Source organism: Vigna umbellata, chromosome 1 (assembly GCF_029865625.1).
Source record: "Vigna umbellata cultivar VRB3 chromosome 1, Vumbellata_1.0, whole genome shotgun sequence".
NCBI lineage: Eukaryota > Viridiplantae > Streptophyta > Magnoliopsida > Fabales > Fabaceae > Vigna > Vigna umbellata.
Window position 1 is genome coordinate 78,576,333 of NC_142165.1, and position 72,089 is coordinate 78,648,421.

Here is a 72,089-nt window from a genome sequence, read left to right on the forward strand (position 1 = left end):
AGGGTGCATGGTGATTTCCAAGGAATTGGATCAAATTACGGAAACCACCAATACTTGCCCGGTGGTGAATAAAAAAACAAGATTATAGAAAATTGGTCAAAGCTAAATTTGAAGAAGTGACAGCCATACTCCTAGAAAACTCAAATGGGTGTGCAGAAAAATTGAAAAAGTTAAGGAAGCACAACAATGGAGACACAAACAGAGAGAAAAAAACGCAACTTTGAGTTTTCACAGTGAGATGATGATTTATATATCAGAGAATGAGAGAGAGAAAGTGAGTTGTAGTTTTGGTTTTTCTTCTCCCTGATGGAGGAACCACGGCAGCGATATCTTTTAATTAACTAATAGCTATCACTTTATGTCATTTTTTTTCCTTGATTAAAAATTGTCAATGGATGTCAACACGTAAAAGGAATGTCGACGTCTTTTTACCTTAAACGGATGTCGACATCCGTTTTATCTTAAACGGATGTCGACATCCCTTTTACTTAAATGGATGTTGACATCCGTTGACAGATGCTTATATCCGTTTAAGGTTTATACATTAATTTAGGGTTGATCAAGTACGTCGACGCAGTTAAAAAGGAAGAAAAGCTTGTATGTCACTGTATGCGTAGGGGATTGGATGGGAGTGGATAGAAGTTAAAAAGTATTAATAATAAAAGTAAAATTTTATTCAAGGATAATATAGGAATAGAGAAGTGGAAGGAGGGGTAAATTCGTTAAGGAGAGACCCACTCACATATTCATTCTTCTTACCCTAGCCGTCGTTCCCTTTTTCCTTCTTCATCTCCACCTCATTTTTCTGTCATTCCCTTTCTTCTTCTTCATCTCCACTCCAATTTTGTTTTTTGTTCTTCACACTGGAAGGCACCCACTCCACCATTGAACTCCTTTGCACAAGGTATTTACATTTTGGTTTAAGATTGTGGTTTATATTTGTTTTAGTTTTAGATTTATATAGAATATTGGTTGTTTGAATTGTGCACGGATCTCGAAAATTAGTGAGGGTGAGGGCTGAACATGAAAACAGTTGAATTCAACGGTTTTTGAAAATCGTTGAAACTTTCAAAGTGTTTGGAAAATGTTGACTAAGCTGCTATGTAACTACTACTACTATTTTATTAGGGAAAACAATTCCAAAGCAGTAGCTTGGATTGACCTAATTCCAAGATAATTATGTATAGAGGTAGACCATATGAGCTCCCATTGAGTAAAGTGGAATACTAGTAAATGGTCCAAAAGTGAACCTTTCCTTACTAACAACGTATAATGGCATTAAGATAGAAGGAATTGACTTATAATCAGATAAGAAATGTCATGCACAACTCTTGTTCAAGAAGGGACATCCCTCTTGAATCAGTTGTTGGGAGCATAGTACAGGAATTTAGAGACCTTATTCAATTAAACTCAAGAGTTAGTACCATTATTGGCATAACAATTGGTACACCATAGGTTGGCCCAACCCAGTCCTCTCGTACTATAGTTGACTCCTCACAGTTCTTCCTTTCTTTCTTATTTAGATAAGACTCCTTCTATCTAGTTCGTTTACTCGGACTGATATGATATAACTATCAACTTCTACATGGAAGAAAGGGCGAGGGTAGGAAAACAAGAGATAGCGAAGGTCTCCGTTATCACAAGTAGGTTTAATGCATTATATAATAAGATAACAATGATAGGATGATCGACATTTACTATTTCTAGTTCTAAAGCAACTGTCAAATCTCGTCTTGGGAATGGGAAATTTTCTTTTGCATCAATAGGTTGTTTACAAGAACAAGTTTCACATAAGTACTGGAAGGGCTTTCTACTTCGGGCTATTAAAGAATGGAAGGTAGCTAGCAGCTTCGATAACTGTCTGGGATAGGCCACAAAGGGAAGCAGAAGGGGATTCATCAACAAATGGAGCTATTCGGAAGTAACTGATCCCGCATTACCATTAGTAAGGGAAGGACCTGGCTATCTTTTGGTCAAGTTTTCTTGGGGTTGGTTCCTTTACTATAATAGGTTCTGAATGTCTTACTTCTCACAATGCTGCTCAATAATCATTTTGGTATCTACTACTCTGGTACCTACTATTCTTTCTAAACTTAGGGTTTCCCTTGCTCACCCATTGTTCTTTGGTAGGGGTACGCAGCATAACATCTTTTGGTTTTCTACTTCCAAGAAAGACTTGAGTGAATTAACCATTTGCTTACTCTTGTAGACCGCTCTCTTCTTTGTTATTCAAAATCTTTCTTACTTTGGTAGCCGAATCTTGATACTTCGAATGGGCAAAGCTCTTCCTTTGGTGATGAAGTTAGGTCGTCTTTATTGTGTAAATTTTGGGTCAACCATATTCCCATCCTTGGCTTTCAACCTTAGAGACTTTCCAACAGGAAGGATAACTACAATTTTACTCAGGTCGCCTACTTCTCCATCGAGTTATCTGTTTCCTTGCTCATGTAAGCTGGTTTTCTGGTGTATCAACCCAAGATTTTACCACTACATGGTCGAATCCTATTATTATTGACTATTGGCTGCACTAAATACATCATTATCCGAGGCATATTATATACCTACTTCTACCGGTTGAAGGGCTAAAGTAAGGCCTTGTTATGTCTCCGAGTGCTGGGAGATTGAGAAGAATGAGAAACGAAAGTCTCAAAACTACAATTATTGGAACCAAAGCGCCCACCTAAAAACTATACCAACTGCCTCCTACACTATAAAATGCCACAGCGCAGAAACCTCTTTCTTTCATTCTTGGCTGTCTTCTTTGACTTTTCCCGAAATTCCTAATGGAACTGAATAAAGTAGACTATTCGCTTAAACACCTATTTATGAAACCATTAAGTAATAAATGACTAGGAGGGATTTTGGAAACATAGAAATTAGGTAAGTAAGTTGTTTGTTGGTTCTTACTTGGAGCTTTGGACATCGACAAGATTTTGTGATTCATAGTGGACAGGTAGATAGAACCATTCTCAATTACCACTTGTGGTTTTAGCTACCCGAGTAAGGTAAGATGCCTTCCCAACTGGTAGAGGAGAGCTGAAAAAACTTTAATATACGTCTTACCTACTTACGCATCGTCACCACGGACCCTTCTCACGCTAGGTTGGGCAGACAAAGTTGTTATTGTGCGATCTGGGGCGGACACGTTAAATCAAATTTGACAGTTGTCATTTCACTTCAATGTCGATGATTGAGATAACTGAATCCCTGAGCCCCGCTGCATTGCATTCACTAGAATAGTTCTACCAGTGATACGACCTTAGGACATTCGCTTCTTAATGACAAGAGCTTCACTCACTTCGGTTCAAGTTCACCTATCCCATATAGTATTCTCAAGATTCTTAGGTCAGGGTTTAAAACCTTATATGATGGAATTGCTTATAATACATCAGATGGGATTTCCCGTAAAATGGAATCAACCACACCTTCTATGTGAACTTACACCTTTTTCATTGAAAAGGATTTTGGCTTTATTCTTTCGAATTCTAATTCAAATTTCTGGCTAAAAAAACTAGCTACTATACCTCACCTAGGAAGATCTACAATGACCTTTCCTGTGAATAGGTTGTAGATTTGTATACATTGATGTGGGCCTACCACCAAATCTCTGCAGTGAAATCCTTTGCCAAATATCCCTAAAAACCTGGTGGATATCCCAGCTTTCAACTTTCTTGGCTCACTACTATTTATCCTATAAAAGCCATCACTCTCTTTCCTCAACTACACCGAACCTTGCTTATCCCCATCCCCTACTTTTCGGAAGATGTCTTCCTCCGTGCTTGAGTAGAAGTTGCTTCCCCATAATAGAATCTTTCTTCATTTAATGTCTCAATCCTCGCTTCGAAAGCTACTGAAAACTCGACATAAGAACTCCTGCTTGAAACCGTTACTGGTTTGCTACTCTTTAGTAGATTTTTGGTTGCTTACTCTGAATGCGTAGGTGTAAAGGTAATGCTGAGACGAATGATTGACCCACTTTGGGTAGATCTATCACTTGTAGAGGCATGCTTACATCCTTCCTTTTTCTAATCTACGGTTTCCCATTACCCGAGTGATTGCTAGCCTTGGCTTTCTTCCACTTCAACCAACCTTCGTCTATCACATCATATGTCATAATTGTCAACCCTTGAAGAGATTCCCTCCTTTCTTGCTAAAGCGACTTTCATGTGCAAGCAAACCTTTGTGGTTGGAACTTGTTTCAATGAAGAAAATAACCAGATTTACCAACACATCTCTTTCTGAACAGCCCAGAGGAAATACAATCATTGAAGTTGTCTTTGGCAATGTATGATGAAGGCAAAAGATAAGGTCATTTAACAACAAATCAAGCCTAAACAATTAACTCAGTCTTGAAGAAGACAAGAAATTTACTTATCTCTTTCATATATACAATGTCTTTTCACGAAAAGAGAAAACATAAAAAATATTGACCACCATACTAAGGCCAACACATAAGATCGATTAAAATCATCTAGAATTAGGATTAAGATTAACTTCTGAAAACGAGCACACCCATGAAACTGGTCATACTATCAAACCTCATGCCATACAAAAAAATATTATTCTAATAATTCTGACATTATAGGTTCCACATCTCAACTTTCATTCACAGAATAAAAATTAGGAAAACGTTTCTTCAACAACAGATTTTTGACAACAATTTGACAACAACACGTGTCTCACTGTCATTGGTTGTTTTTATTAAATTTTGTTTAAAGATTCATTTTGTTTTGGAGGGCATTTTTGGAATAATTTTCAGAAACTTTTTGGCGCTTTTCAGAAACCCTGCAAAAGTCTCTTTCCTCATTTTCGAAACTCTCTCTCTATCTTTTCGAAACTTTCTCTCCCCCTTCACCGAAAGATCCTTCAAAATTCTATCTCCGTCATTGAAGTTCCTTCCTTTGAAACTCTCTCCGTCATTGAAGTAGTGTCTCTGTCCACCGTTGTTCGTCCGTCGCTTGGGTCCACCAGTGTCTTTGGAGGAAGTCGTCTCTCTCTCTCTCTCCGCCATTGAAGTGCTTTCTGTGCGCCATTTCTCCAAAGCTCTCGTTTTTCCGCTGACACCGTTGTTCCTTCGTCGCTTAGGTGCATTGTTCCTTCCTCTTTGGTTAGCGAGTGGTTTTGTTGGCATCATTTCTCCAAAGGTATTGTTTTTTCGTATAAACAACCTATAAACAATGGTGCAGAACGTCACTTCTCAACCTATAAACAACCTTCGTGGGTCTTCCATCCACATAGGTCTCACCAAACTCGAAATTGCTTGTTATGGACACCTTAAACCATGGCCAACAGGGGGATCAATCCATAAAAACTTGAAAACACAATCGTCAGGACTGTTGGGGAGTGCTTCAGCCATGTCTGGGTAGCACTCCTTAACTTTTGGTACAAAAGGGGATTTTTCCACTGGTGCAGGGAGCACACCCAATAACGTTTAACTCACTCACCCATCTCAAAAAATGAAAAATTCAACAAAAATAGAGAATGGGGAGTAGTGTTCATCTAGCTAGGGAGTACAGTTGAAGTTTCTGTACAAAATACCCATTTTCTTTTGGTAATCGATTACAGGGGTCTTGTAATCGATTAGCAGAGGAAAAAGCATAATTTGTACAGAAACTTCAACTGTACTCCCGAGCTAGATGAACATTGCTCCCCAACTCTGTTTTTCTGACCTTTGCTACTTGTTTTGTTCTTAAATTTCTCCACCGAACTCCAAATGACTTGATTCTTGTTTTGTTGGAATCTAGACTCAAAGATCTTTCCAACAAAACAAGAATCAACTCATTTGGAGTTCGGTGGAGAAAATTTTGAGGAAAACAACCAGCAAAAGTCAGAGGTGGTAGAAATATATAAAACGTTAACTTTAAGGAATTAACTGCACCTACTCAGGTGTCCAAAAATTATAAATTAGTAGTCATTGGAAAGATATTTGAGTCTAATTTCTAATAAAAAAAGAATCACATCATTTGGAGGTCTGTGGAAAAAGTTATGATTAAAATAGTCAGTAAAGGTCAAAGTTGACAGCATGGGTTATGCACATCACCTCAATTGGAGAAAACCACCTAAATGAACATTTTTATTTTGAAGAAATCAATGACCTAACCTCATTATTGGTGCAGAGAGCTCACCGAATAACATTGAACTCACTCACCCATCTCAAAAAAGGAAAAATTCAACAAAAATAGAGAATGGGGAGCAGTGTTCATCTAGCTGGGGAATACAGTTGAAGTTTCGATACAAATTACCCTTTTTCCTCTTGTAATCGATTACAGGGGTCTTGTAATCGATTACCAGAGGAAAAAGGGTAATTTGTACAAAAACTTCAACTGTACTCCCCATCTAGATGAACACTGCTCCCCAACTCTGTTTTTCTGAACTTTGCTACTTGTTTTATTCTTAACTTTCTCCACCGAACTCCAAATGACTTGATTCTTGTTTTGTTGGAATCTAGACTCAAAGAGCTTTCCAACAAAACAAGAATCAACGCATTTGGAGTTCGGTGGAGAAAGTTATGAGCAAAACAACCAGCAAAGGTTATAGGTGGTAGAAATATATAAAACGTTAAGCAAAGGTCAAAGTTGACAGCATGGGTTATGCACCTCACCTCAATTGGAGAAAACCACCTATAGGTGTTTGAACCAAGGTAGTTCAAGTTCATGACAATTTTTGCACAACTCGTAGAGGAAGAAGTTATTAACTTCTGCAATCAATTTGATCGACAACCATCTTCTTAGATTACATTTCATTGTATACTGTTATGTATCTTTTCATTTCAAAACTTGTTGTTTCGTGAAATGTCATTACGTTTTTTTATTAATGTATGTGCTTTTTAATATTGTTATAATTTTTCATTACTCAATACCCTTCATTATTTCTTTTATATTTGTTTAATATTGAAATATTCCAACTTGAAGTGTTCCATTAATGATCCATCCATAAAACCTTCAAAAGACAGTCATAACGAATCCAAAATATTCCTGGGGAGTGCTTAAGCCACGTCTGGGTAGCACTCTTCAACTTTCGGTACAAAAGGAGATTTTTCTACTGGTAAGCGATTACCAGCTCCCTGTAATCGATTACAACAACATCAGTTCTTTGTCAATGGTGCAGGAACTCACCTCTCAACCCAGAAACACCTTAACTTGGTCTTTCAATGATGACGAACAAACAACTGCAAAAATGGAGGAGGGAGAACACTGCTACGAAGAGAGAAGTTGAAATGAAATTCAAATCCCTAAAATGGAGAGAGAAGACAGTGATAAGGAGAGAAGATAGAGTTCGAAAACGAAGAGGGCAGTTTCGGAATCCAAACTTCATCCCATTCCAAATCAGATTTTAAATTAAAAAAAACATTCAAATTCGACCAATTAAAACTTGACATGTGGCGTTGTCAAATCTTTGTCAAATTGGCGTTGTTGGAATATCGCGATCCTAAAAATTATATTTATATTACAGAACAAAAAAATAATTTTTCCTTCGACCTCTTCATTTCAATAAAATAAAAGATAAATAAAAAATTATCTCTAAAATGGAATTACCTTGAACTGACTTCCTTTAATAAAAAAATCACTGCTAACAAAAGTCAAAATTCTGGTAACCAATTTCAAACCTTCCTTGACACTAAAATCCGAAAACAATAGTCAAAACTCGGATTTCCGAGATCCAAATTCCAACCTATACGTCTTCTCAAAATTCACTAAAAGCAATAGTCAAATCTCAATTTACCGAAAACCGAATTCCAACATACATTTTCATAAAAATAACTGAAAAATACACTCAGAATTTGATTTCTCGAAAACCAAAGTCTAACCTACCTTTTTGTCAAAATATGAAAAACAAACTCAGAATTCAATTCCCAAAAACTAAATTCCAACATTCCTCTTCGTCAAAAACATTAAAAATAAAAGTCAAAATTCACTTTCCAAGAAACCAATTCCAACATACCTTTTCATTTAAAAACAAAATCTGATTTTCCGAAATGTATATATAATCTATAACATGCTATCCTGGTAAACAGAAAAAAAGGACAGAAAATCAGAAGAAAAGAAATTCTACTTATGCGAGCAGTTGACTTGTCAAATCACTCTTAATCTTATTTCTTCTTCTAAAGTTAAAAACAGTATTTTTTTTCTTTTTTTTCTCTCTTTTATTTTTTATTATATTTATAGTTTCTCCTACTACTATTTACGTAATTCTTATTATTTTTATTGTTTTCTTTATATATTAATTTAATCAATTTATATATATTTTTCACTTATAATATAATACAAATATTTAAATAATTGGAATATATCTCGTCCCTGTTGTGTTTTTACTAGTTTATATTAAAGACATTTATCAAACATTTACTATACGTAAAATAAAAGTAATATACTTATGTAATCAGAAAACAGAAATAAAAAATCAATTATATAATAAATGGACATGAATCTTTACATTAGTCTTTTGAACCTAATTAGATGTTTCTGAATCCTACAAGCATGCATGCAGGGTGGCAGAGAAGTGCGGTGATCCACAAATCTCACAAATTCTAGCCCTTGGCAACAACGCTAATGACTTTGTAACATTTTTCACCTCGTATTTTGGTTATGTTTTTGTTTGTGTTCATATTGTTTTGAATCAGTAAAATTCCTGGAGTAGGGGACCATTTTGTTTCTTGTTACTATATATTTGGTTATAAGTTCAGACCCACCCAAAGCCTGTAGTTTCTTTTGTGAATGACATTGATTTTCAATGGAGAACATTCTGGGTCTTATCAAACTTCGTATCAAAAAAGGCTCTAATCTCAAAGCTTGCGACACTCGTACCAGTGACCCTTATGTCTTTGTCACCATGGCCGAACAGGTTATAAGCTACAACTTTCGATTATTATTCAGAAATTATTTTTTCTCGTGAGTTTTCCCATAACCGTGTCTATTTCTTGTACAAGCAAAGTAAATACATATATGTCAACAAAATTTGCTTTTCATGGTATTTTATATTTTCTATTTGGTGACAATGTCATTATAGCATAAAGAAGAAGAAGAAGAATGTCAGCATAGTTCTTACATAAGTCATGTTTGCAACTGGGGCGAGTGTCCCATCATAATTCATGCCTTATTCTTGTTTATCACCATCCAAATATAAGCGAGAAACTGAGCTATGAAAGCAAAAATGTCGTACCAGGCTACGACAAAAGATAACACTGTTGTTGAACCAGAAGAACACAATGTTCCAACAAAAGTAAGGCTGTGTTCTTTTTAAGGGATTTAAGGGAGATGATTTGGGGGAGATGATTTGAGTGGATTTGAGGGTAATTTTTTTTGTTGTTTTTTTGAGTGGATTTGAGGTTAATTGAGAGTGGATTTAGAAGGAAAGTTTGTGAGAATTAGTGTAGGATTTGATTGATGTGATTGATTTTAAAAATTAATTTAATTGGTAGAAAATATAGATTACCAAATTGCCCTTCTTATAAAAGTATTATAAAATGTTATTTTGTAATGTTATATTTAATTGTAAAAAAGTTTATAAAGAGATAAAAAATTATTAATAATTGTTAAAAATATTGTTTAAAAATTATAAAAGTTATAATGTAGTAAAATAAATATATTTTAAAATGTTTAGGGAAATTTTAACATAATTTAAGATTTCAAAGTCACTTACAAACCACAATAAAGACATTGAAGTCATGGAATACATTATCGGAAATACATTGGAATTCAATGATGAAGTGTACACGGCAAACTTAAATTGGCAAGCATCCAACACATAGTTTGGAATATAAAAAAAGTGACCATCACGTTTTGGTATTGTTGCAGCTCATGGTTTTCCAATATCATTTGGTACCACTAACAATTCATTTTTTGGCAAATCTATTAATTGGAATAAGGAAGAAAGGGGCCACAATTGTTGAAAAGTCAAGGAACTCCAAAATGCAAAAGTGCTGAATTAGTATTATGAAGGGAAACCACACGGCCCCATGCAGGAAGGCATATTTCACACATCCATTATAGCTCACGGCCACACGGCCACATATTGTTTTGGGCAAAGCATTTCAGCACATTGGAGTGGAATCAAAAGGAGGGGGGCCACCATGTTTGAAAACGTCCAAAGAAGAGGAAAGTGGCACATGAAAAAGAAGGTAATGGCCTACTTGGAAGCATATAATGTAGGAACTCCAAGAAAAGTCTGAATTTTGTTTAAATGGTCCCCTCATTACTTTTGCAAAGTCCAAGGCTACAACCTTCAACATTTTATTTTGACTAAACGGGAGCCACCACTTTGGCTTATGAATTAAAAACCCATAAGCTGGATGGAGAAGGGGCACCTCACGGCTTTCTCCATTTTCTGGCTGCACCTCACGTAAAAGAAGGGAGAGGAAGTGGAGTTGATGGCTTGGCATGCAAAGTGTTGAATTTGTTGAAGTAAGAGAGCCACCAAGTTCACGGTTTTTATCTCTTTGGAGGGATGCTTCTCATGGCTTGGATGGAAGAAAGGAGGATTCATTCACTTCATGGAAGAGTAGAGCTGGACAAAGGCAACCACACGGTCCAGCAGCTTGGAATTGAAACAACTGCAACCACCTTCACAGTCTTCATTCCAGCAGCTGCAGCCACCATCACATCCAGTTGGGAAAAGAATCCAGTATTGTGCAACATGAGAACACCTGGCTGCATCCTATCCTCTGCTACGTCCAGCCTCCACCATCATCCACCGTCCTCCACCTTCCTCCACCTTCCTCACCTTCATGCTGGTATGTGAAGAAGAAGAACAACCTGCAGGCCATCCGTGGTGCATCGTCCAGGCTCCGGCATCGTCCACTTTATTTGCCACTAACATCTGAAGACGTCATTTCATGATGCAGCAACTGAGAACTAGTGTTGCAAAAGATACCTTAAATCCTGAGTGGAATGAAGAACTGACCCTTTATGTAAAAGATGTTAACATTCCAATACTTGTGGTGAGTACTGAAACAATCTATATCATGCATCAGTAGTGTTGTGTTAAATTCATGATCAGTTGGAACTGTGTTGTTCTATTCAGACAGTTACAGACAAAGACACTTTCACACCAGATGACAACATGGGTGATGCAGAAATAGATTTAAAGCCATATCTTCAGTGTGTGAAGCTGGAGTTAAGAGATCTGGCAGAGGGTCACATAGTGAAGCAGATTCAACCAGATAGGACTAACTGCCTTGCTGAAGATAGCAACTGCATATGGAAAAATGATAAAACTCATCCAAGAGATGACTTTAAGATTGAGAAATGTCAAGCATGGGGAAATAACTGTAGAAATTGGGTGGGTTACTCTTCCAGATTCAAAAGGCTTATCACAAGTTCAGTTTTAGGTGTTCCTACTTGCCTTAACTTTATGTTGTTTTCCATGTTTTACTATGTAACTTTGGAGTAACATCTAGAATGTAGCAAGTTACACAAATATATGTACTAATAATAAAGTGTTTTACCATTATTTTCTCTAAGAATTCACTTATGTGGTCTTCCCATCAGCTTATCATTAAAAGTTTTTCTACACATCATTATATACTTTAACATCTAAGTTAATTTAATACTCTTAAATTACATCTATCATTTAAACAGTCAGCACTTAAGAGAAATTTGCATTTGCACCCTGAAACAGAGGACGTATTGGTTCAATTTTGGTTAAAGGCCACATGTATTTTTACAACAAGGAAATGAACTCTAGTATGCGACTATTTTCCTTTCAATATGTCAAAATTAATACCTTTATTAAGAAGAATGTTAATAGTCGTCTTCTTGGTTTTTATTTTGGAAAATTACACTTGATCCTTTTATGTTATTTGACTCAAAAAAGATTATTGATTTTTATTTGTACCATATATAATCCTTCTCTTAGATGTAGTTGACATTATGCAAAATAAAACCTAGAAGCTACATATATGGAATAACTTGTTTTTATTAGTTTTAGAATTATGAGTATTAAAGATATTAATCAAAATTGAACTATTTAGTTATTTATTTTTTAAAATCATCATTTACTTAGAACTTTATTTTCTTTGAACTATCTACGTTCTTTCTAATTTTTTTTGGAATAATTTCTCATTCTTTTTCTTATTCAAACATCAACTAGGTGAGAATGATTATAAATGGTCTCTAAATTATCAAAATTTGGTTTGAATTAGTTTTCCTTTTGTTTAGCTTTTTCATCTTTTGTTTCTTTTTATTTATTTTTTAATATGCTAGGATTTTTACGAGTTTCCACTATGAGAAAATCAGTATTTAGTGTCAAATTTTGACTGATACTAATAAGAAAAGGTCGACGCTAAATAACTCTTATTATTCTCTGTGTCATATGTATGTGACACTAAAATCATGGACGTTAGTTCATTAAGCATTGGCTTTTAAGCCAACTTTTACTAGCTTAGTTGACATTAATTTATCACTAAATTTTAAATTTATTTTTTAATTAAGTAGTTTAGTAAAAGTTTTTATTATTAATTTCAATATTAGTTTAATTTACATTAACTTGGCCGACACTAATGATAATGATTTAAAAAAATTACAACATCTTGAGATTTAATATAAACAAAAAATAATAATTATAATGATTTAAAGAAATAAATATAAATGAAAAAGATGAATGAGAATGGAGATGCTAACTTGAATTATTTTTCATATTTATTTAATGTTTTTTTACCGTGAGTCTCCACTTAATTGATGTTAACTTAAATAAATATAAATATTGAAAAAATAAGGTTAATATCTACTAAGGTTATCTTTTATAGAATTATTTTAGGGAAAATACGGAAAACTTTTGACTCAATCGGGTCATATGAAAAAATTTATTTCCTTTAATTTTATGAAGTACAAGTCATTATATAAAAAATATTTTTAATATTTTAATAAAAAATTTCTATTTATGTTAGAAAATAGAAAATAAACATGCATGCATCTTTAAATTTTTATCAACAATTATATCAAATAAATTTAAATCTAACATGTTTTCTTATTATATCAACCTTTCTTTTTTGTTCTACAGTCAAGTCAATAAATATTATTACTGAAAATTTATTTTTATTGTTCACATCAACAAACTTGATGTGTAGAGCATACGGCTTCAACTCAATTTCAACATCATCAGGTACATTGGGATGATTGATAGGATCATCACTAATACTCATAATCTCATCTTGCGAGCAAAAATCTACACTTGAAGTAGTTGACTCTCGTGCTTCATCATTAACAAATTCAACAATATATTTAGTAAAATTTTGTATGTCCATCAATAGACATATCAGCGTGATGTGATTCTATAATCGGTTGTTGATTTGATGTTTTAGCAAAATTAGCTTCAATTTTGTCCAACTTTTGATACAATTCTTTAATCATTTTCTTCAATTTAATATTCTGCTCAACCCATATTTTCAAAAGAATTTCTAACTTGAGATCATTTAGTTGACGTATAGATTTGCTTTTAGTACCACTCCAAAAGGCCTCCTAACTTGTTTTCTCGTTATAGCAACCTTTCTTTTTTGTATTGCAGTCAAGTCAACAAATATCACTACGACAGTGGCCTCGGTGAATGACGACAAACTCGACGAATGACAGTGGCCTCGGTGAACGACGACAGCCTCGACGAACGACGACGATTTTGAAATGGCAAGGCGCCCAATCGTGAGTTCCTAGTGTTAGCACCGTTTGGCCTTGCGCCAAGAATGAGAAAGAGGTTGCAATCTTGGTTTTTGGAAAAATGATACTTTGACACACATAATGTTTTTACATTCATTTGACACTACCATTCCTTACTTTTTACTTTCTTCTTTTTCGAAAAATTACAAAAGTTCACTCTTTTAAGACCATTTTACCCTTGTTAGGTGTGTCAAATGAATGTCAATATGTGTCATGCTACCCTTACTCTTGTTTTATCACTTGTTGAGCTTGTATTATTTTCCTACACCTCTGATTTCTCTTTTCAGACCTCCAAATTTTACTATTTTCTGACTATATAAATAAAATATTAAATTAATTAGATAAATAGTAATTATTGTTTACCAAACATATCTACTTTTGAGTGGTATATTTATTAAGATCCTCACATTATAAATATATGTGCTTTGCTTTGCACTTGGTTGTTCTCCACCGAGTTGTCAAGGCACATCCACTGATTGTCTACGCTCTCATGCACAATGCCTAGCTCTATATCCACAATGTCGGGCTCCCCATGCTACTCAATTGTGTTGCCAACCTCTCCTTACTACTTGGCGAGCTGGTCGAGTTCTTCTTATGCTCAACTCTTGGTCTCCTTCTCAAATTCAGCTTGACATCAATCAACTCGACACAATTCAAATCCATCTCTGCACCACCTTGAAAAAGCTCGACACAACCCTAAAATAGCTTATTTCTTCTCATCATCAAACAACCCGGATGCAGATCGACGTTCAGTCTCTAACTCGATAGGTTGGCCTTCGAGCTCTTTGGCATGAATATAACTATTTATTTTTCATCTTCTTCTATAAGGAGATTCTTCTCCATCTTTTTATCTCAATTCGACAAAACTTCACAATGTGGTCAACCTTACCATCATTGTAACACTTTGCCGATTTACACTCGTTTGCGTAGTGATCATGCTTGTCTTTGGTTACACCAATTCTACTTTTGATTCCTAACTGACCTCCTCAACATTTCCCTTGTCTTTGGTTACACCAATTCTATTGACTGATTTGTTATTTGGTATCATCCTTAAAATCATCTCTGCACGTCCTCTAAGACGTTGATCTTAAGTGTTCCAAACTTCCCTTTTATGTCAAGTTATGCTTGTAGTTCTTGGTAAAACGGTTGATAATTCTTCCTTCTCCATTGTTCATGGGCCTTAAGTGACTCAACCAACTCTTCAACTAAGAAGACAAACAACTCTTTGGATTTCTCGACAATGCATACAATACTCTCGAAATCATATGTTAGTGATCTCAAGATTTTCTCCACATGTGTTATATATATATATGGTAACATTTGTGTAGATTTTTTCATTTGATTGTAGTACATTTCATACAACCTAATATCATACAACCTGGCAAAGAATTTCCTTAACGTGTTAATATGATGGATAAAGAAGGCTTAATACCTCTTTTTGTCCCTCTTTATAAGAGAAATGTTCAAGTTCGTCCTACCTTTTTTAAAAAGTTCAATGTGGTCCCAAGTTGTGAAAAAAGTGTCCAATTAAATCCTTTTTGGTCACGGCGTTAAATATTTAACGATGAAACTGCTCCTCTGGACTAAACTTGATGAGCGGTTCATTTTTTCTCTTACGTGGCATGGTGACGTGTCAATTTTGAATTTAAAAAAAAAATTGCTTGACACATCATCTTCTTCTTCCACCTCACCAATCCTGAATTTAGGGTTTCTTCTCTCACATCCTTGGAGAGGTACCTGAGGTCCTCTGGCAAACCATTTGCAGTGAGGATTTTCTTCTTGCCAATTCTGTCAGGACCCACAAACAGTACCTGATTTTGTTCTTGCCTATGATTTGAGTTCAATATCTGATTTCTCAGTTTCTTTCAACATTTGTGCTACTTCTCGCTCGCAGTTCTGCATACATTGCGGGCAACAAATTGATACAGCATCAGGATCTACGTTCTTAGAGCCACGCCTCAATGGAGAGATCGTTGTAGTTGGGAAGGTCTTTAACGAGGATAAAGACCGGTGAAACAAAATCGAAAAAAGAACAGAAACAAAACAGAGTTAACATATCAGATAAGATTCATTTACCAACTACAATCCCAAGTTTAATCAATTCCATGAAAGAAAATGCTTTATCTCCATTCCATTAAACACGAAACACTAATCTTTATCATTTAATCTGATCTTGCTATGGAATAACCAGGGAAATAAGATTTTGGAGAGAGATCATCGGAGTTGGAGTGGAAATGGAGGTGGGAGCCGGCGGAATCGGAGTGGGAGGGAGAGGCGTGCTTGGAAAGCTGGTGGCTTTTGTAGGGAGGAGAGGGAGAGGGGGAGGAAGAAGGAGACGGCGACACATGACTCTGAGTGTCGTGGTGGACAAAGGAGTGGAGGGAAGAAACCCTAAATTCACGGTTGGTGGAGGTGGAAGATGAACCTTTAATGAAAATCACAAGTTTACCCCTTATGCAACCACGTTATAAACCTACACAGCCACGTTGCACAGATCATTTCACGCTGTCAGCTGGATCGTTAAATATTTAACACCGTGACCAAAAATGATTTAATTGGACACTTTTTTCAGAACTTGAGACCACATTGAACTTTTTAAAAAAGGTAGGACGAACTTGAACATTTCCCTTATAAAAAAGAAAAAAAGAGGTATTAAACCGATAAACAACTATTTCTATACCAGAACTAGTCCTGAGGTATTCATCAGACTTTCAGTTCCTGACTAGTAAATCAACCATTACAGGACTAACTAACATTATGAGTTTTAACTTTGGTGGTGAATTTGCAGCCCCTGAGATGAAAGCATCATGACCTACATATAAAGTTGGTGAGGTGAATCTGTAATAGGTATGTACTTTTTTCCAATGTGCATTAAGTGCATGTCCATTCAGTTAATAAATGCATGTCTCTTCATTTAGTGTAAAGCTTTTATTTCCACAGCTTTTGATCTCATTATATTATATTAGTTCTTCTATGAAATCATGAATGAAATTCAGTTTCCTACTGCCATTACTTTGTTTATGTTCATGTATGGATGTTGTGTTGAACAACATAGTAATGAACTTTCTTAAAGTCTAGAGAATATCATCCACTACGTTAATATTAGACATTAAATAACGATTAATATTAATGTTCATTCAAAATTAGTGCTTAATATTATAGAATGATATTAAATTGTTATGGTAATTGATTCAAACTTAATTAAATCACTTCTGAAATTCAATTTGGTAGGGGAATTATTTTGCTTTATGTTTATGTATGCATGTTATGTTGAAAACGATCCAGAACAATAATCAACTCTTCATAATAGTATCCAAAACCTATCTATCACTAGTACAGAAAGGCAAAACAGCATCGGTTAGTTTCCGCTATAGGCCTCGGTTTTCGAACCGAGGTATATCCAGGCGAGACATAAAAAAAGAGGATTTGACCTCGGTTCAACCTTAACCGAAACAGTAAAAGTTTTGAATTTTTTCGTAGAATTTTATGCCTCGGTTGTAGCTTGAACCGAGGCAATAGAGTCCTTTCTTTTTAAACGAGGTTCATACATTCAATTTCTTATCAGTGGTCAAGCCATCTATCCTGGAGGGTTCAACCACCCCATCAACACCAAAATTAGCAGTATTGCCTTCGCCTTTTCCCAGACTCGAGGAGCCCCTGGGGACTTAATCGCGGTTTCCTTAGAAGGGGAATCAAGGTTCACATTCATCTCATTACCTTCCCCTTCATCATGAACACTGTTCGTAACATTTCCTGTCATCTTCAACTCTTCCATGATATGAAAGCTCCTGTTACAATCATCGTGGTCCACAAAATGAACACCACCCACAAACAACCAGATCCAATCCAAACCAAGCAAACACACAACACATCACACAAATCCTGTAAAGGTCCAAAGATCAAAATCAAAGAAACAAATATCAGCAAAGAAAGATAGAAACGCAGAAACGTAGAAACACAGAAACAATTATCAGCAAAGAAAGATAAAAGTAAAAAACTCACCACAAACGCAGAATCGCAGAAACGCTTGGACCATTGCTCGGACTCGATCTTGGATCCTCGTTGTCGCGGCTCTCTTCCTTCTGCTCGATCGAGGAGATGATGCGCCATGAGGGAGGAGCGGCGGAGGGAGGAGCGGCGGAGGGAGGAGGCGGCGAAGGGAGCAGAAACGCAGAAACGTCGTTGGAGGCAGCGGCAGAGGACGACGGAGAGCAGCAGCGAGATGCGTTGGAGGCAGCGGCAGAGGACAACGGAGAGCAGCAGCGAGATGCGTTGGAGGCAGCGACAGAGGACGACGGAGAGCAGCAGCGAGATGCACCGGTACAGTCGTTAGAGGCAGCGGCAGAGTCGTTGGAGGCACCGAGGAGGCGCTGCAGCGCGGATCTGATGCAGGGGTTCACAAAGCACTTCCCGAAGCCCATGGCGGTGTCGGAGGTGAGCGGAGATTGAGGCAAATTACGGAGGCCGGAGATGCGGTGGAGGTCGGCGGCGAGGATGTTGGAGACCTTGAAGAGTGTTGTTCGAAACGGTGACGAATGTGTAAGGGTGAGAATGGTGAAAAAAGAAGACGGAGAAGAGGAAAGAGTGGAGTGAATGCACTGTGGAAGGAGAGAGAGAAAAAAGAAAGACCAGAGTGGGCAGAAAAGTGGGCAGAAAATATCAAGCATACTAACCCGGTTATTTGGTTAACCGAGGTCTAATTTAATGCGTGCAGGGACCCGCGTGATGTTGACAGGCTTTTATGCTTCGGTCTTATAGTCATCGAGGTAATAAACGCTTTTTTGACTCGGTTCAAAGAGAACCGAGGCCTATAAATACTTTTTTGATTCGGTTCAAGGAGAACCGAGGCCTATAAAATCATTATAATCACAAAACTGCCACCGCATTGTTTTAGGCTTCGGTTTTCTGAAAACCGAAGCACATTACCCGCGTTAGAATCTTGATTTTGTACTAGTGTATATCTGTTTATATTTCCAATTATTAAAAGTTATATTTAAATGTTATGTAAATTTGTAAAGGACAATATCAACTGCAATATTAAGCACTCCAAAATATTAAGGTAGAATCTTAATAACAAAGACACACAAAGGAAGATGTTCTGGGCACAACTTTCCAACATTACTTCCTCTGTTCTATACTTGGGACAAAATTTAGCACTAACAAAAAACATATTAAGTGACAGTCGTAGCCATAAAACAGAACCATTATCATTTTTCCTTTTTGATAATAACTGGCCTCAAATCCTTCAGCTCAAAGAAACATTTTTGTTTTTCAGCCTAATATTAATATGTGTTCAACACCAATTACATCCAAAAGTCAAAACAAACAAGAAAAATGATACATTTACGCATACAATTATTTTATATTTATTTAAAACTATTTTTTTCTTTTTAAAAAAAAATACAAAATTCACTTTTTTTATATAATCATTTTAAACTTATAATGTGTATCAAATAAATATAAATATAATCATCGTACAATTACTCTTAATAAAATAGGGATAACATTCAAAAAAGAAAACATCAGAAAAAAATTCAAGTCTATGTATGTACTAATCAACAAATCACCACAGTAATTGCCCATACTAAATTATTTTTTATACAAACCCACATTTATTTATTTATTTTTATCTTATTACTATTTATTTTATTTGTGCAACTTTAAATGTTAAATACGTTGATGTAACAGTTGAGTCCAAATTTTTTATTGACTTTCTGATCCTGTTTCTCTGGTAAAGATTTAAAATATATTAATATATTAAAATGTGTTTTTAGTATACAAAATGAAAACAGCATATACTTTACAAGAATCTAAATTCGTGAAAAGTTTAAAGAGAATTAAATATCATTGACTGGTCATATATCCCTCATTTTTCGTTCACATAATGACAAACGATAAAAAGAAAGCAGTAATATAACGAAAAATAAAATAAGAAGTGTGGATAATTTATTGTAATCTTTTAATAAATAAAATTACTGTATTTAAAATTATATTAAAAAATGTGCGAAGTGCATATTATAATAAAAATAAATTTTTTGAGTAATAAAAAATGTGATATTTTTGAAATAAAAAATGCGTATAGAAAAACTATTATTTTTAAAAGATAAATACATGTTCCGTGATTTTAATTTACTAAAAGAAACATAGAAAAGTGACTGTTATATGAAATAAGAAGAAATAATAACATATATAAATATTTACAAAAAAAATGGGAAAACTTCTTAAATAACTATTACATGACAGGGAGTTAGATTAATCTCTGGTTAAATAGATTTTTAAAAAAATGTATGTAATAAGACAAAAAAAATCTATATTTTATTTACTATACTAATCAATCATTTACTAATACTTTTAATATGCAAGCCTTGAAATATATGACAAGAATCTCCTAATCTCACCATCATCTTCTGAATACAACTGCTATAATTTCTTTTCTGAAAGTTTAGTTTTCTATTTGTGTTCATGGTTTGTCTTGACAGATAAACATGTGACTGTGTGAACCCAAACTTACATTTCAAAAAAAATAAAATAAACCTGTCCACTACCAAGTAGATATTAATTATATGGTTCTTGGAAACATGCAGAGACTCCAAATTTCTGGTGGTCCTTTCTAAGACTTCACACCAGATATGGCTGCATGACTTTAATAACTTGAAACTCTACTACTGCTACTTGTAGTTGCTGCTTGTGGTATCTTGAGATTCGGAGAACACAGTCATTTCCTGTGTATTGAAGAAAGGAATTTTGTGCATAAACATTTGATTCCCCATTTTTTCACCAAATCAAAAACATGTAAAGAGAAAAATTCAGTTCCGGTGTTGTTAGCTCCACTTACTGATAGTAATTATTATCGTATTCCAATTGACAGTAACCACAAACTCGGTCAATTTTGTGTTTGAACAATGGAAGTGAGTAATGACAAATAGCCATAAATTTCATGAACACGTTTTGGATACAGAAGTAGCTTATGCAGAATATACCAGTTGCTCAGTTTATTATGAAAATATCACATGCAACTCAATCAATTAATGACACAACAATTGGAATGAAGACAAAAGCATGGACAAAAATCTTTGGAGTTTGTAAGTTTGTTAAAGATATTTCTGTGTTCCTGAGATATTGGATTTGTAAGGTTATGGTTTAATGCTTCTGTGTTTACCTTATCTCCCGAAGCTTGATTTTTATTCAAACAAATCGAGTGTGCCAACAATACAAACAATGACTGCTTCTACTTCTCCAAACTTCTCAACATCTTTGCACAAGAACACTCACAAAACAAAGTTTCCTTCATCAGCAGGGAAGAATATACTGCATAACAAAGTTGGGTTCTCATTTTCTGCGCCGTTCAGTAAATCCGTAAGTGTGAAATCCATCGGCACTGCGAAGTATGATGAATTTGTGGTGGATGAAGAGTTGGACAAGATTAGAAGGCTTCAGAACGGTTCAGATGTTAGAGGAGTGGCATTGGAAGGTGAGAAAGGCAGAAAAGTTGACCTTACTCCACCTGCTGTGGAGGCAATATCACAGAGTTTTGGTGAATGGGTTATCAAAGGATTAGAGAAGGAACGAGGATACCCTGTAGAGAATGTGAGAGTGTCTCTTGGACGTGACCCTAGAATTACAGGGTCAAAACTGAGTGTTGCAGTTTTTGCAGGTGTTGCTCGTGCAGGTTGCATGGTGTTTGACATGGGACTAGCTACCACACCAGCTTGTTTCATGAGCACAATATTGTCTCCATTTTCCTATGATGCTTCAATCATGGTAGGTTACCAAAATTTGTAACGGCAACAATTTCCAGTTGGTTGATGCTACTTTGTTTTGAGTCCTGATTAGGATTTTCTACAATCCATGAACTCAAATGAATGCTGCTTATGACACTAGACTTGAAGACTAGTACTGAGAAGCTTGTAATATGGATGTGATGGTTCTGTCATAATCATAGCCTAACACAAATGCTTGAAATTAACTTTACATTTTGTGATGCAGATGACAGCTTCCCACTTGCCTTATACCAGAAATGGTCTAAAATTTTTTACAAAGAGAGGTGGATTGACTTCAACAGAGGTGGAGGAAATATGTGATAATGCTGCTCGAAAATATGCAAATAGGATGGCCAAAGTCTCTACTTTGCTTAGTGTGATTCCAACAAAAGTTGATTTTATGAGCACTTATGCAATGCACCTACGAGAAATCATCAAGGAGAGAATCGATCATCCTCTGTATCCTGACACTCCACTTCAGGGATTTCAGGTCTCACTGATAACCCTCTATAATAGATAAATAGTCATTATTTCTTTAACTCATTTTATCCTTAATTCATTACATTGAACTCATAGCAGCCACAATGATGAGGGTAATTTACTAATAGTAACTTACAAGTTATTTCAAAGTTTCAAAACACCTTTATACCACAAGACATCGATATTTCTTGTGTTTAAATTGAAGTCTTCGTCTTGTTTTGTCATTAGCCATTCTACCTTTGAAAATTTCGCTCTGATTGCAATGAAATCAACAAAATGTGCAGATTATAGTTAATGCAGGAAATGGGTCAGGAGGATTCTTCACATGGGATGTGTTGGACAAACTCGGTGCAGATACCTTTGGGTCTCTGCATCTGAACCCTGATGGGATGTTTCCGAATCACATTCCCAACCCTGAGGACAAAACAGCCATGGCACTCACCAGAGCAGCAGTGTTAGAAAAGTCAGCTGATCTTGGAATAGTTTTCGACACTGATGTAGACAGAAGTGGGGTGGTTGATAACGAAGGGAACCCCATAAATGGTGACAAACTCATTGCTCTCATGTCTGCCATTGTGTTAAGGGAACATCCAGGAACAACCATAGTCACGGATGCTCGTACAAGCATGGCACTCACCAGATTCATAACTGATAGAGGTGGTCACCACTGCCTCTACCGTGTAGGATACAGGAATGTCATTGACAAGGGAGTTCAACTTAACAGTGATGGAGTTGAAACACATCTTATGATGGAAACATCTGGGCATGGTGCTCTTAAAGAAAACCATTTCCTTGATGATGGTAAGTTCAACTTATTAAGCTCCATTATGCATGGTTTTCATTTCCATGTTTTCATTCACCATGTTTCTTCTTCCTTTTTCGTCAAGGTGCTTACATGGTGGTCAAGATTATAATTGAAATGGTGCGGATGAAGCTTGCGGGATCAAATGAAGGGATTGGGAGTCTTATAAAAGATCTTGAAGAGCCCTATGAATCAGTAGAGCTTAGGATAAATATTGTCTCTGAACCACGACATGCTAAAGCTAAAGGATCAGAGGCCATTCAAACATTTAGAAACTACATTGAGGTATATTATATATGTTAGAAGAAAATATTATCAGTATAATCTCTAACACACTACTTTGTTGAATATCTCCATGTTCATTAAAGATAAAGCGGATTTACAAGTGTATCCTAATCCTGACCATGAAACATAGTAAAATCTACATCTTAGTATACTTTAATCACATTTTTTTATCAATGTTTTGAAACATAGTAAATCATTGTTTCACTATAATCTCTCTTACACTAACTTTAAAAATCTTGAACTTACAGTGAAAATTGTAGTTTGTGGGTAATTTTTTAAATCCTTGTTTCATATTTGGAACACAAGGTGGTGATCATGAATGCAAAATATAAGGAGTTTGTTTGTGTGCAGGAAGGGAGGCTGAGAGGGTGGGAGTTAGACTCATGTGGTGATTGTTGGGTGAGTGAAGGGTGTCTTGTAGATACAAATGACGATCCAGCTCCCATTGATGCTCAAATGTACAGGTAGAAACATGTTAAACAAAGTTCAAGCAGTTCAACAATTCTTATTTTATATTTCTCTATTATTTGCTAAGCAAAACTAGTTTGTTGTGGCTTCAGGGCAAAAGTGTCAAACGAGAAACATGGACAACATGGTTGGGTTCACATGAGGCAGAGTATTCATAATCCTAACATTGCTGTGAACCTTCAATCATCTGTTCCAGGAGGTTGCTTGTCTATGGCACGAGCTTTTAGAGATGAGTATGTCATTTCACCATTTCAACAAGGTTTTTAAAACCATTTGATTTGGTTAGTTGACTTTGCTTATGCAACCATTTCAGGTTTCTCAAAGCAAGTGGAGTTTATACATTCCTTGACATCTCTCAAGTTGATAAGTTTACTGAAAATGGTTCTATAGCCTGATTTGCAGTTAATGTAAATGTTTGGCGTTCAGGATGAACAGCTTCATCAAAGCTCAAACTTTTGTATCATTTCAACATGATATTAGTTTTATAGTTGGACCATCAACCTCAAGAATATGTTGGACCATCAACCTCGCCCATGTCCAAACACGTATATCTGAAGAAGCCTTTCTGGTTTAAGGATTAGTATGGGCTTCAGAGACAATAGCCCATCTTTGCTTTTGTTCTCCTGGAAAGGGCTTATACAAGAATAAATCCATCTTGCCATGCTATGTAAGTGTAATGTTCCTCACGCAATGAATGAAGAATCTTAGCTTTTAAATTTTCTTTTCTTTTATGTATTCCATTTTGGTAACATTAGATTAGACTTAGTGAATCGCTATACATCAAGATGATATCGGCTTGATAGGAATTAATCTCTTGGTCTCCAAACATAATTACATGTAGTAGATAATACTATAATTAGAATACAAATTATATGATAAGAATCCTGGAACCCAAGAAATACTAAGTAAATACTAAGTAAGTTTAAGCTAAGGTTATTAATTAATTATGTATTTATTAATGTGTCAAACCCATGAAGAGAATCTAATAGAAAAACATCTTGATAAGATAACAAACATAAATTTATGTTTGGTTCTAAAATAACAGAGGTAAATTGTGTTTGATGCAAATATGACTAGACGTAAATTTTGGCTTGTATCTTCATGTCAAAATTTATGTTTGTTATTATATTAATAGACGTAAATTTATGTCTATGGATACACTAATCGATGTAAATTATGCAATTTTTTTAATATTTTGTTGGTTTGAGCATGAAACCAAATATATATATATATATATATATATATATATATATATATATATATATATATATATATATATATATATATATATATATATATATATATATATATATATATATATATATATATATATTTCTTACTAAGTTTATGGTATATTTAACAAAGTTAAAATATATATATAATGAATAAAATATGTAACTAAATGAAAGACAAAATTTAATTAAAACTTAATTTTCTTCTAAATATTTGAAGAGATAAGTTGATCACTCTCTCTTTATTTTAGCACGTGTAAAATTCGTCAAACTATACAATTAAAGAAAAAATTATAAATGTTTACTTAGTTCTGTTCAATATTTAATGATTTTTATTCTTATGATAGTTTTCATCCAATGGATCACATAATATCACATTCAAAACAACTATTATGTCTTTTACACTAAAATAACAAAAGAAAAAATAAGTTCACATATAACTTTTATACAAAATAGTTAACTTAAGGTGTAATTCTTAACATTTAGAGTTATAAATTCGAACATTTTTTTCATCTCCTATGCATTAATTGGTTTGATGCTTCAACAACTTTTATATCATTGTCAATTGCCTAAAGTCTAAGTTGTTTTGGTGTATGTTTTGGCAGGAAAACAAGCTATTTAACATATCTCTTCATTGTTATTGTCCATCACACTAGTATAATCTAATTCGTAATCAATGTAATGATTAGGCAGATCATGCAGTTGTGAAGAAGAAAAAAAATATCACTCGGCATCTCATCTTTGCTTTCTCACTTGCAACAAGGCTTATAAATTGCAGTTGCCCATCTAGAGTAGATTATTTGTCCAATTATGCATGAAACTTTGGTCAATATATAATATTCTATAAAAGTAGAATGAATGTACTTTGATAGTACATATGTGGTTTCACGTGTTATCATTGTTGATCTTTAAATTATTGTTGACATCGAATTTCAGTGCCAACCAACACCATATAAAAGAGTTTTAATTGGGTAGATTATTTTATAATTTCTAAACACTTAAAAGTTTAAACTTATTAGTACACGTTAGGATCTCGAATATAAATTATAATTACTATGACTAGTGACACATGTAAAGTAATGCTATTTATTTTGGTAAATATATAATTGGTGTCAACATCAAATAATTGATTAATTTTCTATTATTAATTGTTGTGATTCAAAGACATTCAAAAGAACACACGAAAACAATTTTTTTTACATTTTTACATTATTTTTACATTTTTACATTTTCACATTTTTATTATTTTTACACTTTAATACTTATTCGAACCAAGTTGGGTTGAGAAAATTTCAATTTTTTGGATGTGAGTTGAAATGAGTTTAACAAATTTAATCCACTGGTTAATCAATTTGAAGCTAGATTAAGGGTGGACTGATTCGTAACCCACCAACAACATCACTTTTTATTAATAATTTTACCACTTTTTATAAGTTTTTTACTAAAATTGTTTACTACCTCTAACTATATAGGTTCATATGATATTTTTAAAGACTAGTTTAATAATATTTGAATAATTTAAATATTTAATTTATTTGTTTCTCAATTTATATGAGTTGATACTTTAATTATCAACTATTATATATTTTTACATATATCTTTACAATAATATTTGAAAAATTAAATAAACATTTTGATTCCACAAAAAATTCCATTTTTATTATACTAAAATAAATAAGTAAAATAAATAGTGTAAACAAAATATTCATTCAAACCAATAATGGTGAGTTCGAGACTATCAGGACCCTTAAATTCAGCAGCAAAGTGGAATCCAGATGGGTGCATCGAATTTGACCGAGTGGATTTTGACGGTAGGATATAATTAGTTTTTTCAAAAACCTCGAGTCATTCCTGCATGCACTTTCTTCTCTAAATGTTTCTGAATTTCAATTTTCTCCTCCTTCTCTCTAAACTTCTTCTTCTATTTGCAAATTCTTATCTTTTCTTCTTCCGATCATCAATCAGGCAACACTTGAGTCTTCCTAGTGTCAAGGACTTCATTTTTGCACTGATCAAGTTGTTGGTATGAGCTGATAAGTTCATTCTCTTCTTAGAATGGATGTTTTCTGTCACATGCAAGGTAGTCTACTGGTTGCATGTGTTCTTCAAACTTCTTTTCCCCTTTCTAACTCCATTTTGGCCATTGGGTGGTCTTTCCTCACCAATCGGGGAAATATAGGTGTTCTTGGGATTTTCTGGGAGGAAGCAAAGTCTGGAAAAGAATAATTATTGTTCGGTCTGGTCAAGAGGTAAGGGAAGCTAGCTAATTTAATTACTTAGTTTTGATGTATGAAACTGTTATTTGATGATCATGCATGTATGCGAAATTGAATTATTTGATGTTCGGTGATTTTGGGTGTGGACTGTTATATGCAATATTCTAGGTTTGGATGAAATTTGTGAAGTGGTTGAGAAGTTCTGCAAGTTTTGTAGAAAATCGATCGGTATAGAACGCTCGGTCTGGTCATATATTTGGGCTTAGCGGTATTAGACTTCGTAGTGATAATTTGGTTATGTGTTGTTCGGTTTAATAGTAAGTGTTCGGTCTAAGTATAATTCTTTTTTATGTTTCCTAAACAGTTTAGTTAATATATTCTATAAGACGTAAAGTCGTAGATGTTATCGTTATTTTTCATTTAAAATAAGTGTGGCGTAATTGTGTGTGTGTGTGTGTAAATATATATATATATATATATATATATATATATATATATATATATATATATATATATATATATATATATATATATTCCTTCATGTTTATTTAAGTTTAGCGTTCGGTCTAATAGCGCTCGTTCTTGATAAGTGTTTGGTTTTGAACCAGCATTCGTTCAATATAGTTTTCGATTTTATACTATTATTTATTATAGTGCTAGCGCTCGGTCTTGTACTAGCCGTTAGGCTAGTGCTAGCACTCGGTCTTGTACTAGCTGTTAGGCTAGTGCTAGCGCTCGGTCTTGTACTAGTCGTTAGGCTAGTGCTAGCGCTCGGTCTTGTACTAGCCGTTAGGCTAGTGATAGCGCTCGGTCTTGTACTAGCCATTATGCTAGTGATAACGCTCGGTCATGTACTGTCTTGGTAGTGCTTGTCTGTACTAGCGCTCGGTCTCGGTAGTGCTCAGTCTTGTACTAGCGTTCGTTCTTGGTAAGTGCTTGGTCTTGGACCAGCGCTCGTTCGATATAGTGCTCGGTTTTGTACTAGTATTTATGATAGTGTTAGTGATCGATATTATTGAGTTGTGTGGTCTCTTATGAGCGCTCGTTCTTATACTACTACTCAATATCGTACTTGTACTAAGTTAATAGTGTTTGGTCTAAGGTAATATTGTTCGTTCTAAATCATAAGTGCTTGATATAAGTCCAAGTGTTCGACTCCTGCTTGAGTCTTATTCTCTAAATGAGCGTTTGGTCATGTTCTCATATTGGGAGTGCTCTCTCGTTCGGTCTTGTTCATAGGTTATGTTGATCTTTCACGTTCGGTCGTGTTTAAAGGTGGGGTTATTGTTTTACTGTTACGTGTGATATTTATTTAAAGATGTGATGGATGAGAAAGTATGATGTGAAAATTATATTATGGATCTAAAAGAGAATTCCAAGGAGGAATGTCTCAGTGATTGCTTGTATTGTGGTAAAAGTATGAATAGGGAAAGCTTAGTATTGACGTTCATCCTGAAATTCTAATGATCACTAAGTCTCAAGTAGAGAATGGTGATGCATGTGGTGAGAATAACAAGAGACCCTAGTGTGGGCGATATGTATTACCTTGACCTAAGGAGAGGTATAATGGGTTAACCTCGTGTGGCAAGCTCAAGGGTTTTTTCCATGCTGCGGTAATACTGATGGTTTTCCAGATTACCACCCACGAGTGCACGAACGACCATAGCTCATATTCATACTAGTCCGGACAATCAGTGTAAAGTGGTCGGTTATAACATGTTTTATGATTTCTGTATATGTATAATTGTATTATGTGGGTATCTGAATTGTATGTTGACATAGTCAATTAAATCACACTAGTTTACCCTTATTTTCCTGTCTTGTCATGTTGTTCATTCGGTTGTTTTGTCCTTGTAATGATCACCCTGTGGGTGTGAGCAGAGTGTGCAGAAGGTATTCTAGAGTAGGCGTTGGTAGAAGAGGTTGATTTCTATTAGAGTAAGATTGTTCGGTCTTGTACCTATTTCTTTAATAGTTTAAGATCGTTCGATCTAATACGATGCTTGTATGAACGTTCGGTTTGCACTGGTAATAGTAGCAGATAGGTTTCTTCAAAGTTTTAAATTTATGGTTATTTTAGTTTAATTGTAAGTTAAATTTTATTCCTGTAACGGTTCTATTTTATCACAAATGTAAGGACCCTTAACTATAATTTAAAGCTATATTTTTGGGATGTTACATAGACAAATTACAAAAACTTTTATCTCACCAAATTAAATTTATCATTATTTTAGTTCAATCAATGGTGAGTCAACATGTGTGTTAGCTCATTTTATCGTCCGTAATACTCTATTCTACTTGTTTCTTCCATGCCATCCATACATTTCATTTCCAAGATTTTTATTCGGACTATTACTTTTAGTATTAAATATTGATCCATTTGTATGTCTTTTCAAAGTTTAATCCTTTTGTACATTTCTACCTTTCACAACGTACTTTCAACGACCCATTTCCTTGGGCCCGTTAACCATATATCTTTTCCAAATCTTGCAACTACCAATAATGATATTTGGACTAACCTTTTTTTCAATGTATTCAGTTCTCATTGAATACAATAATGTTCTTTAACAGATTTTTCTCACTGCTGTTAATCTTCATTTTCATTTAACCAAGAGGACTACATTTCTTCAGAGATTATTGATAATAAATAAAATAAAAAAATTTAAAATAACAAGAACTCTAATAGAAATATATATAGTTTGTATTAAAATTTGTTCGGATTTTGTCTAGTAATGTCTCAAGTGGAAGGTGTCATGATGAAATACTAGATTTCCGATCTTATATTGATCTCAGTTATGACTTGATGACAATGATAAAGTAGAAATACTAACGTCACACTTGACGATTACATCTTCCACCTTAGAGATTTTTCCATGTGAAGGATTCTCCAATTGGAAAAGACAAACAAAAATCCAACATAGTTTCAATATCCATCAAACGCTTATAAAGTGACTAACAAAAATTATTTTGACGTATCTAAGGAGAAAATATTCCTCACAATCCACCACCGATTCAACACCATACTAGAAGTGAAAAATAAAACAAATAACAAAGCTAAAAAAATAATAAATAAAACCTTGAAAGTAAATGTTATTGGAATGCTTCATCACAATAATCAGTTCGCTATCACTTCTCCAATAAAATGATTATTTCGTAACCTTGAAAAGCTTAATTATTTCTTTTGTCTCTATTTTAGTTAAAAAGTTAAAAAATAAGCCTTCATTTTTTTTTGTTTCAATCAAGTTTTAATTATTGAAATTTTAATTCAATTAGACATTTTTTGTTAGTATTTTACAAATGTCACGTATTAATTTGTTGTTGTGTTTTTTAATTTTTTAATTTTTTTGGAAAATTTTTACTTGTCCACATATAAAGTATCGTGATGTAACATATGACACTATTTGTGTCATGTGATATAATAGTGTTATCTGATATAATATTGTCTTATGTAAATATATTGTCTTTTATGTGAATATATTGTCTTGTATTGATTTAATATATATATATATATATATATATATATATATATATATATATATATATATATATATATATATATATATATATATATGTGTGTGTGTGTGTGCGCGCGGCGCAATGCATGTGTGGAGAACAGTGTTTGATTTAATTCAATTTCAATTTTTTTAAATGAAATAATGTTTTTTTTTCAAATTAGAACCAAATTTATTTTTGTATAAATATTATATTGATGTTTATATTAAAATTTACTCTTTTTTATTAAATATTTTTAAAATTATATTTAAATCAACTATAATATTATTAGATTTCATTTAAATTAATTACTATTAATCTCACGAAAAACACATAAATAATATAAGAGTTTTAAACACTTAGTTTTTTTAAATGAACCTTAAATTTATTTAATAATACAACAATATTTATTCATAAATAAAAAAGTATTGTTGGACTTAAAATATAATAAAATATAGAATAAATTATTATTATTATTGTTACAACAATGAAGTAATTTAATATGTAATTACTTTAATTATTTTAGTTTAATATGTTAAAATGTCAATTTCAATAAATATATTAGTATAACATGCTGATAATAAATTTTTATTTGAATTTGGAAAAAAACTACATTGTCTCATTTTTAAAAAAGTTGAGATTAAATTAAATAAATAAATTTATAGAGATTTCATATTGAGTATAAAAGAATGACATTTAACATTAATAGATTACATACTATTATGTCATCATTTTATATTAATAGTGTCACATGTCCTTACATTTAACACATGAACCGAAAAACATGTGTACAAAAATTAAAAAAATAAACAAAAAAATTAAGAAGTGACGTATAACATTAACTTATTTTGTTAGGTAATAGTGAAAAGAGTGTAATTGATTTAATTTTTTAAAATTTGAAACTTATTAAAACAAAAATAAAAGTAAAAACATACTTATAACTTTTTAACTAAAATAGAAAAGAAAGAAGTAATTAAGCCTACTTTTAAATAATTACTTACCAATCCTTTTAGTTACAGACATATTATATTCATATGATAATAATTATAAATATAAATAAAATGTAAAAGAAAATAGTTCTATAATATATGAAAGTAGTAAGAAATATGAGTAATACAGACTGAGATTACTTAACATATATTATGAAAGTAAAATGATTAAATTTTTGTATTTAAAAAAGAAAAAATAGTGTCATAAATTTAAAACGAATGTAAAACATATGTATATGTTGTTTCTAAAAAAAACATATAATAGGCCCGCTTGAATGACTGGTTGTTCTTCCAAGTCCAATATTCTCCATATAACCTCACCAGCAGCCGACTTCACAAATCTCCTCCACACAACTTATCTCCGTTTTCAATATTGTCCGTTTTCGTGGAAGAATGAGAACAGTAGAAAAGACGAAAACAAATATATTGAATCAGCCCACCAATAATAGTTCACTCAGCTCTCTATATCTATCTGCAATTCTACTTCACCACGTCTCATATCAAGTTTTCGAATACTTAATCCACCAAATAACTTCTACTTCGCTTGCTTCATTATCTCCTTCATATTGTAGTTTTCCGATTCAGTAAAACCCACTCACACACCTTAATCAGTTTCTTCTCGTTACAGCTTCATGGAGACGCCAAAACTCACTCACGTGGTTCTCGTTTCAAGTCCAGGTCTGGGCCATCTCATCCCTGTCATTGAGCTGGCCAAGCGCTTTGTCCTTCTCCACAACTTCAAAGTCACAGTTATCGCCGTCACTTCCCAAACTTCACCAGCCGAAACGCAGATCCTCAACTCACTCCTCACACCATCTCTCTGCCACCTCATTGATATTCCTTCACCAGACATCAATGCCCTCGTTGCCCCAAACGATGCCGTGGTCACTCGCCTCTGCGTCGTGATGAGCGAAGCCAAACTCGCCATCCGGTCAATTCTTTCCGAAATTAACCCTCGCCCTTCCGCAGTCATCGTTGATGTTTTCAGCACCGAGACCATACCCATAGCAAGAGAACTCGATATTCACGGCTACGTCTACATTGCTTCACACGCTTGGATGCTCGCGTTGGTTCTCTATTCGCCGGTTCTGGATGAACTGGTAGAGGGACAATACGTGGACCAAACGGAACCGATCAAAATTCCGGGCTGCAAACCGGTTCGACCGGAGAACGTGTTCGACCCCATGCTGGACCGGAACGACAGACAGTATACAGAATATCTGAAAATAGGAAACGGGGTCCTGCAAAGCGACGGCGTTTTGGTGAACACGTGGGAGGAGCTTCAACGTGAAGAGCTTGAAGCGCTGAGGGAGGGAGGTTCGTTAAGTGAAGCGCTAAATATGAAGATTCCCGTGTACGCTGTGGGACCTGTCGTGAGAGAGCCCGAGTTAGTAACCAATTCTTCAACTGAGTCGCTGGTGACGTGGCTCGACCAACAACCGACTCAGTCGGTGGTTTACGTGTCGTTTGGCAGCGGAGGAACATTGTCGTCTGAGCAAATGAAGGAGCTGGCTTGGGGGTTGGAACTGAGTGAACAGAGATTTCTTTGGGTGGTGCGCCCGTCCATTGAAGGAATTGCTGACGCGGCGTTTTTCACCACTGGGAGTAGCGGGATTGATGAGGTGGCTAAGTATTTGCCGGAAGGGTTTGTTTCGAGGACTCGCGAGGTGGGCCTGCTGGTTCCCGAGTGGGCCCAACAAGTGACTATACTAGGTCATCGTTCTATTGGTGGTTTTCTTTCACACTGTGGGTGGGGCTCCACGCTGGAAAGTGTAACAAACGGTGTTCCGTTGATCGCGTGGCCGTTGTACGCCGAGCAAAGGATGAATGCGGCGCTGTTGGCGGAGGAGCTGGGCGTGGCGGTTGGGCCCAGGGAGTTGCCGACGAAGAAGGTGGTGCGTAGGGAGGAGATAGCAGAAATGGTGAGGGAGGTTATTGAGGGAGTAGAAAGTGTGAAGGGCAATCGCGTGAGAGAGAGAGTGAAAGAGGTGCAGCAAAGTGCAATGAAGGCTTTGTCGAAGGGTGGGTCGTCCCTAGTTGCACTGTCTCAACTCGCGAATAGAATTTCAGGTTGAAGAGATGTTTATGGGGCTATTCTCTTAATAAAAGTAGTAATTATTACAAGTTGTGTACTCCGTTGTAATAGTTGAAAATATGATAATTAATGGCTTCTGTTTGTGTGTGAGAAGAAGTGGTGTTAATTAGTCAATATTATGACTACATAATCTGTTTTGATGAAGTCCTTTTTACTCCCTTGTCTTGCTTACATGGCTCGATTGGAATGCCGTGCAAAGAACGTAAGAGATTGTTATAGTTGAAGGAAGCGATATTTTGTGTGACTCTACTCTAGTCGAAGTGTGATCGAAGGTTCCTGATTATGGGTTATGGTTTATAGCCAATCTCAGTATATCTCTTCTTCTTTTCAACCTCATATTACTATTTGTATAAAAATTATTTTACTAGAGTGTGTTAATCATCAATTAAATTTGCTTATTTATTTATTTTTTAATTGAATTTTAAAATTAAACTGACCTTTTTTTAGTTGTTGTTTTCCTTTTCTATAATTACGGGGATAAACTATAATTGCACTTTTTGTTATTTAAATACTATGTAATTAAACTTATTGTTACTGTGAATTTTCTCTTTTCGTAATTATATAATGCTTTATATTTTCGTGTTATACCAAATGATAATGTAATATATGCGGATAAAAAAAGATGACTGTTGTTTTTAAGATTATAGTTTATAAAATATATCTGTACAATGCACAGGAATCTGAGACGGGACATTGAGTTGAAAAACCATTAGGAAAAACAGAAAGAAAATCATCCACTTCTGGAAGTGCCTTTGTATTTTACTTCTCAGCTCTTAAAATAATATCTTTCATGCGTATGCAGCCAAAGCCTATGTAGCTGTTTTTCCGGTATAGGATATTGTTCATGTGTGTATACACTAAAGAGTTGCACCCTATGAAGCTCTTATAGTAGGATATTGTCATTGGTAATGTCTACAATCTAAATAGGTGAAAATGCCTTTTTAGTTTTCCTTCAAATACTATGAAAGCTACGGAAGAAATGTAATGTACCCGTATTACTCCTTATTATAACACACACACACACATATATATATATATATATATATATATATATATATTATATTTATATATATATATATATATATATATATATATATAATATTATGTTACTTGTTCTTTCATGAGTACATATCATCGGACAAAGTGACTAGATTTAAACATATTGAAAAATTCTAGTGTGTACCACATGAGGATTAGAACGTTAGAAAATATCTACTTATAAAAGATTTTTTACGCTTAAGTCAATATTTAGATATTTTGAATAAGAGAGAATGAGTATGAGTGAATATGTATTTCTTAATAAAATATGATGTGTATTTATAGGGTTTCTAGACCTTGTAACTTATATGATATAAAACTAATAATATCAAGAGAATATCAAGTAATATCAAAAAATAATGACTTACATATATATGATAATTAGAAAAATAATGGTGATAATGTGAAACCTTACATGATTTACCAAATATTATATAAATATAGGGTATTAGGTAATATTACAATGTAATCAAACTACCGAGATTTGACCACATATACTATTAATATAGGAATATTTACATCAACAAATATATCTCAAAATATTTTCTAACCATTTTATGTCAACAAAGCTGAATGGGCCTTATCGGGCCATATGACTTAGCATAATTGTTGGGCTAGGTATATAAATAAGTCCCCTAGTCTCGAGAGTTTGATTATCATATGAGAGGTGTTGTTTGCAATTTTGATTAACCCTCTAATTAAGTTGTGGTTGACTTTTAGGGTTTGTAGGTGGACATGTCGTTTGGTCGAGCTCTTTGAGGTCGTCTTTCGACCATGTAGGTGGGTGGGTGGGCTCTAATGACGCCTTATCTTAGTAGTCTCTACTGTATGAGTATTGTCGACTTAGGCCTACTTTGCTTGGTGTTCCAACATAGGAAGTTTCACTTCGTGTTGTCGATTTAGGTAGACTCTAGTGTTAGCCTAGGCATGCATGTCTTAATGTTGTCGACTTAGGCGTGCTGAATATTTTTTTTTTAGATCTGACTATTTTTTACTATTTATTTCTATTTAAGGTCAGACATACATTTAGAAGACATAAATTTATGTGTTGAAATAACATACCTAAATTTAAGTCTGGAGCCAAAAAAAATACGAGGACTAAATGTATAATAAAGACTTTATTTTATTAATGGAATATCTTAAAAAAAGTTAGAAAAACTAGATGTAATTCTAGAATTTTGAATAAACTAGCATAAATTTATTATATTCTTTCACTCTATTGTTGGTTAGAAGAAAAATTCTTATATTATATAGATATGTCAAAACGAGTTTTAACCCGTGAACTAACTTATCTCATCACGGATTCGAGTCAAGTTGGTTGGAAAAATATAAATTTTCTTTTAATGTGGGTTAAAGTGAATCCGGCTTATTTAATACACTAGTTAAACATGTTGAAATCCTGTTGAGAGTGGATTGACTCATATATCCACCAACAACAATATTTTATTAGTATTTTTAGCACTTTTATAAATTTTTATTAAAATTATTTACCACCTTTAATTGTATAGGTTGACTGTTTGATATTTTTAAGTACTACGATATAGTTTAACCATACAAGAATAGTTTAGATATTTAATTTATTTGTTTTTCAAATTATATGAAATATTTCATATAATATAATTTTATTGTCAACTATTATATATCCTATAATAATATTTGGAGAATTAGGTAAACATTTTAATTCCACTATAATAATAAAAAAATAATTGAGTTAATTCTTTTTTATTATACTAAAATAAATAAATAAAATAAATTACAAAAATAAAATATTCATAAAGAAATCAAACCACTTATCACAACAACTGTATTACAAAATTTCTAATAAAATTTCTAAGACACACTTAAAAATTTCTATGCTAAGACACACTTAAAAAAAATATCACTCAGCATATAATGTTTTCTTTCTCACTTGCAACTTAAAAGGCTTATAAATTGCAGTTTTCCGTATATGGAAGGAGATTATTTGTCCAATTATGAATGAAACTTTGGTCAATATTCTATAAAAGTAATATGAATTTATTTTGATCGTGCATGCGGTTTCACGTGTTATCATTGTTAATTTGGAAATTATTGTTGATATTGAATTTTAGTGCCAACCAACGCCATATAAAAGAGTTTTAATAGGGTAGCTTTTTTTATAATTTCTAAGCACTTAAAAGTTTAAACTTATTAGTACACGTTAGGATCTCGAATATAAATTATAATAAGGTTTAATCATTCACTAAGTCCCTTTTTTCGCGTGGAATCTCAATTTAGTTCCTTTGTTTTTGAAAATCTCAATTGGATTCCAATTTTATGAAAATTGCAACAATTGGATCCTTTCCGTTAAATTGTCTCCAACGGCATTATTGTGTGTTTGACGTGGCACGCTGTAGTCAGTTTCTTAACTGACGTGGCTGACTGAAGTAGGGCAGCTGAAGCACGTGGATAATTCAATTTTTTAAGTAAAAAGAAAATGAAAGTTTTAAAGCAAAATTGGGATTGTGAGAATGTTATTTTATCGAATTAGGGATTGAGATTCTTCTGAGTTTTTTTAGGGTTCGTCCAAAGTTCAATCTAGTTCAGAATTGGGGTATCATTTTGGGGATTTAGGGTTCAATCCAAGTTGACCTTGATAGAGTGTGCAGTTGTCGTCGTCATCAGAGTTGTGGGACCTTCTTCAGTTGCAATCTCGAGTGGCCAGGTGAATAAAAGTTTGGTTTTGTATTGAATTTTTTTATTGCGATGTTGGGTGGTGGTTCCCGTGGTTGTATTGTGTTCCATTTTTGATTGCAATGTTGTGGTCCCCGTCGCCGGATTGTGTTCCATTTTTTATTGGGAAAATACACCATTATACCACCCAAAATCAGTTTTCAAAGAATCAAAAGGCTGGACAACAACTAAAATGACTCAAGAATATGTAACTCTACTAAAGTGAGGTTTATTGGAGTTAATTGGGAGTTAGGAAAGATGTAATCGGAGAGCCCTTTAACACACTTTAAGACTATCAATTACAACCATTAACGTGAGGTTTATTGGAGTTAATTGGGAGTTAGGAAAGATGTAATCTGAAGTTAGTTGCGTAGGGTGACTTTGTGAGTGACCTTGTGTAGTTGGTTAGGTGTTTGTGAGGTTTAGAGTTAATTTCACTTAAGGGAGTAAGTCTAAGAGAGAGAGAGAGAGGGGGTACTCATAGAAGCGTGAGAGAAAGTTGGAGAGGCACATTTGAGAGCAACCAAGTTGGCGAGAAAAAGAAGAAAACACTCTAGCTCTTGGATTTTTTTAACGTGACTTGAAGGAAGCTTAGAGATGGCTTGTTCTCTAGTGAGGAAAGAAGCCTAAGAGCCCTTTGGAAGCTCACTTGGAATAGAGGTAAGGGGTTTAACTTGGGATATAACATGGTGTATGATGGGTACAAGGTAACATGATAATGTTGATGCATGCTTTCTTTCTTTTGTGTTGAGATTAAAGTTAACATGTTGTTGCATGCTTTCTTTCTTTTGTGTTGAGATTAAAAACAATATGTTGATGCATGCACTCTTCTTTTGGGTTTAAGTTTCATGGGTTGTTGCATGGAGAATGGGTATTCACATGTTTATTTTCGTTTTGCTATTATATGGGGTATATAATGGACTATACATGATTATATCTTATGAAAAAGTGTTGTTGTGCGAATGGGTATACATGTTGGGTGAATTGGGATGTTGTTGTGTATGAAAAAGTATCATGGGTACACTTAAAATCATGTTTCTATGGTGTGTATCTTGTTTAATTTTACCTTGCATGAATTATATATATTGAGGGGCACTTATGTACACTCTTTGATCAAGAGTGTGGGTAAGAGGGTATTGAGAATTCTCTTTCATTGTTGGAAGAGAAAAGAGTGAGTCATGAGATTGAGAAGAGAGAAAGTGAGGTTTTGGTGAGTTGGGAACAAGGGTTGATGAACAACAATGAAGGGAGGAGAAACTTGGTGTCATGGGTGAAAGAAGAACATGAAAGCGGCAAAGAAAAAGGAAGGGGCTGCAAGAGGAGCATCAACCGCGAAGAGAGAAGCTTGAGTGGTCGTTGGAAGCAAAGAAGAATGAGTTAAATGGAGTTGTTGGAGTGTGCATATTTTACGTCAATGTTATGGAAAGAAGAAAAAAAATATAGAAGAGAGGATGGATAGGTGTTGACGTGAAACAGTGAGGGGTCATGTGGTTGATAGTTGTGTGCAAAGGGGAAATAAAAGAAAAAAAAGAAAAGAAAGAGAAGAGAGAAAGGAGAGAAGTGACGTGAAAAGGAGGGGGAGGAGGAGAGATGAATTGGGTTGAAAAGTCAAAGAAGAAAAAGAAAGAAGGGATGAAGGTGTGAGTGCATGGGAGTTACGTAAATTGTGTAGAGCTTTGAGTGGGGAAAAACTCAAAATGAAATAAGGAGTGAAAGGAGGTGGGGCCGGGAGCTTTAACGAGGTAGAGAGAAGAGAAAAATGTAGTGTGTTTGGGTGAAGGAGTTGTGTTTACGTAAATGGTGTGCAAGAGAGAGAAGAAGGAATTGAAAAGTGAAATGTGAGAAAAAAAGTGGTCTAGAAAGGAGGTGTGGGGTCCATGGCAATTGTAAGAAATGGTGAGAGAAGAGTGGTGGTGGTTAATTAAATAGGAAAAGTTAAAAGTGGAAAAAGAAGAAGAGAATGTTACGTAAAAAGCAAAAAGTGAGAGAGTAAAACAGAGTTTTGTGAGAAATGAGTAATTCAAGTGGGGTCCACTTGGTGAGAGAAAAATGAATTTTGTTTTAAAGTTAAAAAGATTAGTGGGGTTCACTTGGGTTAGTAAATCTAAGAGAGAGTGTATTTAAGAGAAAGAGGGGTACATTAAATAAAGGTGTTGCTTTGTGAATATATTAGAAACGAGGGTGCGTCAATAAAGAAATATTTATATTGGAGAGTCGTGGAAATTAATTTATTTATTTAGTTGTGAAATTTAATTTAATTAATTATTTGTGAAAATTAATTAAATTATTGTGAACTTTTTGGTAGTTATTGGTCAATGATTGATTGTATACGTGTTATTGTGAAATATGTATAATTGTGATGGTGTGGTTGTGAGAGCAAGCGTTTTGTTATTTCCTTAGAATTTTGTCAAGCGGTTGATTTCGTATTGGTATAGGATAAAGTGTTTGGTCTCTACGGAGATAGAGATTCGAGTGTCACCCTCCCTCGTGCGCGAGGACTTGAGAGGGTTGGATGTCTCGCCCAATGACTTCGGCTCGTGTGAGTGTAGTGCTCGGTGGGTGCGCCTAACCGAAGTTTTTACTCGTAATTCCTTGAGGAGTTGGGGAGATAGGTCTGAAGTTGCGATGGAAGACGACTCGAATCGCCCTGTTTTGGTAAACATGTTTGAATCGCTCTGTTTTGGTAAACAAGTTTGTACGACAAAATTCAAGGAAACAACATAAGCTTGTTTGTATGCTCTGAGTTATGTGTTGAATACTGTGATGTATTGTAAGGTAACGACTATGATAGTCTAGGTGGTGATAGTCTGTGTTATGAGTTGAGCATTGAGACGTAATGTGATGTCAGAGTTATGAGTTGAGTATTGAGAGATAATGGGATGTAACGACTGTTATAGTCTGTGTTTTGAGGATATGATTACTGAATTGTATGCTATGTTATATTCTTAGTTACTCACCCTTTCCTTTTGTGGTTGTGGTTCCACCTACGATGATCGTACTTGTAGGGGAGTAGATGGCGGTGCAAATAAGGCAAGGCAGGAGTAACGCGACAAGAGAACGAGAAATTTTACTGAGGGGATTTATTTATGTTTTAAAGACGTTTTATGTTTTCGAATAACAAATTTGAATATTTATAAGGTTTGAATTTTAGTTGTAATATGTTCGGACGTTTAATGTTTTATTTGCTTCCGTAGTTTTATACAAACGTTTATAAGCGATGGTATTAAAAAAAAATTGGCGAAAATTTCAGATTTTATTATTTACAAGTGGCATTCCATCAAGGGTGTTACAAAGCCCGCAAGAAGAAGCTCCAAAACAGATGCACAACGAAATTACATTTGGTGTAGTGAAATGGATGCATAGAAGGTGTTGGATGAAGGTGTGGTGTGTGTATGATGCCTCCAAGCTCAGAAGGCCTTTCTACTAAGGAAGGAAGCTAGAGGAGAGTGAGAGAATTCAGAATTCTCAGGTGACTAAAGAGTATAAGAGGTTGGAACAAATTCTACAACATTTCATTACACTCCAAAGTGAAAATTACAAAGGAGAGGCCCTCTTATTTATAGGTGAAGATGGGCCTCAATTCTGGCCTAAATTCCCTCCAAAAATTCAAATAAAAGTCAAGCTTGAGAGCCAAGTTAGTTGGGTCACGCTTCCCACTCCAAGCACACAAGGAAAACACGCAAAAATAAAAATCTGATATGCAGTGGCTGAGCCAGGCAGGGTTGTGGCTGGGTGCAGATTACAATCCGAAAGCCAATTTCCTTTGCATTTCTAATCCGAAAGCAAAGCTCTTCAATCCAGAAATCACCTCTTTTTCTCCCTTTTTAGCTCCTTTTCTTTCCTTGGCTTCACATGCTTTTTGGGTGGCTCAACCATGGTCTCCAAGCTTTATTAGACCCTACAAAACAACCATATAAGTATTAAAAAGAATCCTTCTAAGACTTAGAGAAAGAAAATCAAGAAAGAACTTTCTAAAAGTCCTTCTCCAACTTCCCTTTGTTAGACTTAGCTTAAGTTGGTACTCTTTTGAATGGAATGCCCTCCATCAGGAGTATAAAAGGATACATGTTTGTCCCAATGACTATATTTTATATAAGAAGAAGTTTGAATTTTTTCAAAAGTGTCTAAAATGTGGGTTATCACTATACAAGTGAAAAAACAACAGTGAAGATAATGGTGAGACAGAAAAAAATGGTTCTGCTTTGAAAGTAGTTTGGAACCTTCCCATTGTGGCCAAACTTAAGCGTTTGTTTGCGAATCCAAAAGATGCTAAAAGTCTTACATGGCATGCAAACGAGAGAATAATTGACGGGCTACTTCGTCTTCCAGCTGATTGAAAGCAATGAAAAATTATTGATCAACAATTCCCCCAATTTGGTCAAAAATGTAAAAAATATTAGACTTAGTTTAGCCATTAATGGAATGAACCCATTTGGTAATATAAGTACCAATCATAGTTGTTGGCCAATTATATTGATAATTTACAACTTATCTCATGCATTGTGCATGAAGAGAAAGTACATGATGTTGTCTATGATCATATCTGGTCCCAAGCAGCTTGGAAATGACATATATGTTTATCTCAGCCCAATAGTTGAAGACGTGAAGTTGTTTGGGTTGATGGGGTTGAAATATTTGATTCCTACACTTCTAAAACTTTTGTGATGCATACAATGTTATTTTTCACAATTAATGACTTCCCAACTTACGATTATTTGTTAGATATAGTGTCAAGGGTCATAAAGCATGTCCTATATGTGAAGAAAACACTACAACTCATCCATTGAAAGACATAAGGAAGACGGTGTATCTGCGTCATCGAAGATTTTTAAAATGTAATCATCCATATTGAAGGTTAAAAAAGCATTCAATGGGCATCAAGAGAGAGACGATGCACCAAATCCACTTATTGGCCTTCAAATTCTTGAACAAGTTAATAAAATACATCATGTATTTGGGAAAACATCCAAGAAGTCATCTGTAATGACACTTTGGAAGAATAAATCAATATTCTTTGATCTTCCATATTGGTCCAAGTTAGATGTTAGACATTGCATAAATGTGATGCATGTAGAAAAGAATGTGTGTGATAGCTTGATTGGTACACTACTCAACATTCAGGAAAAGACAAAAGATGGAGTGAATGCTCGTTTGAATTTGGTTCACATGAAGAAAACCGAGGTAGAAAATAGTCTATAAGCCTCAATTGTAGCAAAAACCGAGGTAGAAAATAGCCTATGGCCTCGGTTCAACCACAACCGCTGCCACAAGGTATACCAGATTTAAAAAAAACAATTTAAGGGTTATGGCCTTAGTTCTTGCATGAACCGTTGCCATAGACCCATGTTATTACCTCGGTTGAACCAAGGCCAAACCACCCCCGTCCCCCCGCCTCCTTTTTTTTGTACTTTACTACTTCGGCCACTAAGGAACCGAAGCCGAAACCCTCGCTCTATTACCTTGGTTAGAACCGAGGCCAAAAGCCTACCATCTTTTTACCTTACCAGTATATACCTCAGTTCAAAAACTGAAGCATATTGTCAAAAACAACTATTGACGTTTCTCTTTCACTAGTGCAGAAATGGCCTTTAACGTCACCCCTTAGACATCGGACCACCTAATATCCAATGTAAAAAATTACCGGTGGCATTTCCATAAATAAAATTTTTATTTAGACGTCAAATTTGGGGGGCACCGACGTCTAAATTGATTAACACGTCAGCTGCCCCAATATGGACGCCAAAAATATGGCATAAATTAATTTTTTATTGGTCTTAGACGTCCGACTTAAGAGCCCCCGACGTCTAATTCGTATTTAGACGTCAGAATCACCCTATCGGATGCCAAAACGGTTAACCTAGAATCCCAAAAGTCATTTTTCTTTGCCACTTAGACGTCCGATCCCGCCACCCTGACGTCTAAATAGCCCTTAGACGTCGGTCCCCCTATAGTCGGATGCCAAATTCCCTGTAGAGGTAGGTAAAAAGTAACTGTTCCATTCCCTTATACCTCGGCTAGGCAGCCCCGACGTCCAAATACTCCCTTAGATGTCGGGGGCCCTAAAGTCAGACACCAAAAGGCTCCGTAAAAATTAATTTTTAAATGATTTAAACGTCGGCTTGGGAGGAGCCCCGACGTTTAAATGGATATAAACGTCGGCCACGGAGGGGCACTAATGTCTAAAACATTTTATTACCACAGCGCGAACTCGCAGGCAGTTACGCGCACATTTCATCATCTTCCTCCTCGCGTTTTCTCTCTGCGGTTTGCATTTTCCTGATTCGTTTTCTCTCTTTTGGACCGTTTAAACTTATTTTTGCTCTGATTAAATTACTCTTTGCTGAATTATAATCCATTTGAACTGATTAAAATGCATTTTTGTTGCGTTTTGGTGCAGTTTCTCGCATGTTCTTGGGCGACGATTTTGACCGTTTTTGGCCTACGAATTCTTGCCTACACTCCTCCCTTTACCTCTACTACGTTTTTAATCTGCTATGAAGGTTAGCTTTGTTGTTGAAAACTTTTGTGTATGCATGTTATTCGCTTTTGAATATTATTGACTTTTGGGTATACATGTTATTGCCTTTTGAATATGCATGTGATAAAGTTTGTTGTGTTATTATGATTGACATGTTATATTATAAGTATGAAATCATTGAATGAAACTTAGTTCCCGTTTGAAATTTAACACAAACGATCAATCTTTTAATCGTTTGTATTAAATTTTGAATTATCCGATTGGACAGTTTGGGAAAATTATTTTTCATAATTTGCTATAACAAGTACTGTCAACACCCAATTTCGTCCGGATAGGTAAATAATTAAAAATAAAGAATAAGAGAATAATAATTAATGGTAGGTAAAGAAAAAAAAAGGAAAAAAGGAAAAAAATAAAATAAATTTCCTTAATGCAGGACACATCACTAGAAAATATTTTTGAAATGGATAAATATTAATATAATTTGCTTTTAAAGAGGAAAATATGATTTTACAAATGGACAAATTTTCTGACAATAATTATAATCAATGCCTTGAATATTATTTGATTTCTTTTTCTTAGAACCAAGACATTTTCTTTCCCTATTTTGTTCATTGTCAATTAATTCACAATTAAGGGCAAAATTACCATAATATTATAATGTGTGTATATAAATACGCACCCTGTCATGGAAAAAAGGGGGACGAAAAAAAAATAGAGAGAAATACTCTGAAATAATAGAGATAGAAAGAGTACGGAAGAGTATAGAGAAAAGTAAGTTCTCATGCTAGAGGAACTCTGCCAAAAGAAACTACCAAGGGAGAACTGGGAGAATACTTAAAGCCAAAAATGTATGTCATCTCTGCACCATTCTCCTTCTTTTTTTTATTGTACTTTGAAGGTTTTTGTTAAAAGATTTTATTTTTTTTACTATCTACCAATAATGTTTGTTTTCATAAAAAAAAGGGAATATCTTTTTGCGTTTTTTTGGTATCTCCCGCATCACGTGATATTTATATTTTAAAAAAATAAATAATGAATAAACAATTTCAAAACAAAAATAAAAAAAAGAAAATATTTTTATCACGTATTTTCCTATGAAAAATATTAAATCATAAAACAAAGGGTATGGGTACACGTCGGCTTATGGTCAGTCTCTTTCCTTTTCTTTTTTTCCCACCACATTTTTTCAAATAGAAGAATACAAAAATCTTTAAAGAAACAATGTCAATCCTTGTCGAAGTTCGCTCTTCAAAAATCCCAAACAATCCATAATAATTTTCAAACAAACTCACAAACTTTTTTCTAGATAAAGAACTACGTGATCCCTGATTGTCTATCATAAATGGATATACGTAGGAGCAAGGTCAATCCTTGTCGGGTTCATAAAACAAAAAAAAAATTCTTAATAGTTTCTTTATATTATTATTTTTTTAGGGAAAATTAAGTATTTTGAGAAACCACGTCAACTTTAAGCATTTAATTAAGGGTTAAATATGTTTTTCGTCCCTTAAGTATCACACGATTTTGGGTTTAGTCCTTACTCAAAACTTTGATTGCTTTTAGTCCTCATAGTTTTGAAACTATTATTATTAGTTCTTAAAATTGAACGGCGTTAACTTTTGTTTGATGTGGCAAACGACGAGGCCACGTCTTATGCCAGCTTGCCTCTTCACTCTCTGTCATGTTGCTTGTGCTTGAAAACTTCGTTCGTCTTCTCCAGTAGAGCAACCACGATTTCACTTCTCGTGCACCATCACCCCAATCGCGCAACAGCCTAAGCCGCAAATCGAGCAAGCATCTCCATTCTTCACTCTTAAAGAATTCACCTGCAAAGAATTCAAACAGCGGAGCCCCTTCTTCAAACAAGGGAGCTTTAGGGAGGAGTTTGCCTCCCCTTACATGCCCGCACCCTAGCCTCCATCGGACCAGCCGCCGTGCTGGACCTTCCGCTCATTCCAAAACGTCGCCATCGGGGCCATTGTCGGTCACGGCGTCGATTTCTCCCTCCTTGCCTTTTCTCCACGCGCGAGAGAGAAGCTCTCTCGTTCCTCCGCCAATCGCCACCTAAGAGAGCCCACCCTCCGTGAGCCACAAATCAGGATGGTCACCGCTGAAGCCGTCCTTGACAACCGGTCAAAGTCGTGAGGACTAGTCTCCCCTTCCTCTGATTTGGGGTGGCCCAAAAGCAGGGGTTATCATCCCCATTTCGGCAAAGCAAACGGCCGCCAACGTCCATTGTTTCGCGCCGTCAACACCTACTCCATGGCATTCTAGAAAACGCGAGCATCTATGGCATTCGAAACTCAGACAAATCCAGAAAACGCGCATCTTCAATGCCACCTTCAAAGCGCAAAATCCTTGCAAGCCGTGACATCCTCCCTCGCATCAACACCGTCATCCAGATGCGTCATCACTTGCAACAGACCTGCAAATCCAAAAACACACCAGAAACTCCATTCGCCACCTGCAAGAGAGCAACCCTTCCGTTCTCACGTTCTTGGCTCATGACGGCGTAAGATAGAAGAGCAAAATCGCAGGTGCAGGGGCAAGTTTCCCCAATCTAGCAAACCCTAATTTGGGGTGGAAAGGGCCTGACACGTGTCAGATTCTTATTGGCAAGATAAAAAGAAAAGCAACGTGGCAGGGAGTGAAGAGCGAAGCTGGCATAAGACGTGGCCTCATCGTTTGCCACATCAAACAAAAATTAACGCCATTCAATTTTATGGACTAATAGTAATAGTTTCAAAACTATGAGGACTAAAAGCAATCAAAGTTTCGAGTAGGGACTAAACCCAAAATTGTGTGATACTTAAGGGACGAAAAACATATTTAACCCTTTAATTAAAGGTACTACTTTTGGGCAGACGCGATAAGGTGCTAATACCTTCCTTTCGCATAACCGGTTCCCGAACCTAAAATCTAGTTTTCGTAGACTTTGTTTTATTTTATGGTTTTTCCATAGTTTTTCCATAATAAATTATGGTGGCGATTCCCACAAACTTTCTCAAACCCTTTTGTTTTTCGGTTGCGACAGATGGTGACTCTGCTGGGGACGCTAGAGAATCATGCCTTGTTAATTAAATGTGCCAATTGATGTGGTTTCTCTTTATTTTATTTTATTGTTTTTTCCCTTTATTTATCCATATGATTGGTCTTTATTCATTTTGGTAATTTATTTATATTCTTTTTTATTATTTTTGGAATAATTATTAGTGTACATATCATGAGTGGGACCTTATACCGGGGTCTGAGTGTAATATAGAATTAGAGGGGTTGTGTAGCGGTTTCACGTCTGGACTACTTCCAGTTTGGCTATCATGAGAACCTCAACCAGTGTCTGTTCTCTTCACATGCAATTTCACACCTAGTTGCGTCTCAACTGTTGTGGAAAACGTTGTGAAAAGAACCATAGCTCTGGTGGCCTTGATTTTAGGTTTAGGAAGCCATCCTTGTGAGATTGCATATACAACGCTTAGACTTTAAAACATTGGACCTACCTTAAAAGCATAAAAACATGTTGTCCTTTAATCATTATTTGGCACATGCATTTTCATACATCATATACATTAGCAACAATTTTTTACCGGTCATAGCAGAAATCACATGAATCAAGAACTAGTGATTTCTGCATGTTATCAGCATGCATCAATTTTGCATATTCAATTTCATCTAATTCAAATTAAAAAAACAGTATAAAATTAAGTAAAAGAATAACGGCGGGACTTCCACGACATCCTTATAGGACTCAAGCAAACTCTGAGGCCATGGAAGTTTGGGAAGAGGAACGTGAAGCTATAAAGGCCGATATTAACCAACTAAAATATCAAGTCGGTCAAATCTTGGAGGCTTTGAAAAGTATTGAAGAGTGCAGGAGAGACTTCGTCTGTAAAGGCCGAGGATAATGCTCACCCTCCAGTACATAACGTTGTAGGCACACAATTCACGTTTCCAATGTATGGTTTGCCACCAGGTTACACACCGCCCATTGGAGATCATTCAGAGGCAGAGCACACTTCCCATTAGTACTCAAGGGCCTATCCTCACGATAGAGACAAAGATGAATGAAACATCCAAGTCTCCTCACACAGTTGTTGTACATGATGTTTCGACTAAGGCCATCATACACACGGGCACAAAAGAAGAGAAAAGTAAACTTGAAGTACTGGAAGACATGCTAAAAGCCATAGAGGGGTTTGAAAGTTACAGGTTTGGTGACGTGGCAAAGTTGAGTTTGGCCCCAAGAGTGACAATTTCACACAAGTTCAAGGTGTCAGAATTCGAGAAGTCCAAGGGTAACACATGCCCCAAGAACTACTTGACCATGTATTGCTGAAAAATGGCTGCTTACGCTCATGACGAAAAATTACTTATCCATTTCTTTCAAGACAGCTTGGCCGAAGCAGTGTTGAGTTGGTATACACATATGAAATCCTCTCATATCCATTCTTGGGCAGATTTGGCACACGCCTTTGTAAGGCAGTACAAATACAATATGCACGTCGCACCAGACAGGTTACAATTACACCACATGGCAAAGAAAGAGGAGGAGTCTTTTATGGAGTACGCGCAACGATGGAGAGAATTGGCAGCGCAGGTTGAGCCACCTCTATACGACAAAGAGATGGTTGCAATGTTTGTGAGTACACTACATATGATTGGAAATGTGACTTCCAATTTCGCTGATATTATCATCATAGGCAAAAGAATCGAGATTGGGCTGAAGAATGGGAAAATTAAATCTCAAGCCACCACTCCAAAGAAATCTAATTTTAATCCAGAAAAAGAGAAATAAAGGGGAGTGCATGCAACGTCAGCAATACCCATATGGGGAGGTCATGCGCCCACTCATATCTATCAACCAAGTTTGAGTTACCCTCCTTGTGTGAACAATACAGTGTCTGGTCCCCAAACAAGATCTCAACCGCCAGGGTATTATCAACCACAACAAGCTTCGAATAATGCGTGGAGCACTGGAGCCAGCTTGGGTCCCGATCAAAACGTTGACCAAAGGGCTCATCCTAGGAGGAACCCAGAGAAAAATTTCACTCCCATTCCTATGACATATACGGAACTGTTACCCCATCTCCTTAAGAAATGTATGGTCGTTGTTTGCCCAATCAAACCCTTACGACCTCCATACTCCAAAAGTTTTGATGCAAATGCGAGATGCGATTTTCACAGGGGAAGCGTTGGGCATTCAATGAAAAAGTGCACGTCCCTTAAATTCAAAGTACAATCTCTAATTGATGTAGGATGGTTGAAGTTCCAAGAGGATAAACCTAGTGTTGAAGTCAATCCCCTTGCCGAGCATGGAAATACCTCAACAAATGCCATCGAGGTTGGACGACACAAGCTAGTAAAGAATGTAAGTGAAATTCGAAGTTCTAAAAGGTTCATTTTTGAAAATCTGGTAAAACTGGGTTTGCTAAGGAGCGAAGGTGACCTTGAGGAGGCATGTGGAGTCCATCCAGGAGCTGACCATGCAATTAATGAGTGTACCAAGTTTAGAAGCATTCTCCAAGATATGATTGACAGAGATTTCCTACAAATATACCACAAGGATAAAGAAGAAGAAGTATTTGCAAACCCAAGAACTGGAAGATAAAGAATTTTCTTGTGATGCTTATTGAAATGTAATCATTTTTTAATTAACCTCACTGCTTTTCCCGGAGCCTTGGGGTTCATGCGTTACGGGTTGACACCTTCTTTTGCATTTGGTTTAACATTAAATCATGTTTGTTTCATTTTTTTTTCTCATCTCGTGTCTTAAATTTTTTAACTCATAATATGGATATGACAATGAATGTTTTGAAAACAATAATGTTGATTTTCCTAATTTTGAGCACCCTATCAATAACATGGAAGATGATTATGATTGACCCGGAACCCTCTCCAGAGTTAATGAGATTTGTGAAGCAAGATTCTAAAGAAATAAAACCCCATCAAAGAGAGGTTGAATTCTTCAATATAGGAGAAGAAGGCGAAATAAAAGAGGTAAAAGTCGGCACTAGCATGAAGAAAGAGTCAACACGAGTTACTACTTAAGCCAAAATGTCTTTAGAATCAAAGATGAAATACGAAAGTAGTTTCATGCGAGATTCTTGGCCAGGGAAAAATTCTCCTAATGGGTGGCAAGTATCGTGTCGAAGAAGGACGATAATAAGCAAATGTGTGATGACTATCGTGATTTAAAGACAATTTCTCATTGTCGCAAACCTAAACAATCAACTTCACATCGTCGTCCAAAGATGAATGGGGAGTCAAGGCCGCTAATAAAAAATATCAAGAGGATTCTACCTTCGATTTACATTGGTACTGCACATCGGTACGCACGTCGACTTGGGCAACATCTTTTTTGTTGGTATATAGCAGTACTACCCTTCGAGGTAGAAATCCCATCATTATGAGTGTTAATGGAAACCCAGTTAGAAGAAGCAGATTGGGTTCAAACCCGATTTGATCAACTCAATCTCATTGACGAGAAAAGATCGACCGTCGCATGCCATGTTCAATTATACCAGAAAAGAATGAAAAAGGCATTTGACAAGAAAGTACATCCTAGGGAATTCCAAGAAGGTGAATTGGTCCTAAAAAAGATTTTTCCAATACAAAAGGATCACAGGGGCAAGTGGCCTCAAAATTATGAAGGCCCGTATGTGGTAAATAAGGCTTTTGGTGGTGGTGCACTTATTCTCACAAGAATGGATGGAGAGGAGTTACTTTTGCCAGTTAACTCTGACGCAGTAAAAAATTCTATGCATACTGATTCCATGATAAGGAATGCTTTTAAAGTGGAATTGACAATATTGTATTATGTTTTATTCAATAAATATTTTTTCATCTCTTTCATAAGGTCGCTCTTAACTTTCAAAGTGTTTGTCGAAAATAATGAGCATCACAGGCATATTCACTGGGTGCGAGTGTATTCTTAAAGGATGTCGTGTAATTAAAACAAAACGGGAAATATTTGGGTCTCACATGATTTTCACCCATACATTCATGCATTCAGTATCGTGCATGCATCATCAAAGGAAAAGCATGGCACACCATGCATCGCCAACATTCAACAGGAATTCGTGAGTTCGATAGAAATCAGTTCAAGGAAAGTACATCAGTGAGAAAATTCAGAATTTTCAAAAAATAAAAAAGGGTGAACAAGGTCTCACGTGAATTCCCGCCCATATAAAAAGTGTCAATAAATCAAAGTACATTACTACAATGGCAGGAAATTTCAACATCTCCAAGAAATTTACGAGGTTCACGACGTTTCTGCGCCTCTTCAGGTTTGTGAGGTTTTTGCACCTCTCTAGGTTTACGAGGTTCTTGCGCCTCTCCAGGTTCACGAGGTTCTTGCGCCTCTCCAGGTTCACGAGGTTCTTGCGCCTCTCAAAAACAAAACAAAAGAATAAAAAAAAACATTTGTTTCGAGATTGTCAAAGCCCACTTTTCGTCCTGGCACCAAAGCCCAGTTTTCATCCTAGCACCAAAGCCCAGTTTTCATCCTCGCACCCAAGCTCAGTTTTCATCCTGGCACCCAAGCCTAGTTTTCATCCTGGCACCCAAGCCCAGTTTTCATCCTAGCACCAAAGCTCGGTTTTCATGCTGGCACCTAAGCCCAATTTTCATCCAGGCACCAAAACCCAGTTTTCATCCTAGCACCAAAGACCAGTTTTCATCCAGGAATCCAAAAAAAAGAAAAAGAAAAAAAAAAGGAGGTTCACACACCTCTCGAGAGAAATTTTTAAAGTTTATACACCTCTCTAGAGAATATCACGAGGTGTCACGATTCTTCAGCAAAATCCACCAGGTTGCTACACTCTCTACCAGGTATGCTTCAAGGTAATCTTTTTCCTTCTCTTTAGACCCAAACAAAATTAGTGTCTTTATCTTTATTTAGCTTTTACTATGATAACACAAAAACTCTAAGGTTCATGTTATCTAGCAAAATCTAAATAAAGAGGGTCAACTGTCAACACCCAATTTCGTCCGGGTAAGTAAATAATTAAAAAAAAAGAATAAGAGAATAATAATTAATGGTAGGTAAAGAAAAAAAGGAAAAAGGAAAATAATAAAATAAATTTCCTTAATGCAGGACACATCACTAGAAAATATTTTTGAAATATTAGTTTAATATGGTAATAATTTGAATCAATATTATGTCAATAATTATAAGCAATAATTAAAATAGTATATTAATATAATTTGCTTTTAAAGAGGAAAATATGATTTTAAAAATGGACAAATTTTTTTGACAATAATTATAATCAATGCCTTGAATATTATTTTATTTCTTTTTCTTGGAACCAAGACATTTTCTTTCCCTATTTTTTTCATTGTCAATTAATTCAAAATTAAGGGCAAAATTACCATAATATTACAATGTGTGTATATAAATACGCACCCTGTCATGGAAAAAGGGGGGACGAAAAAAAATAGAGAGAAATACTCTGAAATAATAGAGATAGAAAGAGTACGAAAGAGTATAGAGAAAAGTAAGTTCTCACGCTACAGGAACTCTACCAAAAGAAACTACTAAGGGAAAACTGGGAGAATACTTAAAGCCGAAACGGTATGTCATCTCTACACCATTCTCCTTCTTTTTTTTTATTGTACATTGAAAGTTTTTGTTAAAAGATTTTATTTGTTTTACTATGTACCAATAAATTTTTTTTTCATAAACAAGGGAATATCTTTTTGCGTTTTTTTGGTATTGGTCATATCTCCCACATTACGTGATATTTATTTTTTTAAAAAAATAAATAACGAATAAACAATTTAAAAAAAATAAAAAAAGAAAATATTTTTTATCACGTTTTTTCCTATAAAAAAATATTAAATCATAAAACAAAGGGTATGGGTACACGTCGGCTTATGGTCGATCTCTTTCCTTTTCTTTTTTTCCATCCATATTTTTTCAAATAGAAGAAAACAAAAATATTTAAAAGAAAAACAATATCAATCTTTGTCGAAGTTCGCTCTTCGAAAATCCCAAACAATCCATAATAATTTTCAAACAAACTCACAAACTTTTTTCTAGATAAAGAACTACGCGATCTCTGATTGTCCATCATAAATGGATATACGTAGGAGCAAGGTCAATCCTTATCGGGTTCATAAAACAAAAAAAAATGTTTCTTAATAGTTTCTTTATATTATTATTTTGTTTAGGGAAAATTAAGTATTTTGAGAAACCACGTCAACTTTATACATTTAATTAAAGGTACTGCTTTTCGGCAGACACGGTAAGGTTCTAATACCTTTCGTACGCGTAACCGATTCCCCAACCTAAAATCTAGTTTTCGTAGACTTTGTCTTATTTTATGGTTTTTCCATAGGTTTTCCATAATAAATTATGGTGGCGACTCCCAAAAACTTTTCTCAAACCCGTTTGTTTTTCGGTTGCGACAAGTACGTTGGAGTTTAGGGATAAGATTGATAAAATTTTGGTTCAGATTATTTATGTTGTTCTCCGAATGCATATTTGATTGTGGTCATCCTTGACCACTCTCATTTCGTGTATTTCGAAGACAAATGTGAAATGTTGCCGAAATGTTATCAAATTTATCATGTTAGACTTCTTTGCACATGTCTTAGCAAATTATAAAAAATAATTTTTCTGAATGGGTAGGGCCTAATCTTGTGAGAGTTAAAAAATTGAAACTAATGAAGTATTCTACGAACATAGTATGGATCGAAGCTGGATGAATGAACGTCACATCAGTGAAGAATATGAAAAGGGTGTTTCAGAGTTCTTGTAATATCTTGAACAAAATGTAAAGTCTGTGAGTGGGATATATGTTTTTCCTTGTGTTCATTGTCTTAATCAAATACTCCAAGACTTAGGCAATATGCGTGACCATCTATTGATGTTCGGCATAATTAGAACTTATACCGTTTGAACTTGGCATGGAGAAGTAATGGACCAGCCTACCACGTCACGAGGACCAAATTATGTGGAAGAATGATTGAGTGATCATTTAGAGGACATGATACGTGATGTTGGTGAAGATAATTATGGAAGAGCTAATTTGTATGATTCTCTTATAAATGATTCAAAGCAACCTTTGTACCCAGGATGCTTGAACTTTACACGTCTGTCTGTATTTTTGAAGTTTTTTAGTTTAAAAACATGGAATGGATGAACCGACAAAAGTTTCAGAGTTGTTGGAGTTGTTGGAGTTGTTGATGGAGATGCTTCTAGAAAATAATACTCTACCTATTCGTAATTACGAGGCAAAGAAAATTTCATGTCCAATGGATCTCGAATATCAAAAGATACATGATTGTCCTAATGATTGTGTTTTGTACATAAAGAAGTTTGCTTCGATAAAGTATTTTCCAACATGTGGTTTATCACGGTTTAGAAAGAAAAATGACAGAGAAGATGTGGTATTTTCCTATAATACCTAGGTTGAAACGTATGTTCTCTGGTAAAGAAGATGCAAAGAACCTTAAATGACACGTTGCTGGAAGAAAGTGCGATAATCTTCTTCGACACCCAGCTGATTCACCACAATGGAAGAAGATTGATGAAACATTTCCAGAATTTGGTGCAGATCCAAGAAACTTAAGACTTGCACTTGCAACTGATGGTATGAATCCTTATGGGAACTTAAGTAGAAAACATAGTTCATGGCCAGTTATGTTGATGATATCCAATCTTTTTCCTTTGTTGTGCGTGAAGAGAAAATATGTGATGTTGTCCATGATGATATCGGGTCCTAGACAACCTGGATGAGTTGGTTGAGCAGCAGACTCAGGGAACATTTGTTGGCCAAGGTAGGGACAACATTTTAATAATGGCCATTGGAAAGTCTGAGCACCAAGGACGTGTACGTGGAGTTGGTGGGGCGATTGGTCTTCGTGACTACTTTGGCCCTACACAAAAAAGCACTCAATCCATGAGTTAGGAGGCATTGAGGAAGATGGATCTTTGGTGGGAGGAAAGGCTCAACCAAAGCATGAGATCTATGGAGCAACGATTCATGGAACAACTATAGAAACAAAAAGAAATTCAAAGAGCGCTTGAAGAGAAGTTGCATTCCATGACACAGGGCACCATGGGGTTGCCCACTAAAGCTCCCACAGCACCTCGGGTCAACACTAGAGGATCATGCTTTGTTGTAATCCCTACTAAGTATAGTGGCCAGTATGAGTTGTAATCCCTACTAAGTATAGTGGCCAGTACTTGAGGGAGGGCAGATTATTCATGGTGTTCCCCTATTACCCCACCACATGCATGTGACGATTGACGAGGTTCGGGATCCCAAGCTCAGGTGCATGTACCCACTTCAGAAATTCAGTTTGTGGGGGAGGCCATAGGAACATTTATAGTCTGGTCTAGAGCATTGATCATGTCACATATTGCTACATTACAGGTATAATATTTTTATTATTAGTATTTCTATGTTAAATTTAAAAATATTTATTCATAAGTTTGACACTTTTATCTTCAGTTCATATGTCCTCAAAAGCAGTCGATGCATGAGTCTATCATAGATGAAGATGATGAGATGGCTAAAGTGGAGGATGATCCTCTTGCAAAACTCATGACAAAATTACCTAGATTGAACAGAGGACGAGTAGAATTGTATTAGGATTTGAGAGTATTTGGCCTCTAGTGCCATGTACCCAGGTTAAAAAAAAACACTCAGTAGACGTTTGTTATGGTAGTGTCTAACGTCTATTGATGTCTGTCAGTGCACATGCAGACGTCTAATGAACTACAGAGTCAACATACGTTCCAGATGATTAAACGTCGGTTGTCCCATGGTCAGACGTCTATATAGACGTCCGACCCACTGTACTAGTTATATATATATATATATATATATATATATATATATATATATATATATATATATATATATATGAGTTTTTAATTTAATGGAGTTTTAATGTTTTTTAAACGAAGAAATTTTTCTTTCAACTAGGACAAAATTTATTATTTGTATAAATATTATATTCATATTTATATTAAAATTATTTTTTATTAAATATTTCTAAAATTATTTTCAAACATTATATTATCATATTTCATTTAAATTAATTACTTTTAATCTTATAAAAAATACATTAATAATATAATAGTTTTAAATATTTGTTCTTTTTTAAATGAAACTTAATTTATTTAATAAATATAACAATATTTATACGATAAGTACAAACGTATTGTATGACTTACACTATAATAAAATATAGAATAAATTTTAATTATTAATATTAATATTATTATTATAACAATAAAGTAATTTGATATGTAATTGCTTTAATTATTTTAATTTAATATGTTAAAATGTGAATTTTAATAAAAATATTAGTATAAGATCTATACCAATAATAAATTTGATACAAGCTACATTGTTCCATCATGAAAAAATGAGACTGAATTTAATAGAAAAAACATACCGAGACTCTATTGAATACAAGAGAATCACACTTGACACAAATACATTACACTGTTGTGACAATGGACCAAAAAGAATTTCCAAAAAAGTTAAAAGAATGAAATAAACTAAGAAGTGATATGTAAATCATGTCTTTAACATATCGTTTATAAAGTACTAGCTAAACTTTCTAAATTGAATTAGTTTTCAAAATTTAAAACATATAAAAACAAAAATAAAAGTAGAAATATACTTATAACTTTTTAATTAAAATAGAAAGGAAAACCCTATTTTTAAATAATTACTTACCAACCCTTTTACTTAAAGACATATTATATTCATATGATAATAATAATAAATGTAAATAAAATAGTTGTATAATATGTAACACCTTGATTTAGGATGTCACGTATAAGTAAAATAACATCCATTAGGAAAAATAATACTATGGTACCACTACAATATAATAAAAATTTTAAACTTTATGTTATCGTGAAAATAAATGAAAACATGCGGAATAACAATTAATCCAATTACAACTTGAAATAATATAATAAAAATCTTCAACATAATTTGTTTAAATATAAAAAATCATTTTGAAAATACCAAAATTAATTCCCCACTTGTCTATCATTCTACGCATGAACATCATCAGCAACATACTCTATAATATCTGTCGGAACAATCGGTACCGTTATAGAGTCGTGCAGCGGAATAAAATATTCGGAAAGCGTGTTACGGTCACAAATCAAGTTTTGATGGTCCGTTTTAGAAAAACAATTTTCTTAGAGAAAATTTATCAAACAGTTGATGTGCATAAAACAGAAAAGAGTATAGGGAGTAAAAAAAAATTGACACACTGGATTTTTATCCTGGTTCGATTCAAAAGAATCTACGTCCAGTTGTTAATCACTATAAAAAGTTATTAACGATTTCACTAAAATCAATTTCAACAAATTACAATAAAAGTGAATAAAAACAGAGAGATAAAACCTTCCTTCGACCAACGAACTGGAAGCAAGCAATCTACACTTTCCTTCAACTTAAGAACCGGAACAGTGCAGAACAATTCTTCCTTCGACCAACGAACTAGAAGAATAGTAGCGTTGCCAACTCGAAGAGAATCGCTCCGACCTTTGACCCACAAAGCGCGAGCTTCTCCTTTTTACGAGACTAGGCAATGCAATGAACTAGCTTATGGAACTTCCTCAGATCACACTGTATTCTCAAAAGCTCAGAGTTGCTTTCTAAGAGTTTTGGAACTAACTTATATAGCCAACTGGTCTAAGTTCGCAAAGATGAATTATAACTGCCACAGATAATCGATTATTGTTAGTGAATATCGATTATTTGAGTCCGTTACAGGGTTTTTCAAAAAGTAATAATCGATTATCCTGAGGAATAATCGATTATTCCAGAGACTTTGGCAGTTCTCATCAGAACTAGTGATAATCGATTATTTGGAGTAATAATCGATTATTCCAGAGCAACGAGGTTTTTCAGAAGGGCTCAGGATAATCGATTATAGCTTCTAATAATCGATTAAATGCGTAGAAGTTCTAGAAATATGAAAATTTCTAAGTATTACATGTTTAAGGCTTTTCCTAATACATTTATAATCTACAAAGTGCTTTTAAAACAACTATAACAATCTATTGTCTTTCAGCATCATCAAAATCATTTATCTTCAATTTTATCAATGCTCCTCATTGGTAACAATATCATCGGCTCACGTATAAATACGATCATCGCAAGTGAAAACCACCACCACAAATACAAGCGTGAGCTAACAAAATCAACATCAAAATCACAAATAATGATATAATTATAATAATACAATTATCAATTAAAGTATAAGCCTATAACACTCCTACTTAAATCAAATCCACAACACAATAACGTATTATCAGCATATGTCTTCTTCCGTACTCCAGCACACACGACCTGTTCCCCTAAACAGGGCCTATACACCAACGCATGGCTTTCCGATTCACCAAAATTGGGCTCACGCACCAACGCATGACTTTTTGATTCACAAAAATCGAGCCCATGCACCAACGGGGACTTTCCTGTTCACCAAAACAAGGCGTATGCACCAACGTAGGACTTCCTTGCGTCATCCGCCATTGAGTACTAAGAAAACATAGGATTACTAGTCACCCTCTAGCATGACTTATCAAACAAGCTTTTATGAATAACAACAACGCAACCAACTCATGTTCCACTCGATACCCAATCTAATCAACTTTGCAACTACACCATGCAAGAACAACATTAAGGATCATGCATTTAACCATTACAACTCATCATATAATTGTCCCTACAACTAACACACATCATAGTACATGGGCTCATAATATTGCAATCATCACCGATTTCCTAGGAACACTTCAAAAATGTACACCAAATATTTAACACCACCATGCATTTGGGAAACATCACAACATCATAGAAAAATACTATGTATTCCTATAAAACACCACGACGCCCTATAAAATACTACGACTTCATATACAACACCGAAACATCATATAAAAATACTACGACTTCCTATAAAATACCACGACAACATATAAAATACTACAACTTCATATACACCACCAATGCATGAAATAAAATTACTACGGTTTCCTATACAATTCCACGACACTATATAACAATACTACGACTTCATATGCAACACCAAATCATCATATAAAACTGTCGGAACAATCGGTACCGTTATAGACTCGCGCAGCGGAATAAAATATTCGGAAAGCGTGTTACGGTCACAAATCAAGTTTTGATGGTCCGTTTTAGAAAAAACAATTTTCTTAGAGAAAATTTATCAAACAGTTGATGTGCACAAAATAGAAAAGAGTATAGGGAGTAAAAAAGTTGACACACTGGATTTTTATCCTGGTTCGATTCAAAAGAATCTATGTCCAGTTGTTAATCACTATAAAAAGTTATTAACGATTTCACTAAAATCAGTTTCAACAAATTACAATAAAAGTGAATAAAAACAGAGAGATAAAACCTTCCTTTGACCAACGAACTGGAAGCAAGCAATCTACACTTTCCTTCGACTAACGAACCGGAACAGTGCAGAACAGTTCTTCCTTTGACCAACGAACTGGAAGAACAGTAGCGTTGCCAACTCGAAGAGAATAGCTCTGACCTTTGACCCACAAAGCGCGAGCTTCCCCTTTTCACGAGACTAGGCAGTGCAATGAACTAGCTTATGGAACTTCCTCAGATCACACTGTATTCTCAAAAGCTCAGAGTTGTTTTCTAAGAGTTTTGAAACTAACCTATATAGCCAACTGGTCTAAGTTCGCAGAGATGAATTATAACTGCCACAAATAGTCGATTATTGTTAGTGATAATCGATTATTCGAGTCTGTTACAGGGTTTTTCAAAAGTAATAATCGATTATCCAGAGACTTTGGCAGTTCTCATCAAAACTAGTGATAATCGATTATTTAGAGTAATAATCGATTATTTCAGAGCAACGAGGTTTTCCAGAAGGGCTCAGGATAATCGATTAAATGCGTAGCAGTTCTAGAAATACGAATTTTTTTAAGTATTACATGTTTAAGGCTTTTCCTAATACATTTATTATCTACAAAGTGCTTTTAAAACAACTATAATAATCTATCGTCTTTCAGCATCATCAAAATCATTTATCTTCAATTTTACCAATGCTCCTCATTGGTAACAATCTCCCCCTTTTTGATGATATCAAAAATCACTTTTTAAAAGCAACTTTGGGTTATGTGCAAAAGATACAAGCTGACAAACAACTATAAGAGTTAATAGTAACTGAACATATTTCTCCCCCTTTTTTATCATAAGCAAAAAGAGTTATAATGCTCCTCCTTAATATGAGCTTCCCTTCAATTAAACAGTGTATGTACTAAAACAATAGATCATTTTATTCATGAAAACATTAAAGATTACAAGGACACATAAAGCAAGACATGAACATGATAAAACATCCTAGGAATTCAAATCAAACAAACATGAAAGCACACTAAAATAAAATCCTAAATCTAAAATTCAGGACTTGGTGGTCTCTTTGGAGGTTGGAGATTAAAGTGATTTTCAATGTTTCCAATGCGAGTATCAAGGTCATTGAACTGGTCGATCACAAATTCTTCATGATTTTGTTGCCACTCATATATTTGTTCAAAGTGAGTCTGTTGAAAGAGACGCATATCCTCCAGTTGTTTTGACAGGTTTGCAAAATGCTCCTTCATAGTCAGGGATGAATTTGAAGGCATGAGAGAAGGACCACCATCAGCAGAGGTAGCAGCTGGGACTGGATCAGCCATATGGGCGTCCATATCATCATTGGCCTCTGCGTGGTGATCATCATCCTTGTGAATGATCACACGGCCACGAGCAACAAAACCCATTTGGCGAAATGATGTCTCACCAATTTCAGTGCCAATTGCTTGAATGGCGGTAGTGAGTTCGCCGTCCACACTTACACCTTTGTATTCTAAAATTTGAGAGATGAGAAGTGCATATGGAAAATGATAAGAAGGATATTTCTTGGCCTTTACCATTGTGTCGGAGATGAGAGCTGGCCAATCAATGTGGATGTGATTTAAAAGCCCATATAATAGTAGAAGATCTTGCTCTGAGCATTGAGCATGGTTAGTGGCACGAGGACATAGGACCCATACAATGAGGTAGTGAATAACCTTTCTTCAACCTTGAATCCACCCATAAGCAGCTGTCGACGATTGATTTGTTGTTCAGGATGGCGCAAAAAGGATTGAAAGGCGAGGAGACGATTGAAGTCCGGAACTCCAAGATGGATTTTGACAGCATCATCCCATAGTGTGAGTTGTGCGACATGCGTCCATATGTCATCATCCAGAATTAATGGGACACCTTTCACTTTTGTTGTGATGATGCCGTCACGATAACGCATATTGAAGTAGCAGACACGGATGAGATCAGGGTAGATGCACCCCTTTTGCTCCACGAGAAGAGTAAGTCCTTGAGCATGAAACAGATCTAGAAATTGAAAGCCATAAAAACGATAAAAGTCGAGGCGGATGAACTTTACCGCCATGATTCGTCGTTCTTGCCAGAAATGGATATAGTCACCATGTTGCTCCTCATCTGAAATCCAACCTTCGATGGAAGCAGGACGAACATTTCGGGAACGAGAGGAAGAAGCACCAACAGTCCTCCTTCGGGTTCGTCTTGAATCAGCCATGAGAGAAGTGGGCAAAAAGAAACTTTGGAAGGAAAGAAGAAAGATGAAGAGATTTGGTTCAGATTTGGGTGCAGCAGTTTTCTAGGTGCAAAGAAGTGAGTAATAATCGATTATAGGGGGCTATTTATAAGAAAAATGGAGAAACTAGCCGTTTATGACCGTTTCCAACCGTTAGAATTCACTGTAACGGCTATATTTTTGAAGCAGATCGCGTAATAATCGATTATTGTAAGTGATAATCGATTATCTACTCATAAGTCACTTTCCAAAAATTGTGTGATAATCGATTATGTATGAAGATAATTGATTATCTTCTCATGAATTTCCAGTTTGGGTTTGAATATGAATAATCGATTGTTCTATGGTATAATCGATTATCTGCGTATAGAGGCTTTTGCCAAAGCCAAAAATAATCAATTATTATCCTATGATAATCGATTAAAAGGGCTGGTCTTACGAGAATTGAGAAAATTTCATAAATCTGGAGTTTAGGACATATCTAACACCCTTAACTCTCTTCTAAGCTCATAGAATCTATCTTTAGGTAGTGCTTTAGTGAAGATATCAGCCAATTGATGTAAAGTGTCAATGTATTCAATTTGGCAATCTCCCTTTTGAATGTGGTCTCGTAAAAAATGATGTCTAATTTCAATGTGCTTAGTTCTTGAGTGCATCATGGGGTTCTTAGTTAGGTTGATAGCACTAGTATTATCACATTTTAGAAGAATGTGATGAAGGAAGATATCAAAATCCTCCAGTTGTTGTTTCATCCATAAGATTTGGGCACAATTTCCAGCAACAATGTATTCAGCTTCAGTGGTAGACAAGGCTACACAAGCTTGTTTCTTTGAATGCCAAGATACTAAAGAACAGCCCAGAAAATGACACGTTCCACTAGTACTTTTCTTATCAATTTTACACCCACCATAATCTGCATCAGAATAACCTATTAAACTAGGTAAAGCATCAGAAGGATACCAAAGTCCAAAAGATGTGGTTCCTTTAAGGTATTTCAAAATCTGTTTGACAACAACTAGATGAGATTCTTTAGGATTAGCTTGGTACCTAGCACACACACACACACACACACTTTGCATAATGTTTGGTCTACTAGCAGTTAGATACAGTAGGGATCCTATCATTCCTCTAAACATGGTTTCATTTACTCCTTCAACAGATTCATCCTTATCTAAATAGCAAGACGTTGCCATAGGTGTGTTGGCCTCTTTACAAGTATCCATACCAAACTTCTTACGCACTTCTCTATAATATTTAGTTTGGGAGACAAAAGTTCCCCCATCTATTTGCTTTATTTGCAGTCCTAAGAAGAAGTTAAGCTCACCCATCATAGACATCTCAAATTCACCTTACATTATTTGTGCAAATCCCTCACACAATGAATCCTTTGTAGACCCAAAAATGATATCATCTATGTATACTTGAACAATCAAGATATGTTTTCCTAGTTTCTTAATAAAAAAGGTTGAATCAACCTTTCCTCGAGAGAAGTCATTTTCAATCAAGAAAGTACTAAGTCTTTCATACCAAGACCTAGGTGTCTGTTTAAGACCATACAAGGCCTTTTTCAACTTATAAACATGATCAGGATATTTGAAATCCTCAAAACCAGGAGGTTGACTAACGTATACCTCTTCTTTAATAAAACCATTCAAAAATCCACTTTTAACATCCATTTGGTACAATTTAAACTTCATCGAATATGCATAAGCAAGTAACAATCTAATTTCTTCTAACCTGGCTATTGGGGCATAAGTTTCATCATAGTCGATACCTTCCTCTTGACAGTAGCCCTTTGCAACTAACCTGACTTTGTTCTTTGTGATGTTTCCATCTTCATCAAGCTTGTTTCTAAACACCCACTTTGTTCCAATGATTTGATAATCATCTTGTCTAGGAATGAGTTCCCAAACATCATTCCTTTCAAATTGATTCAGTTCTTCTTGCATAGCAGCACACCATTTATCATCTTGAAGAGCTTCCTTTATGTTCTTAGGTTCTACCTGAGACACAAGCTACTGTTAAGCAGAAATTATTAAGATTGTGTCTAGTAGTTACCCCTTTTAATATATCTTCGATGATGTTGTCCAAAGAAAGTCCTCTTGGTTGGTGATAGCTTTTAGGATCAACTACTTGATGTTCATTTTGAGTTTCTGGAGGATAGTTTTCATTTAGATACATCTCTTCAAGAGCTTCCTTCAAATAATCCTGATCACCTGCAATTGGTTTATTTGACTCAAGAGGGTTCACCTCCAGGTCCACAATTTCATCAAAAACAACATGCATTGATTCTTCAATTTTCAAGGTTCTTCTATTAAACACCCTATATGCTTTGCTAGTTAAAGAATATCCTAAGAAGATTGCCTCATGAGATTTAGCATCAAACTTGCCTAGGTTATCTTTACCATTATTCAAAACAAAACATTTGCATCAAAAGATTTTCAAATGAGATACATTTGGTTTTCTACCGTTAAACAGTTCATAGGGAGTTAGCTTAAGAATAGGCCTAATTAGCATTTTGTTCAACACGTAACAAGCAGTACTAACTACATCAGCCCAAAAGTATTTTGGCACATTAGATTCATTTAAAAGAGTCCTAGCTAGTTCTTCTAATGACCGATTTTTCCTTTCAACAACACCATTTTGTTGGGGAGTTCTTGGAGCATAAAAATTATGAGCAATTCCATTTTCTTCACAAAACTTTTCAAAAGATTCATTTTCAAATTCACCACCGTGATCACTTCTCAAAGTTTTGATTTTCAATTCCTTTTCATTTTGAACACGTTTTGCAAACGATTTGAATGCTTTAAAAGCTTCACTTTTCAAGGTTAAGAAAAATGTCCAAGTAAATCTAGTGTAATCATCAACAATCACAAGAGCATAGTAGTTTCCACCAAAACTTTTAATTCTAGATGGACCAAACAAGTCCATATGCAAAAGTTCTAAAGGTTTTGATCTTGAAATTATGGTTTTAGATGAAAATGAGGATTTGGTTTGCTTTCCCTTTTGACATGCAGAGCAGATTTTGTCTTTCTCAAATTTTAAATTAGGCAAACCAATCACAAGATCTTTTGAAATCAATTTATTCAAATGTTGCATATGAATATCTGCAGCTCTTTTATGCCATAGCCAAGGATTTTCTTCTTTAGCAACTAAACATGTTATATTATGACTATATGCACTTTCAATATCAATCAAGTAAATATTATTATGCCTAACACCTTGCAAAGAAATCTCAGTAGAATTTTAAAATATACAGTGCATTTATCACTTTCAAAGGTTACCTTGAGATCCTTGTCGCATAGTTGTCTTATGCTTAGGAGATTGTGTTTGAGACCTTCAACACATAACACATCCTTTATAATCAATGTGTTTCCTCCTCCAATGTCTCCAGTTCCAATGATTCTACCTTTGTTGTTATCCCCATAGGTCACAAATCCTTGCTTCTTCTTCTCAAAAGATATAAACTTTTTCCTGTCACCGGTCATGTGTCTTGAACAACCACTGGCAAGATACCACAATGACTTCTTTGACTTAGTAGGTTCCTACAAAACAAAATTGAGCAAGAATTTAGGTCCCCAATCTTATTATGGGTCCTTGGGGTTAGTTTATGCAGACACACATCCTTTCACAATTTTAACCCATACATATTTACCATTTGGAACACCAAAATGTTTAATGTTGCACTTGTTTGAGGTGCGACCATATTTCATGCAGTAAAAACAACAAACCTCACACACTTTATTTTTCACAAAAGTCCCTTTTTCTACCCAAACTCTATGAGTTCTTTTTACTTTAGACTTTTTGTGTTGATGTATGTTTATATTTCCAGCATTGCTTCTTGTAAAGTTTGTTTTGACATGTGAATTAGACTTGGTTGCCTTTGCAAGTAAATTCTCAAGAATGTCAATATCAAACATATGACTCTTACACGATAGACATTCAACAGGTTGTACAACAACATCAGATTCAGATAATTTAGTTTCCAGATTACTAACTTTGTTCTTCAAAACAACTTCGTCATCTAGTACTTTTTCATACCTCAATTTCAATTCATTATGCTCTTTCTTTAGCTTTTTATGAGCAAGATCAAGTTTTTCAGATTTATTTAACAAATCAAGAAATGCCTTTTGTAAATCAAACTCATTACTTGACTCTAAGCTAGAATCACTTACTTGGCTTCCTGCATTTTCTAAGTCTGCCATTAAGCACAAATTTGCTTCTTCATCTCAATCGCTTGAGCTTGAAGAACTAGAAGCATTCTCTTCCCAAGCTATGTAAGCTTTCTTCTTCTTTGGAAACTTTGTTTCTTTCTTTTCTTCACTTTTCCTATTTTTAGGACAGTCAGTCTTCACATGACCTCTTTCTCCACATCCATAACATTTAATGTTTGATGGAGATCCTTGATTTTCTTTCCTTTCTCCACGGTATTTGTCTTTTCCCTTTGCTTTCATAAATTTAGCAAACTTCTTAATCATAAGACTCATGTTTTCCTCGTTGTCATCAGAATTATCGTTCTCAATTCTCTTAGAACTTTTTCCTTTTGAAATTTTAGACTTGAAGGCAAGCGTCTTTCTTTTGCCTTGATCCTCTTCTGCAGTTAATCTTCTCAGCTCAAGCTCATGCTCACGAAGCTTTCCAAAGAGAATCGTCGTTGACATCTGAGTGAGGTTTTGAGACTCCGAGATGGCAGTCACCTTTGGTTGCCAAGACCTGTCTAATGATTTCAATATTTTCACATTCAATTCATTAGTGTCAAAAGTCTTACCTAAACCTGTTAGGTTGTTCACAATGTGAGTGAAACGCTTCTGGACATCAGAAATTGTTTCTCCAGGTTGCATTATGAACATCTCATACTCCTGGATGAGTGTATTTTCCCTTGCACGTTTCACGTCGTTTGTACCCTCATGTGTGACTTAGAGGACCTCCCACAATTCATGTGTTGTCTTACACACTGAAATTCTATAAAATTCATCAAGTACTACAGCAGATGAAATAATATTACGAGCCTTAATATCAAATTGGGCTCTTCTATTTTCCTCAAGAGTCTAGTTAAAGTATGGTTTTTCTACTTCTACACCATCAACTGTTCTTCTAGGAATATAGGGACCATTTAGCACAGCTTCCCAAATGCCTCTGTCAATAGACCCCATAAAAATTTCCATTCTGACTTTCCAGAAGGCATAGTTATCACTAGTAAAAAGAGGTGGTCTGTTGATGGATGCACCCTCACCATATACTTGATTTTGATGACTGGCCATTTTCGCAAAAGTTTGAAAAAATATCAAAGCAAGCTCTGATACCAAATGTCGGAACAATCGGTACCGTTATAGAGTCGCGCAGCGGAATAAAATATTCGGAAAGCGTGTTACGGTCACAAATCAAGTTTTGATGGTCCGTTTTAGAAAAAAACAATTTTCTTAGAGAAAATTTATCAAACAGTTGATGTGCACAAAACAGAAAAGAGTATAGGGAGTAAAAAAATTGACACACTGGATTTTTATCCTGGTTCGATTCAAAAGAATTTACGTACAGTTGTTAATCACTATAAAAGGTGATTAACGATTTCACTAAAATCAGTTTCAACAAATTACAATAAAAGTGAATAAAAATAGAGAGATAAAACCTTCCTTCGACCAACAAACTGGAAGCAAGCAATCTACACTTTCCTTCGACTAACGAACCGGAACAGTGCAGAACAGTTCTTCCTTTGACCAACGAACTGGAAGAACAGTAGTGTTGCCAACTCGAAGAGAATAGCTCCGACCTTTGACCCACAAAGCGTGAGCTTCTCCTTTTCACGAGACTAGGCAGTGCAATGAACTAGCTTATGGAACTTCCTCAGATCACACTGTATTCTCAAAAGCTCAAAGTTGTTTTCTAAGAGTTTTGAAACTAACCTATATAGCCAACTGGTCTAAGTTCGTAGAGATGAATTATAACTGCCACAGATAATCGATTATTGTTAGTGATAATTGATTATTCGAGTCCGTTACAGGGTTTTTCAAAAAGTAATAATCGATTATCTTGAGGAATAATCGATTATTCCAGAGACTTTGGCAGTTCTCATCAAAACTAGTGATAATCGATTATTTAGAGTAATAATCGATTATTCCATAGCAACGAGGTTTTCCAGAAGGGCTTAGGATAATCGATTATAGCTTCTAATAATCGATTAAATGCGTAGCAGTTCTAGAAATACGAATTTTTCTAAGTATTACATGTTTAAGGCTTTTCCTAATACATTTATAATCTACAAAGTGCTTTTAAAACAACTATAATAATCTATCGTCTTTCAGCATCATCAAAGTCATTTATCTTCAATTTTACTAATGCTCCTCATTGGTAACAAAAACTACTACGACATCCTACAAAATAGGACGACAACTTATAAAATATTATGACTTCATATACAATACCAAAGCATCATATAAAAATACTACGTCTTCCTATAAAATACCACCACAACATAAAATTCAAAATTATGTTGCATGTTCATGCAACATCTAAAAACCCAAAACCTTAAAAATCATTTATAATAATTTTTTAATACAAGGATAAACATAACTCAATAAAACACAAGCAACACAATGACATTTGACTCAAACAAACGACGCTCTACACATGATACATACCCTCACCTTTACTACAACACAAACAAAACATTTATGCATTGACACATGATTACTCAAACATAGATAATGAAGTTTAGCTCCTCTTACCTCTAATCCAACAAAGTGTTATAAATCTTATAAGCCCTCCTGACCGTTTGACTCCTGGGCTTCTCCCTAACAGAAAATAGTGCTTTCCTCTCACACCTCTCTCACAATTACAATAGGTTTTTTTTGTCTCTTTTTCATGATACCTAAGGTTTGTATTTTAACCTAATATAAATAGGAGGCATATTGGGTTTATTTTTCTGAACCTTTACAAAATCTCAATATTTTCATAATATATATTAAAATAAAATTATCTTTAAGTATTACATGTTTAAGGTTTTTCCTAATACATTTATAATCTACAAAGTGCTTTTAAAACAACTATAATAATTTATCGTCTTTCAGCATCATCAAAATCATTTATCTTCAATTTTACCAATGCTCCTCATTCGTAACAAAAACTACTACGACATCCTACAAAATAGGACGACAACTTATAAAATATTATGACTTCATATACAATACCAAAGCATCATATAAAAATACTACATCTTCCTATAAAATACCACCACAACATAAAATACAAAATTATGTCGCATGTTCATGCAACATCTAAAAACCCAAAACCTTAAAAATCATTCATAATAATTTTTTAATACAAGGATAAACATAACTCAATAAAACACAAGCAACACAATGACATTTGACTAAAACAAACGACGCTCTACACATGATACATACACTCACCTTTACTACACACAAACAAAACATTTATGCATTGACACATAATTACTCAAACATAGATAATGAAGTTTAGCTCCTCTTATCTCTAATCCAACAAAGTGTTATAAATCTTCTAAGCCCTCCTGACCGTTTGACTCCTGAGCTTCTCCCTAACAGAAAATAGTGTCTTCCTCTCACACCTCTCTCACAATTACAATAGGATTTTTTTTGTCTCTTTTTTATGATACCTAGGGTTTGTATTTTAACCTAATATAAATAGGAGGCATACTGGGTTTATTTTTCTAAACCTTTACAAAAGCTCAATATTTTCATAATATATATTAAAATAAAACTATCTTTATTTTAATTGATTTTGATATGTCCCCAAATAGTATATTTTATTATTATTATTTAATAATATTTATTTATATCTAATAATATCTCGGGATATTTTTAAAATTTTTAAATATATCTAATATATAACAATATCTAAAAGTATCTTTTAAAATAAATATCCTTTAAATATAAATAAGAAACAATTTTATCTATTAATTAAAATAGTTAACCACATTTATATATATCTCCTAATTATTAAAATTTCCAGAATCACACATTGAAATTTATTACCGGCAACTCCTAAATATACAATATTTTGAATGAAATTTAATGTCAATAGTTATATATATATATATATATATATATATATATATATATATATATATACACCTTAGTGCAACTAATTCAATATTTAAATTTAACCTTTTATTTAATATTTTCATCTTTCAATTTTTAATTGTTTAGTAACTCAAAAGATAACCCAACTATTATGATAAACCAAAATCACAGTTTCGATGCCTTTACCCAAAAATTCACGTTAATTACAAAAATATTAAACTCTCACATGATGTAAAATAAACTAATCTTATTTAATACTGTTTTTCACAAACCTAAAACTAAGAAAACATATTTATAATGTTGGTTGTAAAAAAAAAACCAATAAATATATATATATATATATATATATATATATATATATATATATATATATATATATATATATATATTTATGCTGCAGTGGAGCCAGAATGGGCGATGCAGCTGTGATGTGTGTGGTGGTGGCCAAAGAGGAGAGGTGTGTGACAACGACGATGTGTGTGGTGGTGGCCAAAGAGGAGAGGTGTGTGACAGCGACGTCGACAGGGGTTTGATGAGGAAGAAGAAGAGTGGAAGATGGAAGGAGGGAGAAAAGCTGAGCGTGAAGATGCAAAGAAGGAGACGTTGACTCAGTATCAAAAAAAAATATGATGTGGTACACTAATGTTAGTCACATCAGTTGTTTTTAACTCTGTTAGTTTTGGAAGACCATAAATTAAGGTTTGCTTAAGGGAGAAACATATTTAACCCTAAAAATAAAATGATTATAAAATAATGATTTTTTTATTTAAAAACAAAGATAATAAGATAAAAAAATGTACATATCAATCATTTCTCAAAAATATAAGAAAAAGTTTTTTTAACAAGTTTTTTCTATAACTTTTTTACAACCGTGGTAGTTTGTGATACGAAGCAATGAAATAGTAACGCATAATCTATTTATTGTAAAAAAATTATTAAAAAAAAATTGTTAACCTATCTTATTCCTAATATATAATACACCCACTCGAATGACAATTACGTGGATCGTGGACGTTCTTCCAAGTCCAATTGTCCATATAACCTCATCCGCAGCCGACTCCACAAATCTCCTCCACACAACTTCAAAACTCCGTTTTCAATAATGTCGAAATTTATTGTTTTGAACTAAAGTCGAAAAGACGAAAAAACAAGATATATTGAATCAGCCCACCTATAATAGTTCACTGAGCTCTCCACCACGTCTCATATACCAAGTTTTCTAATGCATTCTCTAAATGATATCACCAAATTCACATAACTTTAACCCAGCAAATAACTTCTACTTCGCTTGCTTCATCATCTTCATATTGTAGTTTTTCGATTCAGTACACCTTAAACAGTTTCTTGTCGTAGCAGCTTCATGGAGACCCCAAAACTCACCCACGTGGTTCTCGTTTCAAGTCCAGGTCTGGGCCATCTCATCCCTGTCATTGAGCTTGCCAAGCGCTTTGTCCTTCTCCACAACTTCAAAGTCACAGTTATCGCCGTCACTTCCCAAACTTCACCAGCCGAAGCGCAGATCCTCAACTCACTCCTCACACCATCTCTCTGCCACCTCATTGATATTCCTTCACCAGACATCAATGCCCTCATTTCCCAAAACGATGCCGTGTTCACTCGCCTCTGCGTCGTGATGAGTGAAGCCAAACTCGCCATCCGGTCAATTCTTTCCGAAATTACCCCTCGCCCTTCCGCAGTCATCGTTGATGTTTTCAGCACCGAGACAATACCCATAGCAAGAGAACTCGATATTCTTGGCTACGTCTACTGTGCTTCACACGCTTGGATGCTCGCGTTGGTTCTCTATTCGCCGGTTCTGGATGAACTGGTAGAGGGACAATACGTGGACCAAACGGAACCGATCAAAATTCCGGGCTGCAAACCGGTTCGACCGGAGAACTTGGTCGACCCCATGCTGGACCGGAACGACAGACAGTATACAGAGTATCTGAAAATGGGAAAAGGGATCCTACAAAGCGACGGCGTTTTGGTGAACACGTGGGAGGAGCTTCAACGTGAAGAGCTTGAAGCGCTGAGGGAGGGAGGTTCGTTAAGTGAAGCGCTAAATATGAAGATTCCCGTGTACGCTGTGGGACCTCTCGTGAGAGAGCCCGAGTTAGTAACCAATTCTTCAACTGAGTCGCTGGTGACGTGGCTCGACCAACAACCGACTCAGTCGGTGGTTTACGTGTCGTTTGGCAGCGGAGGAACGGTGTCTTCTGAGCAAATGAAGGAGCTGGCATGGGGATTGGAACTGAGTGAACAGAGATTTGTTTGGGTGGTGCGCTCGCCCATTGAAGGAGTTGCTGATGCGGCGTATTTCACCACTGGGAGTAGCGGGATTGATGAGGTGGCGAAGCATTTGCCGGAAGGGTTTGTTTCGAGGACTCGAGAAGTGGGCCTGCTGGTTCCCGAGTGGGCCCAACAAGTGACTATACTAAGTCATCGTTCTATTGGAGGTTTTCTTTCACACTGTGGGTGGGGCTCCACCCTGGAAAGTATAACAAACGGTGTTCCGTTGATCGCATGGCCGTTGTACGCCGAGCAAAAGATTAATGCGGCGCTGTTGGCGGAGGAGCTGGGCGTGGCGGTTGGGCCCAGGGTGTTGCCGACGAAGAAGGTGGTGCGTAGGGAGGAGATAGCAGAAATGGTGAGGGAGGTTATTGAGGGAGTGGAAAGTGTGAAGGGCAATCGCGTGAGAGAAAGAGTGAAAGAGGTGCAGCAAAGTGCAATGAAGG

The 72,089-nt window shown here is 35.1% G+C and overlaps 3 protein-coding genes and 1 pseudogene across 3 annotated transcripts in view; all 4 read left to right on the forward strand.

The window, feature by feature from the left end:
• Positions 1 to 721: 721 nt before the first annotated feature.
• Positions 722 to 11,448, forward strand: LOC148206499 (protein C2-DOMAIN ABA-RELATED 3-like; annotated as a pseudogene).
• Positions 11,449 to 20,774: 9,326 nt separating this feature from the next.
• Positions 20,775 to 24,157, forward strand: LOC148206500 (uncharacterized). The gene is made up of 7 exons (XM_088104328.1): positions 20,775 to 21,407; positions 21,633 to 21,896; positions 22,171 to 22,687; positions 22,774 to 22,973; positions 23,325 to 23,437; positions 23,534 to 23,674; positions 23,755 to 24,157. The coding sequence occupies exons 1-7, from the start codon at positions 20,790 to 20,792 to the stop codon at positions 23,834 to 23,836; spliced, it is 1,935 nt and encodes a 644-aa protein (XP_087960454.1). The 5' UTR covers positions 20,775 to 20,789; the 3' UTR covers positions 23,837 to 24,157.
• A 7,615-nt stretch (positions 24,158 to 31,772) lies between these two features.
• On the forward strand, positions 31,773 to 33,871 carry LOC148206501 (anthocyanidin 3-O-glucosyltransferase 5-like). The gene has a single exon (XM_088104329.1). The coding sequence runs from the start codon at positions 32,003 to 32,005 to the stop codon at positions 33,443 to 33,445; it is 1,443 nt and encodes a 480-aa protein (XP_087960455.1). The 5' UTR covers positions 31,773 to 32,002; the 3' UTR covers positions 33,446 to 33,871.
• Positions 33,872 to 70,374: 36,503 nt separating this feature from the next.
• The window catches only part of LOC148206502 (anthocyanidin 3-O-glucosyltransferase 5-like), a 2,119-nt gene continuing 404 nt past the window's right edge, over positions 70,375 to 72,089 (forward strand). Inside the window, exon 1 of the mRNA XM_088104330.1 lies at positions 70,375 to 72,089. This exon is cut by the window's right edge and continues 404 nt beyond it. Coding sequence (XP_087960456.1) covers positions 70,712 to 72,089 — 1,378 coding nt within the window. The 5' untranslated portion in view covers positions 70,375 to 70,711.

Coding starts and splice junctions, on each gene's coding strand:
- LOC148206500 (XM_088104328.1), top strand. CDS start 20,790: ATGCTTCTGTGTTTACCTTATCTCCCGAAGCTTGATTTTTATTCAAAC. Junction 21,897..22,170: donor CTCCACTTCAGGGATTTCAG/GTCTCACTGATA, acceptor CAAAATGTGCAG/ATTATAGTTAATGCAGGAAA. Junction 23,675..23,754: donor GCACGAGCTTTTAGAGATGA/GTATGTCATTTC, acceptor CAACCATTTCAG/GTTTCTCAAAGCAAGTGGAG.
- LOC148206501 (XM_088104329.1), top strand. CDS start 32,003: ATGGAGACGCCAAAACTCACTCACGTGGTTCTCGTTTCAAGTCCAGGT.